At 33.9% G+C, this 72,089-nt stretch overlaps 3 protein-coding genes across 4 annotated transcripts; all 3 read right to left on the reverse strand.

Annotated features, from left to right (window-relative positions):
* Positions 1-3,699: 3,699 nt before the first annotated feature.
* LOC106666922 (protein arginine N-methyltransferase 1) lies at positions 3,700-20,054 on the reverse strand. Of its 2 annotated transcripts, XM_014394461.2 has the most exons (9): positions 19,830-20,054; positions 16,754-16,942; positions 13,273-13,432; positions 11,229-11,359; positions 10,641-10,793; positions 10,378-10,565; positions 6,612-6,838; positions 6,169-6,528; positions 3,700-4,257 (listed from the first exon to the last, which is right to left on the reverse strand). In XM_014394461.2, exons 2-9 carry the CDS (start codon positions 16,937-16,939, stop codon positions 4,148-4,150), a joined length of 1,515 nt encoding a protein of 504 aa, XP_014249947.1. In that variant the 5' UTR covers positions 16,940-16,942; positions 19,830-20,054; the 3' UTR covers positions 3,700-4,147. The 2 variants fall into 2 exon arrangements, with proteins under 2 accessions (XP_014249947.1, XP_024082060.1); XM_024226292.1 differs by lacking the exons at positions 16,754-16,942; positions 19,830-20,054 and adding an exon at positions 13,586-14,111.
* Positions 20,055-28,694: 8,640 nt separating this feature from the next.
* Positions 28,695-41,506, reverse strand: LOC106666934 (rab11 family-interacting protein 1). Its single transcript, XM_014394487.2, has 10 exons — positions 41,254-41,506; positions 41,133-41,171; positions 37,541-37,646; positions 37,330-37,467; positions 37,071-37,237; positions 36,677-36,745; positions 35,103-35,236; positions 34,595-34,781; positions 34,131-34,261; positions 28,695-30,283 (listed from the first exon to the last, which is right to left on the reverse strand). The coding sequence occupies exons 1-10, from the start codon at positions 41,282-41,284 to the stop codon at positions 30,125-30,127; spliced, it is 1,161 nt and encodes a 386-aa protein (XP_014249973.1). The 5' UTR covers positions 41,285-41,506; the 3' UTR covers positions 28,695-30,124.
* A 5,261-nt stretch (positions 41,507-46,767) lies between these two features.
* On the reverse strand, positions 46,768-59,100 carry LOC106666905 (high mobility group protein B3-like). The gene is made up of 5 exons (XM_014394440.2): positions 58,875-59,100; positions 58,607-58,777; positions 48,382-48,545; positions 48,130-48,304; positions 46,768-48,017 (listed from the first exon to the last, which is right to left on the reverse strand). Exons 1-5 carry the CDS (start codon positions 59,082-59,084, stop codon positions 47,907-47,909), a joined length of 831 nt encoding a protein of 276 aa, XP_014249926.1. The 5' UTR covers positions 59,085-59,100; the 3' UTR covers positions 46,768-47,906.
* Positions 59,101-72,089: the final 12,989 nt, after the last annotated feature.

The following is a 72,089-nucleotide window of genomic DNA, read 5'->3' on the forward strand; positions in this document are numbered from 1 at the left end:
GCCTCTGCTATTGCAAACCCTCATGTAAAGAAATTAAAAAATTTCAAATTGTCAAGAGACTTATATCGAATGAAAACATAAACCTATTACTAAACTTTACAATAGAATGTAAGCATGGCATCTATTATACTTTTTTCTTTTGGCTTGAAGCTATTGCATCTACTAACTATGAACCCTTAGGTTTTGAAAAAATGCCATTTGTAGAAATGTGCTGTGGTCCTGAATTCAACTAGGACCTTTACCTTATAGTGATGCATTACCATCTCAATGCCTTAACCAGGCAGCCAACACCCCTACATTCAATTTTAAAAGCCACTGGAGAGCTAAGTAGTTTTAAAAAGAAGCTAATTTAATTGAATGACTCAATGAACAAAAATAGGCATAATAAAAAACATAAATGTACACAGAAAATATCATCATACTGAATAGAGATAAAGAGTTGATGTCTGAGAGGAGTGAAGTCACGATAGCTCAAGTGGTAGAGTAGCGGCGTATTTAGCTGAAGGTGACACTGACTTTTTTATCTCAACCAAGACCTTATATAGAAAAAATAATTAATTGAAAGAAGTAACTTGGTCAATTAACCACTAAAACATAAAATGGATTAATATTTAATAAGTAAAAGAAGTATCACTTCACTAAACAGCTCCCCATGGCCATTTCATAAGTCGCTGAGAATCCAATTCTGATTACATGACATTTGAAAATGGCAAAAAGAGGGTAAATTCGAGTGGTTGTAGGTTGAGATGGAGAGTTGGTGTCCGAGAGGATCGAGGTCTCGATAGCTCAAGTGGTAGAGCAGCGGCATATCTAGCCGAAGATTGTGGGTTCAAATCCCATTAATCAAATTAATTGAAAGAAGAAAGTTGGTCAATTAACCACTAAAACATAAAATAGATAAATATTGAATAGTTAAAATTCCAGAAAAAAACATCAGACAGCATCTTGTCAAGAGACTTTAATGAAATGAGCACATAAAAATCTCTATTTCCTTTCAAACCTTACAAAACCACATTTTACAGATTTCGTAGCTTGGTACTCCTTGGTATGTTAAAAAATCAAACACTACAAAGATACAGGCAACATCCAGTGACTTCAGTTATACAAGAAATCTGCAAAGCCAACACATTTTTGAGGGTTGTAAAGGACAGCCCTTCACCTCATAGACCTATGAAACAGCTTAAAAAAAAAAAAAATAATGATAGATAAATACTTCCCTGAAACTTACACTATTTGCTGCTTTGTTAGACCGTGCGATGTTCTCATGGCTTGTTATGTCTCAATTAACTTGATGAGCATGTCAGTATTTGCACTATTCGGCTATTTGCAGGACATGTGTCTGGAGCTCCTCCTCAATTGTGGGATCGGTATCAGAGGATAGCACAGCTATGCCATTGACAATGGATGGTGGAGGTGAAGATAGGATATCTGTTGTGTAGAAGAGGTAAAGGATCAGTCCATGTATGGTGCCCTAGTGTACACCTGCTCCAGAGGAAATACTCAGAGTAGGTTGATTCTTGGCGGACTCTGAACAATCATTCTGTTAAGTAGGAAAAGGATTAGAAAACAGTGGGCCACTAAAGGAGGAAAAATTCAAAAGATGGGGTTGAGATGGGAAGTTAGTGTCAGAGTGGATCGAAGTCATGATAGCTCAAGTGGTAGAGCAGTGGCGTTTCTAGCCGAAGATCGTGGGTTTGAATCCTGCACGTGACACTCACTTTTTTATCTCAACTAAAAAAACCTATTAATTGGTCAAATGGACCACGAAAATTAGTGAATGTCTCTTTTAAGTTAGAGTGAAATTTCAATTAATTACTTTTTTTATGTAAAGTCTTGGTTGGGATGAAAAAGTTAGCATCATGAGTGGGATTTGAACCCAGCCGAAGGTCGTGAGTTTGAATCCTGCTCATGACACTAACTTTTTTTTATCTCAACTAAGACCTTACATAAAAAGAATAATTAATTGAAATAATTAAAAATGGTCAATTAGACCACTAAACATAAATATGTAGTGAAATATGCAGTGAGTTTGTGGGATGATGTACTTGTTTTTTAATATTAGAACTTAGATAAAATTTGTATTAAAAAATGTCTACAGGGACACTTCAGGATTTCTTATTTCTAGTTTATGTAGAAAATAGTTATTTTATTTTAAATTCACTACTACATGACTAATTGTATAATCTGAACATGCGATATTGATGACATCAAGGGATGACATGAACAAGATGTTTGAATACAAACAAAATTTCTGAACAGAACTACGTACCAAAAAAGAATGTAAAAAGGGGAAAGAATCCTCCCTTGATGGATCTAGAATGCAAGAAAGTGTTGAGTCCTGGAACCTAAACTGAGAACCGAACTGAGGGAGAGAGGGAGGGAGGGAGAGAGAGAGAGNCCATTGCAAGGAAGGGGGCTGCTATATACTGGTAGGTCCTAAGCCCTTCTGTAGCATAGGGACACTCTATCAATGATATCTTAGACAAAAAGACAAAATGAAAATGAGGAAACAGTAGAATATGCCCCTAATTGGGCACAAACAATTCAAGACAGTTCTAGCAAATTTTGGGAGGAAAGAAACAACAGAATGTATAAGGAAGCAGGAAAAACTTTGTCCACTGACAGGATTCTTGACAGGTAATACAGACTGAAGGGGCATCTAAAAAGATTGGTGAAATCCTACACAGCATGTGCAGATTCTGAAAAGAAGCAAAGGAGACACCAATACACCTACTAACAAACTGTGGTGCTACATTTGCCTAGGAAGTACTTGGTACGTGCAATGTAGAAGAAATTCAACAATTGAAATCGAGTCTATCAATTAAATTTCTTGAAGAACTAGCACAAACTGGTATGCTGTCAGTACAGAACAGGGGATACAATAACAATACATCTTAATTGTATAGGACCAGGAGATAAATTAGAAAAACAACAAAGTTGTAAACATTCTTATATTTACAAAAAAATACATGTCTACGGAAGAGTAAAATGGGAATGTTCTGCGGTAATTGTTTTCTGACTTGCCCTAGCATGTTTTGGTATGAATAATAAAATACTCTTTATCATAAAAAAATTTTCTATTACAATTATCACTTAACGATTTATGTGTTGCAGTTGATTTAAATTAATTTAATGAAATTATTTTACATAATGAAATAAAATTTGAGAGCCTAATTTCCCTAAAGTTTTAATAATTTGTTTTATGTAAATCTTATCGAGTGACCACAGACAAATCATTAAATTTCTTTCAGAAAAAGAAGTAAAAACCACTTTCTTTCCCTTACTTATCTACTACAATTCATTTGTGCATATACAAAAATATAAGAAAGTTGCTGTATATTTATTCTTATAAACATTAGGCAAACAAAAAAAGTAGTAGGACAAAACATTTTTAAAAATAAAGCTTATTATTGCATCTTGTATTAAACAATTACATTTTTTTTAAATATTTTACATTTAACGTATCCAGCTTTATTTTCTTTAACTGCTACAAGGAAAAAAAAATCAATTAACATTCGATTGTCATTTAAAAGATTATAACATTTAATTTGAAATAGTAAAGATTTTAACAAACAAATGAACTCACCAGATAATAAATAACATTTTTCCTCTCTCTCCCTCTCAAGAATAAAAACAAAACAAAAAATGCACAGCAAAAAATAATAAATATTTTGAGAAAAGACTTTGTAAAATAACTAATATATATANATATATATATGAAATTTCTGTTTGTGTACTTTTAATTTCTAGGTGAGTCATTTTAAAACTAGTTTAGATAATAGCTAAAGCACTTTTGGATTAAATAAAAGATTGTTCTAAGCATTAATTTCTAACTTTAATAGATACTAACAGATCGAAACAAGAGACCCAATTAAAAATACCATGTGGTCCCGTAGCAATTTTTAATTATTTGATTTGCCTCATAGACATATTAACTTATTTTCTTAATTAATATGTTTATATTGTCATCAAGGTATTAAACAAACCAATCTGCTACCATGTACATCAGTCTCAGAAAAAAATTAACATGTACAACTTGAAAGACAAATGAAGAAGCATGTGAGAAAGACCATTAACGTCCTCTAGTTAGTTCAATTTACCTTATTTCGCTCTTTTTTTTCTGTTAAACAATAACAATTTGTTTCATTCAAAATAATAAGTATGTTTGTGATTTCCCTTCAATGGTAATTGTAATGTTAAATGATCTTGCATTCACTGCTCTTTTCTTACATAATATGCGACACTTCAGTTTTTGACCTGGAACAAAAACAAAGTACCTTTGTGGTTATTATTATTTTTATACTCTGAATACATTTTACGTCTCAATTCACGCGCAAGCAAAAACTCGTGCGTGCAGTAACTCATTCTTTCTCTTTGTTAATATGCCAATAATACACGCCAATTTTACTAGATTAAGTGAGAATCAAAGAGTAAAGGCTCTAAAAGTTTAGTGATCTATCCAAAACACTTATTCTTTTATATGACATCTTGCAATCAGTTTGTTGCAAAACAATTTACACCATCTTTCACAGAAAACTTTTTTTAGGGTTGTGTTTTTTGTTGAAAAAAATTTATTACCTTACTTAGCCGAATGGAGCAAACTTTGGCCGATATAAATTAACGAAAATGAATGTACCCATGTTACATTTCCCTCAGAAGAAAAAAACCCTCACACAATATTCCTCAACAACATTCCATTCCTAAAAATGACTGTGTACGCTACCTTCGGTTCTATCTTGACACATGCTTAACCTGGAACTGATACATACAAATAAAAAGACAAGACTAAACAGACACTTCAGACTTCTTTATGAATTACATGGCGGAAAGTTAACATATGGGGGGAAACACTACAAAACACTAATGAAACAGATCAGGACATATGGACTAGAACCGCTACACCTACCAATTTCCAGCAAATTCAGCCATTCCAATTCCTAAGTCCTCAGAATAATAGTCAACACTCCCTACTATATCTCCAATACCACCCTCATCAATGACATAAAAATACCATTTGTAAATAAATTAATCACCAACAAATTTTCTAAGTTACATGGTAAACTCTCCACTCACCCAAGAAAAATTTTTAAATTCTCTGTTACTACTTCCCATTTTGAGCCCTTTATGATTTTCTCATGAGTTTCTTTTGTTGCTCCATTCGAAGAAATCTTAATATCTCCTAACTTAGCATATCGATCTTTGCCGTCTTCTCCTAATAAGCCTCCTCCACCTATTACAGCCATAAATTAGCCTCCAACTAGCCCAATCCATATCCAACATAATCCATCCCTATAATCCCATCACTAACGCAACTAAAGCGGAGATGGCCCTCGGACTTCCTCACCAAGGACTAGCCCTTGTGTAAAGTTGGGAGAAAATCAATGATCGTTAACTTCCCTCATGACATAATGTATTGTAAATATGTATGATATTCCATAAAATTATAAAATGTATATCACAGATGGTAATAAATATTTTATTAGAAAAAAACCTTACTTAAAATTAAGAAAGAAGATTTTCTGAGTCAAAAACAAAAAGTAAATAAATATAAATAAACCAATAAGTTTTGTTTCCTTATTTGTTACTCAAAATATTACTTGTACATGATTAACCTTTTGTAACTAGTAACAAGATCTCAATCAGGCTTGTGTGCTAGTTCTTGTCCCTTCCCCCATTTTAAGAGCCCTACCCTAGCTGGACACATACGGCATTTACTGGGCATAGGTCGTATCCAATGTGTGGCAGACACCTCCCACACCTGGCCTCTCTGTCAAACTTTTGCAAAATTGTGACATTCCTTTTTCTGGAAAACCATTCAGCCGCAATATTTACCTCTCATTGGGAATGTCCTATTTTCGTGTACCTCTCACCCCTGCCCTTAACAACCCTCTACCCTTCCCTACCATCCCCTATTATCTTTTTGATTTTTCGCGGGAATTTGTTTTAGCAACTAAAAAAACTAAAAATTAGCCCTGAAGAGGTTAAGGAGTAAAACATTTCTTATCCACATTACATAAATTAATCATACAGTATAATGTTTTATGACATTATTGATTAAAGAAATCAGATTTACAATTTCCTAGGTAATCACAGTTCCAGATTGCATTATGTTTGGAACTATATCTACACTCAATTATAAAAAAAAGTTAAAAAATATAAAATACATACCAGCAACCACAGAGATAGGATTCTTGATGTAGAACACAGTTTGTTGCCAATGTGTACGAGGTGCCTTTGGCGATGTTGAAAGTGTCACTGAATAAGGTAAATTGAAATCTACATCAAATGAACCGACAAGAGCTGTTAACGTCGAACTCTGATTTATTGTCAATTCAAAATCGGTTGAGAAATTCATATCTTCTGATGTACAAGTTGATATGTCCAAAGTGTATACAGTATGAACGTCAGTTATGATAGTTTCACTTTTCACCAATTCAACAAATGGTTCTTGGGCCGATAACGTCTTCATACAAGACATTTTGAAACCGCTCACATTATCCCAAAATGATATCATATAATTATGTCGTTCTAAAATTAATAACATGTAAAAAACATTTAGAAAAAAATTCCCAATAGAATATGTTTATTAAGGATATATATTTTCTACATACCTAAATCACTTACTCCACTAAGATGAATACTGGCTTTACTAGGTAACATCAACCCTCCTGGGGCTAAATATGTTTCTCTAGCATAAATTACAGAATCTAGCATGCCTTCAAATAACAAAAAATATCCCATCCACTCGGATATTATCACATCAAATTTTTCAAGGGGGAGTTCTTGTGTTTCTAGTTTGCCTTTTATTAATTTAACAACATTATGCAAATCATTTTCTCTGAAAAAAAAAAAAAAATAGATTTTAATTTTTCCGTCTTAGTTTCTATTGGTACTAAATGAAGGTGATGTTTCAGCATTTGTGCCGATCATGTGAGATGTTAAACTATTATGTAAGTTTTTAACCAACAATAATTTAATTAAGATGAAATAAATAAAAAAAGGGCAATAACTATTGCACATGCATCTATTGAAACCTACCCTTTATAAGTAGTAATAGTTTTTGGCTCATAATACTTTCTAAATATGCCTTCGATATTAACATTAAAACATAAATATGCATTATTCATAAATGAACAAGTTTAATACAAACAAAGTATGTATAATAAAAATTAATGACCTTTTTAAATTTTAAAACAATGTAAGGGTGAGTAAAGAAAAGTGTTTCATTGTTAAATTTAATGTTTACAACAAATTATTTATTTATACTTTGGTCTTCCTATTTTCAGTTTTATTCTGACAGAAGCATTTCAGCTTCTTACCTTCTGCTGTGCTGGGTCAATGTGACATACCAAAACAGAAAGGTCAGGCAGAACAAAATGATCAGAAACCACCGATCTGTAGGAAGGACATCATCCCACAGACCCCATATCACTAATTAATTTATATCGCAGATATATAACCATGCTTATTTAATTTGTCGCTCACAGTGGAGCATAAAGATCTTCCAACCCTCTCTGTCAGTGGCCTTGGCCTGTCTTGGCCGCTCTCCACTTCCTAACTGTCCTAAGTTCCTTTACCAGTGATCATCTCCACGTTGGCCTCAGTCATACAAGCTTGCGTTGCCCTTGTGGGTTCCACTCTAGGGTACTTCTCCCGGCGACACCATCCATTTTTCTTAGTGTATGCTTTATCCATTTCCATATTCTTTTACATACTTCATGTATGGGAAGCTGGCTGGTTCTTTTCCAGAGCTATACATTGCTTATTTGTTCAGGCCAACATATTCTGAGAATCCGCTGCAGGCAACAATTATATCGAAGAGTGTAAATTTGGTTTGCCTGGAGATTGTTTTGTTTTTCCATATCAAAAATCTTTATATATTATTGTGAACACAAACCTGAAACACCGATCAAAACTATGACTGAACCACTTCACGGATTTTCGTTCTTGATGGCTTAAACAAAAGCCCTGACCTCCAATTTATTTGGAAAATTATCAAAAGTACAAATTATTAATAGTGAGGATGACGAGCAATTAAAATATGATGGGTGGGGGAGTAGTGGGGGTTAGTTTGTGCACCCACCGTGTGAGGATGATGAACAATTAAAATATGATGGGTGGGGGAGGAGTGGGGGTTAGTTTGAGTAACCACCATGTGAGGATGATGAGCAATGAAAATATGATGGGTGGGGGAGTAGTGGGGGTTAGTTTGTGCACCCACCGTGTGAGGATGATGAGCAATTAAAATATGATGGGTGGGGGAGTAGTGGGGGTTAGTGTGTGCACCCACCGTTGGCTTTAGAGTCAGCCGTCAGGTTTACCTCAGACTCAGGTGGCAGACGCTCAATGCTGTTTCAAACTTGTAAGTTATCTGTCAGCCTTTGTATATGTCTCTCCACCTTGCTTTTACATTTACAGTACTTTTCAGGAAAAAAAGAAAGCACTTTTCAGAACAAAAAAAACAGTACTTTTCAGTACTAATATTATTTGTTTTTTATTGTATGTTATATTTTTGGTGGAAAAGCTGTCAAACTAGAGGTCATGACAGTTGTAGGAAAAGGAAGTGTAATTTTTTTGCCTAGAATAAAGTTAATATTTACTGATCCCAACATTCCCTTTGCAATGGTCAGGATTCAATTTCCCCTATGGGTCGCTTTCACAATCACCATAAATAAAGCTCAGGGACAGACATTCAATTTTATTTATTTATTTATTTTTTTTTTTTTTTGTCAGACAACAGATAATCAAGATGAAGATGATGAGTCTCAATATACTATCCAGAAGTATGTATTTATTTAATACTAGTAGAATATTAAACCCTTGACTATCTTTCCATGATTCCGTCTATAGAATGGGGCTATTGCTCCACCAACAGGCCACTAGTAATTCTATAAATACAGAATTGGCTTTCTTAATTCTACTCTTCACATCGTCCTCAGTACTTTCTTAGTTCAGTAAAGGAATCACTTCTTCAAGGTTGCAGGTTGTCCGTTCTAGGATTTATTCTCTTTCGGTGGCTTCTCCTTGGCGCAAAGAGACAGAAGATGCCGGCAAAATCAAGGTCCTCTTCTCTTTCCTGCATTTGAATGCCTCTTTTTCTTCCTTCCAGATATGTGTATATGACTGATTTCAGTACCAGGATAAGGAAAGTGGGTGACAGGATGCATCCCTGCTTAAAGCCAGGAACACACTTACCCGATGCTACCCGACGCCTTGCCACGTTTTGGTAGGGTGCGCACATCTATCCGACACAAGTCCACAGCGTTTATCACAATAATCACTATCGCACAACAATCGCAACGCATCTTTTGTTCTTAATGCACTATTTTGAGCAAAACCTTGTAATAAATTGTTAGTTAAATTTTATGAGCAAAACCGTGTAATAAATTGTTAGTTAAATTCATTATATCAAAAAATGGTATTCCGGTGTTTTGATTAATTTTCTACCAAACCATTAAAATTATTTTTTTAAATAAAAACTAATTAATTTTTAATCACAGTTAATTTGGTTTATATTAAAATAAGTATGTTGTAATTAATATAACGACAATAGTACATGTAGTTTGAATAAAAATATGAGTGTACGGTTCTTTTGTCTTCGACTGTACTCGATGCGACCCTACGAAAATCTGGACAGTGGGGATCGCAGTCCGTCGGGTAGGTTAGCGTGGCATAGCATCGGGTAAGTGTGTTTCTGGCTTTACTCCTGTGTCCATGTTGAACTGTTCTGAAAACTTCCCTTCATGGATCACTTGACAGTTGTATCCTTGGTATATACATTTAATCAGGTTAATGATTTTCGTGGGAATGCTATGCCTTTTCAAAATCTACGACGGCTAGATACAACAGGCTCTACTGGTGCACATGAATCCATTAGGTAGGAATATCCATTCCTTGGATTTTTCATGAAACATTAGTTTTCAAATCTACTAATACATTGCAGTTATTCTTCTTATTAATTGCTTACATTTCAAAAGAACAACAAGCGACATCGAGAAGGAACAACTCTACAGCCCCGATATTGAGTTCAGATATTTGTCCTGAACCTTGCTATTTCTGGCATGTATCAATAATTTAGAATTTTTCACTACTTCAGCATCATATTCATTCAGAGGTGCAATTCTGTATACTCAAGTAGTACCATCATATGAATTACTAATATTGGAAGACATAAAGAAGCATAAATTCAATAAACATTTTAAAAAGTTGAAAAGGTTCTGTTTTTTACCCACCCTTGTAAAACAAAGAAAATTGTGTAAAAGGTTACTTTATTTAATAATTAAATGAAAATTATTATTTATTGCAATAAAAATTATGTTCAGATAAAATATTTAATTATCAAAAAAATTTCACATAAGAATACAAATATTTCCATACCTAAGAATGTCGAAAGCTTGATAAAGAATTTCTGATTCGTCTATTCCAACCACTTCTTTTGCACCTGCTGTTGCAGCAAACATTGCAAGGATTCCAGTACCACAACCAACATCAAGAACAGTCTTATTCTTAAAGAACTCTTTGTTCTTCTCGAACACATCTTTGAAGGCAACCATCCTTGGTTGATCCTTAAAGAAAAGTTAACATGAATTTTTTTCCAAATATTTCCTGTTGTATACTGAAAGAAATGTTATTTCACTGACCTGCAACATTTCGTTGTGAATGAATGAACCTGAGTATGAATTAAAATAAGATTCGTCCTCAGTATTTTGAGAATTGGAAGATTGTTTTTTTGGTGAATCAGTAACTGTAAGTAGCATTCTTAACGCTTCTATCTGGTCATCTTTTTCTTTTACCTTCAAGGCAATCAATATTTTTTTAAATACTAGGTAAAACAAAGTTAAGTAAGATATTAAATATTAATTAACCAATAATAGTATTGTCGATGGTGGGTGTTTGTCTGCGAGTCATGTTGAACCAGCACTGGGTCCCTTGCTGGGTCCATCAAAAACCTACGATTTTAGACGGACTCAGTGCCAGTTCAACGATAATACATAATTCACTAGTTTTCGTGGTCTGCTTGACCAATTAATATCTTTCAATTAATTAAGGTTTTTAGTTGAGATAAAAAAGTCAGTGTTCGAGCCCATGACCTTCAGCCTGATACGCCGCTACTCTACCACTTGAGCTAGTAGACTAGCGGCGTATAAAGCGGAAGGTCGTGGGTTCGAATCCCGCTCGTAACACTGACAAAGATCTAATATATAATGATCATTTGGAGTACAACTTACTTTTTCAGACAGCGAATGAATTCTACTTTGAAGTTCATTAAAATGGCTTTGGGCTAAAGTAATTTTACCATCCTCTGAGTTTATATACTTCGGTTCAGGGCCATACTCAGTCATACCAACTGTAGGTAAATCTACAAAAAAAAAGTATATGTAATATATATACATAATACATTATCATTCTATCATTTAAAAAAAAAAAATTCAATGGTATTTTACTTCAATACTTATTACTGGTACTTGTGTTTCATTAAATATAGCACTGAATAATTTTAAATTACAATAAATGGCAATGATCATCATGTATACAGGGTTATTTCCCATTTTATTTAACTTCACAGTTTCAGTTTATTCATTGCTGTTAGTTTTTAAAATTATATTTTCACACAAGGAAACTGTGAAGACAATATATTTAGTAAATCAATTATAATTCCTCAAATTAAACACAGCACATCAATGATGGGGTAAATATATATCTTGTTTTAGAAGTTTATTCCGTAAGTTTTGTATTAAAAAATCAAGACATAAGGCCAATTTGAAAGAAAACAGAAACATTCAGATCCTTCATCAATCATTCAATGAATATATCCCCTCCTCACTTCTTATCAGGACTTGGAAATTATTATTAATAATTCACAAGGTTAACAAAAATGTTTTTACAATACTGAATAAGTGAAATTGATTGTACTTCAGGGCAGAGACATGTGAAGAATTTTATTAAACATCACAGAAACAATTGAAGAACTACTAAACCTAGGATGTGTTAGGACTAGAATGATAAGAGTGTTGATTGGACTGCAGACTCCAGAAGGATATGTACAGACTCGAGAAAGCAGAAACAAGCCTGTGCAAGAAGAAGAAACAGCAGGAACATTATCTGTTTGTGTGAAGGCCTTTACAGGTTGAGATTCCTACTCCTGGGAGAGGAAAGGCATTGGCCTGAGTGATACACACTCGCGCTTAATAAAGCATTGGGATCTGATAAAAAGCCTTCTTAACAAAGTGTTCCAGATATTTGAGATTGTACAAGAGACCAATATTGGTCGCAGGCTGTAATGTCGTAAAGAGTTGTCAAATGGTTGAGCTGAACAATTAGTGTCCAAGAGTGACTTGAACCCACGACCACCAGATTGGTACCCCTCGATGACAGGCGTCATGATAGCTCAAGTGGTAGGAGCGCTGGGGCACTGATCTGGAGGTCGTGGGTTCGAGTTCCATCATGACATTAATACTTAACCATACTTTGCATAAAAAATAATTAATTAATTAAAATAATTACTTTGGTTAATAGGACCAACTAATACATATTTTTAATCATTATTTTTTTTAGTACAAATATATGTTTTTATTTACTTATAAAAGATTCATTGAATTAAAAATTCACTAATTTCGTGGTCCGCTTGACCAATTAATATATTACAATTAATTAGGTTTTTAGTTGAGATAAAAAAGTCAATGGCACGAGCGGGATTCAAACCCACAATCTTCAGCTAGATACGCCGTTGCTTACCACTTGAGCTATCTTGACCTCGATCCACTCGGACACTAACTTCCCATCTCAACAACCCCACCTTTTGAATTTTCCCTCATTTTTGCCATTTTTCAAAAGGTGGGGTTGAGATGGGAAGTTAGTGTCCGAGTGGATCGAGGCCACAATAGCTCAAGTGGTAGAGCAGCGGCGTATCTAGCTGAAGATCGTGGGTTCGAATCCCGCTCGTGCCATTGACTTTTTTATCTCAACTAAAAACCTTAATTAAATGAATTAAAAATATTATGCATTATGTACAACAACATTTATCTTTATTTATTTTTAAATTTAAACCTCTCCTGAACGGGCACAAAAGCACTTCTTTCTTGGGCATTTTAATGTACTTTTATTTTGTTTATTATGTAACAAGATAAATATTTATGAAAAATATCACTTTAATTTTGGAAGTATTGATCATGATAATTTTTTAATGCCTCATTTGTACATTAAATTTGTTGTTTAATTTAGATGTTGATTTTTAAAAAAGAAAAAATAAATTAATAAAATTAAACCACTTACCATACCATAAAAATGGGTCATTTACATCAAATGGTTTTAAATAACGTTCATCCATCCAACAAGGCTCCTTACACTCCTTAATAGTTTTAATATCTGGCTTCTCCGTCCTGATATAATTAATTAATTTTATATAACCGTAGGAATCTAGGTTAAAGTTGTCCTGAAAATATATTAATGGTCAAATTAAAAAATAATAATAATAATACACACATAGATCGATAATAATAATACACAATAAAAGCAATTGTTGAAGAATAAACGATTTTTAAAAGGACAATTCAAAAACGTTTCTCAGAATACAAAGTGGAGTTACCGCAAACAGTTGAAGAATGGCCACATCCAGCAAAAATGGAAAATATCACAGATCACCAAGCGGTAAATGAATATACATACTAAATATACACGGATGGGAGCAGAATTGAGGACAATGTAATCAGCCAGGATATTGTGAAACACAAAAAGAAATATACATTAGCGTCATGATTACCAACAATTAGGTAGAGCTGTTTGCAATAAATAGAGTGGTACAGTGAATCCAAGATGCTAACATAAGGAATCGAATAAGGCGGAATTAATACAGACTGAAAGTGGACCATAACATGAAGGCAGAGAGAATAAGAAGAATGTTGAGAGAACTGCGGAGAAAAGACAAGTGGATAATAAATTTAATGTGGGTCAAAGCACATAAGGGAAATTACGACAACGAGGTTGCGGACAAACTCGCTAAGGAAGCGCCCTGGAGGAGGATCTAGAAGTTAATTTTAGTGGTGCCAAAAACATACATTAAAAAAATATACTGAACGATGTTCTGAAGGAATGGGAAAAGGAATGGTTAACAAAGGATGTTGGAAAAACGAAAGCCTTTTTCCCTACAGTGCAGAGCCAGTTGAAGACAAATAAAACATACCTTCAAAACAACAGTGGTACTGATAAGACACGGAAAGAATAGCTCTTATCTGGCAAGATAAAATAATTGAAAGTTCAGAATGCCCATGTGGTCTGGGTCCCCAAACATACACAGGCATATGATATTCGCATGAATGATCTTCAATCAAGAAAGAACGCCGTTCATAACAAACATTATGCTACAAGGAGACAGTTGGCTAACATCGCAAGAAACTTTGATCACAAATGCTATGTAGAATTTATAACATTTTTCAATTTAATTAACTTAGAAAAATTGTGAGTTGTTTGTACATATCAATGTGAGTTTATAAGAGGGTACCATAATATTATTGCAAGAGTGTAAAAATTAAGACAATTGCATAAAATGTAAACTTGTATGTAATTCCTTGCATATAAATTGCATGTAAACTTGTGGCATTCTTGCCACTAAGGGGACGAGGAGTACAAAAAATAATAATAATACTTGTCACAACTCGATAGGCTTCAAAACCAGGCAGTTAGATGCTGTGTAGCGGCAATGGAGTCTACGCCTATAAACGCACTCTTGTGCGAGGCTGGGATGCGCCCACTACAATTAAGATGACAGAAATTGGCAGGAAAATGTATTGCATCACGGATTAGCAGCGACCCACACCCAGCAATCAAAGTCCTTTTACAAAATGCGCCACACTTTCCTACACCGTCTTCATAAGTCTGGTAAACCCTTTCTTCTCCTTATATTAATGTGAATCAAAGAGCTCTGCTAGGAAAAGAAATACTGAAGACAAGCAATGTGAAACCTTGGTTACTCCAAGCCTATAACCTGAATATAACAGCATATGAGGACTTACACGATAAGCCAGAGTTTGTAACAGGTTGTTATGAAATAGGCCAAAGCTCAGCTAACTGACATAGGAATGCTATACTTGAGCAACAAGAGGAACTGATGCAGTGGTACTAGATGTGAAAAAGTGTTATGATCCAGAAGAAACTTCCAAACATAGGTACAGAAGGCTACCACAGAAGGCATAGCTATTGTTTAAGCCTTAAATCACATATCCGCACAGGGATACCCAAACTCAATTATTCTTTCAGACAGCCGCAGTGTACTAATGGCAATTAAAAACCCAGGCCATCATAAAGACATGTTGATTGAAACTATTAGTTTGAGCTGCTGTTCAACAAAGGGGCCTCTCCGTGTTTCTAATATGGGTAAAGGGCACAGCATACAATGACGAGGTAGACCTTTTAGCCAAGGAGGCAGTCTGCAATGGTATACCACGAAATGTTGTCACCGAGACCGATATTGTGGCTCATTTAGCAAGATTTGACAGAGAACCATGGCTGAAATAAAAATTCCACAATAATTAAAGGAAAAATATATGCAACGATGCAACCGACCATCCCCACTAGACCTTGCTTTACAAAATTTAATGACCTAAAAAAGCTTCCCACCTCAGTCACTCACCTGTGACTGAATCATAACAGCTTACCATTAACCTCCATAAAATAGGCTTTCTTCCTACAATGGTAGGCGAGTGTGATGGAGAATCCCTTGCTTATTGATTATTCGGAAATCATGAGATGCGGTCTGGTGTGACGTAGGTTTTAAAGAGCATTTTCTTTATTGTGCCAACATTTCGATCTTTATTAAGATAATAGGGGCGTCGGTGGCCGCAACGGTTTAGGCATTGACACGACGCTCATCACTGTAAGGTAAAGGTCCTGGGTTCGAATCCAGCGGCCCTGCATTCGAACTCGACATACTTACAAATGGGCTTTTTATCAAAAACACCGGCACCCCGAGGGTTGATATAACCTCTGCTGTTGCGAGCCCTCGTAAAAAAAAAAAAAAATAATAATGATAAAAAAAATATAAAAAAATAATAAAAATAAATAAATAAAAATAAAATAAAATATTGAAATAATCTTCAGGGCCTAGGATTTATAAACATTGTTTAAATTTTACAAATACATGTAGGATGTGGAAAAAAATGAATTTATGCAATGCTAGAATATTTTAAATTAAAAAAATAAATTTATACAATGCTAGAAAATTTCAGATTAAAAAAAATTAATTTATACAATGCTAAAAAATTTTAGATTAAAAAAATTAATAAATTTAAAAAATGAATTTATACAATGCTAGAATTTTTTTAGACTCAATCAAAGTATTTGTAATCACTCAAAGTGTTTGTTTGTGTGGTGTTTCGTGACCGTTAATTTTCTTTATCATGCCAATGTTTCAATCTTTGTTTAAATTTATTTTAACATTTTTTAAATGTTTATAAATCCCAGGCTCTGAATATGATCTCAATAAAGATATAAACGTAGGTGCGATAAAGAAAATGTTTTTCTAAACCTATGTCACACCAGACCGCATCTCACAATCTCCAAATAATCTTGGAAATACGCATAGATATATAGGAAATACAGATACAACACAGGACAGAATATAATTGAAAATTGGGCTAATTAGCACAAATTCAAATTTAACCCAAAAAAGTCAAAGACGTCTTGAAAAATAAAATCAGAATATGAGACCGTTTCAGTATATTTGGGATACAAAATTACATATATCAGAAACAGTACAAACCCTGATTGTGTACAGGTTGAAGTCGTGTTCAGTTTGTGCGTGAACAATAGATTTTGGTACAGACACTGATATGTTGCTACAAAATAAGCACGTAACTTCTTCATTAAAATAAGCCTTTTCTTCTTCATAATCTGAGGAAGAACAGCTATCTTGGTCAGAATTGTCCATTAGTTCATCTATTTCCATTATCTGCAACACAAATAATTTGATTTCAAATTTGGTATTAGTTCGACATGAAAGTATTAACCCATTCAGGAAGGTCAGTGCTCTCTTTCACCAAGTGAGGAACTGAGAGCGTGATATTGTACTCTATCTCTTCACTTTTAGATTTGAGTTCGTAGAAGCAGCATGCTGTTTAAGCTATTATTTTTACGAATAGTTCATGAGATTGAAAAATGTAGAAAACTTAATTATGTTTTTTTTTTTGGCGTTATGAACTATGCATATTAGCCATGTGACAATTCATATATGTGTGTTCAAATTTGGGGGGGTTATTGTGAAAAAAGGGCCAGAGGCGACGGTGGGAATCGAACCCACGACTGCGGCGTGAGAGTCTCTCATGCTAACCACTCGGCTACCGAGGTCCCCCCAAAACTTAATTCTATTGTTTATAATTTTAAGAAACACTCTGCTTCTTTAAACTTCAGTCACAGTACCTGAGTAGAGGTAGGGAGTGAATGTGAAGTCTCTCAGTACCTCATTGGGAGGGGGGAAGCAAGAGAGCAATATCACGCTTACTGTCCTGAAAGGGTTAAAAACAGTGAGGAATTATCATTCAGGATCGGCAGATTTTCAATGAGAATTTTATTAAATAACCATGCCACACTTGATAGGTTCTAACAATGCATGAAGCTGTCCCTAAACAAACAATATGGCCATTCTTACTACTAAAGATAAAAGTTGATCAGTGTATGTCTTTCTGATGGATTTTCTAAGCTCCTCACATTATCGCAAAATCAATTTGGCTTTCAATGTGCATTTAATAAAATTTACTATTCAGAGAACGTTTTAATGGTATGAGAAATGTTTGCTAAGAAGGTACGAACACGGTGTCAATTTATGGAAGAAAATATGACTTTGATACTAAATTTCGGTGCACAAATCAATACACAACATTGATACATTTTTCCAATTCTCAGCAGACAAATTACAAAAAATGGAATTGTTTGTATGAAAATTTTATTGGTGGGAAAATATTTTTTGTGTCTTCTCCGTCGACAGATCTCCCATTCCTCCATTCTGACTCCAGATGTAAGTGAGGCATCTTCTCGTAGCTGACAAAAAGTGAGAGATCGGTAGCCACCTCCTTTGCACATTCGTTGACTTTGTCATTTTCTTCCAGACCCAAATGGGCTTTGACCCTTCCACTCATATTTTTTCCTTCTGCAATCAAGTTGTACTGAAGGGATCGTTTTTTTCGATTAGGGGCTTATGGTTAGTAGGATCTTCAATCAAATCAAGAATAATTTGGCTGTCCATGTAAATGTTTATTGCTGTGCATTCCCTAGTTCCTGCTGTTTGCTGGAACTGCTGCTACTTCACTGCTTGAGAAAGCCTCGGCTTGGTTATTTGAGCAATGTTTTACTAGCCTGAATTGGTTCTTACAAATATAAAGCGTTGGATTCAGTCCATATATCACCATTGTGGTCCCCACCATATCATCATGTAGACAAAACCCAGTAAAAATCCTGTAGTAGGGTGTTATTCCTATGGGCAGTATTACTTTTATTTTTTAACCAGATGACACCATTCATCAGGTTTTTCTGTTAGTTCTTTTGTGTTCAGATATCTCAAGTTTTATTTTGATTGACTGATAATAATCCTTTCACCACACATGCTGCTTGAAAACATCCTTTTCATTATCCTGAGTAATATTTTCCTTTGAACAATTCTTAGGGACTTTATGTTAGCCGGAGTTTTCATAGCCTCAGCCCAAACATGAGAATAGGGATCACCACACCCTTGTAAATGACCTCGAATGCCGTTCCTCATACCGCAATAGATTTTAGCTCTTTGCGAAAGGATGTTAATCAGTTTACAGCTGACATTGTGGATGTTGTATGTAAACATTTTTCACTCTCAATTAATAATGAAAGTTTTTATATTTTCTTCCTTCTTCCTCCAATTTTTTGTATATAAATTTAATATAAGCTGAAATTCCATAAATCCTAGAACAGACTGGAAAGAGAAGAAGACTTTTTTAGTCAGTTGCTCTCCAGTCACCAGTACACACAAACTTCCTTCCGCTCTCGCCTTTGCAGTTGTACTCAAGTCGCAAATACACCCAGCATACCTTTGGCTTTCATCAGTTGCTTTTGCGTAGCCAGTACACACAAACGTATGTTCTGCTCTCACTTTTGCAGTCGTTCTCAAGCTAATTCAGCAATGCATTAGTACAAAAGAACGCATCTCTTCACCAAAATTATTTTGTTGTTCAATATATATACTCTTTTAACTACATGTTTCAAATCTAGCCAGAATTCAATTTTGTTCTCTCTTTCATTAGGTTCGTTTTCAATAATATAATAAATTTTGTACTCAGTAGAGCAATCGCTCGAAAGAATCGATTATTCTTTATGAAGTTTAAACCATTTATGCAACGACTGGCTTATATTTCAATAGTGCCCAGACTTGGAGCGTAGAAATGCAATACATTCTCCCGCCGACTTATACACAGTGGTCGTTACCTTGGAGTTTTCTGCCAAATATTACCCCAAAGTACTTTCATAGTTTCAACCACTTCTAGTATCTTCCCTGACAGATATACCATGCTGTTTCACTTTCTGGTTATTAAGAATACTTTGCTCTTCTCTGAGTTTTCCATTGAACGTCAAAGTGTGATCACACTTAAAACTGAATAAAATGGCCCTTTTAGCAAGAAATTTGCACATTTATAAGTTTTTTTAAACTTTAGATATGATTTGTCATGTAAGAAGCTTGTACAAGTAAATTCTTGAAAACTAGTTAAACAATACAAATTGTCTCTATAAAACTATAAAGACTGGATTAAAGTGAAAAACGGAATCTGTCGTTAATAAGGAAGAGACGACCTAAGCTTATAACACGTGCTACTCACCTTTCAAAATAAAATCCTCTCATTAACAGTCGACTAACGTAGAGTCGTAAAACGTCAGGGTGTCGTATATTTTCAAATAGCTGTATACAAAATAACACTGTCAATTAAATATTCGGTGGGTCTAAGCGAAAAAAGTCACGTTGTAACACGGTTTGAAGTCTATGAGAGATGTAATGTTACAAAATTTAAACCTTTGAGTCAATTGATAAGAATTAGCATGTCGAGATGGGAGTACATCGATTGACTGTTCCTTGATCGTCTCGACTTCTCGAAAAGAAAAAATTCATTTTCATTTTAAAATTCAATTCGTTTTTATTTTATTTTTTTTATGTAAAAGAAACACTATTAAAATCCAAATTTAAAAAAATTCCATCTAAAAAATCTGCGAAAAATTTACACAGAAACATTCCAAGGAAATCGCATTTTGTTTTCTATAAACGGTTTAAACATTTATAAATTAGATTTATTAAAACACAAGTAAAATTAATGAAAAAACACACATTTCCTGAAACTAATGCTAAACCTGTGACACAGATTAATTTCATACTTACATACATATCTTCATGCATACTATTCTTGAGCCTTTATTATTTTCCATCTTCCTAAATGATCTTCCATTAGTTCTTAATGTTTCTTCTTAAGTTCATTCAAGAGCGAGTTTGTGTGTGAATGAGTTTAGATTTAAAAAATGTTGGAGGCTGTAATGACCTAGCTGTTGATAGGCCCTGGAGCTTAACTTCGGAGGGAGGGTAAGGACGAAATATCCAACAATGCATATTAGAGTGAAAGAAAATGCTACACAAGCATTCCTCATGTCCAAAGCTATTACATATTTAAAAGTGAAACTAGAATAGGATGATCCTTCTGGCACTGTATGGTTTTGAGATATGTGCGATGGATCACAAAACAATCCAAAACCTAAGAACTACGGTCAAAAACAAGGAAAGATATATTTTTGGAATATCCAGGAGACGCCACAAGAGAAAACCATGGATCATGGAAATGGGCAGGCTATGTAATAAGGGATGGCGAAAAATGGATAAAAACAATTAAACCCCCTTTTAAAATTTAATATATTTATTTTATTCTTTATGTGCATAAACTTTCTACTTATTATTTTTTAAGTGAACATCAATTACCTGTAACAAAGATGTACAGTGCTCTCTCCCCCTAATCCAAACTTCTGTTCTCCTAACATTCCAATAATCTGAGCTGGAAAAAAGTTTGATATATATACAGTAAAAATCGTTTAAATGAACACCGGTTGTAAAAACATATCAATTATAAGAACGAAATTTCTAGTTCCCGGCCAGCTTTAATGCAACTTAATGTATAAAAAAATATCTGCTTATAAGAACATCGTTAGTAAGAACATATTGCTTTTAGTGACCTAAAGTTATTGTATTTCTGAGAAAACAAACCTTTTGTAAGAACTTCATGAGAAAATAACAGCACACAGCAGAAAATAAACATTTCAAAACTGGCTCAAGATTTTCCCATTGAAAACAGTTTGCTTCAAGGATATGAAGACGTAGGCTTGAGTCTTACTACCAATGGAATCATCACAGACAAAGAAATTGTAACAGGGGTCAAAGCAGAAGAAAATGATTTAGAAGAAGACAATGTCAGATGATTCAAGCGAGTTTTCGTGCCCCACTTTGAAGGAAATGTTCTCAGCTATAAATGTGGTAAATAAATTTTTAACATGTAATGACAATTTTGCAGAGGAATCTATGAAAATGACAGTGAAAGAACTTGTCACCATTACAGAAAATGCTTTTTTATATTCATAAAAAAATAAACAAACAAATATTACAGACTATTTTTCAGTTTTGCAGTAAATAAAATTTTTGTGATTAATCTTTTTGTTTNAAAGAGATCCTATTGATAAGATCTATAGTTTCCTCCACTAGTCGTGAGGTTGACAAATCTTTTTGTAATGCCCTAAGACTAGCCTGACTGTCAGAAAAGATTTTAATATCTTTTCCCATAATTTTATTTTCCATCAGTGTTCTACAACACACATTGATGGCCCAGATTTCCGTCTGAAAAACAGAGGTGTTATTGCCAAGAGGGGAGGAGATGCTTATTCCTAATTTTGGTATGTAGATTCCTGCACCACTCCCTCTACCTTTGATAAGTGAACCATCTGTGTAGCAGCCTATGCTACGATGGTCATCATCCAGACTATAATCATAATCACAAGGGGTGACTACCTGATAGTGCTTTTTCCCCGAAGGGGATTTAATCTTTTTATCACTAACACTTAATAATTGACCGTTAACCTTACTCAATAGTTGAGAGATTTTCAAGTGACCTATGTTATTGCACTTATGATTCCAGCTGCCCTCGCGAATTAATCTGTAGCAGCTGATTAGTTCTCTGACCTTAACCTCAATGTGAAGTGGTGTGGTATTGGTTATGATTTCAAGTGCTAGGGTGGGTGTAGTCGAAAATGCACCTGTCATCATCAAACAGCCTAGTCTTTGAAATGACCTTAATTTATTACTATTCCCTTTATTTTCTAGACCTTTCCACCACACTAAAGCTGCAAAAAAGAATCTAGGTAAAATAATTGCAGTATATAGCCATTTGGCTACCTATGGTTTGATGCCCCATGTTTTACCGACAATTCTCCTACATTGTACCATTTATATGGTGCCTTTCCTATATATGTTATTAATATGACCTTTCCAATCAAGTTTCCTGTCGAGTGTCACACCAAGGAATTTGATTGAATCCACTAACTTTAATTCTATGCCCTGAAATTTAGGGTTTTTAAAATTACCTAATGTTCTTCTCGTGCTAAACATTATCAATTCTAGTTTAGCAGGATTAATTGATAAACCTTTGTCACAACATCACCTCTAAAGTAATCTCATGGCGTTTTCCATCAGTAGTGAAAGAGTCAGGGGATCTCTACCCGTGAGCATTATAGTACCATCATCTGAAAATAATTGACTGTAATTGCCTGAATTATTCAGAAGTTCTATTAAGCTGTTTACTGTAATTAGCCATAAAAGAGGTGACAAACAGCCTCCCTGTGGACATTAATTCTAAGAGTGCTACCACCTAAGCACATATTGACCATCCTCCCCTCCAAGTAGGTCTTCACCCATCTAGTAAGGTGTGTGATTAATCTTAAAACCTAAACAATGATAATTAAACAGGGCTTGAAATTCGCAAACGCTTTTTAGTTCCTAACTTGTTACTAAATGGGATTACTAATTTCAACCCCTTAAAAGTAGTTCCAGAGGAATGACTGAAAGAGCCTTCAACTTTCAAAAAATTGATCAATAATTAAACAGAAAAAAATTGATTACCGGATATAGCAACTATCGGGCGTAAGAACAAAGTTCAGACGGTCCCTTGGATGTTCTTATAAACAATTGTTACTGTACATGTGTGTGTGTATATTCTTTTAATCGGAAAAAAATTTCGAAAGGTCAAATCGAAAAACGGTCTTCACATTAATGTTGACAAAGCGATACTAAAGAGCAAAAAGTAAAGACATGTCACTGATTCAATTCCAAAAATACCCTCACACCCTACAGCAAGCTTCAAAAGCAAGGGTTCTCTAGAAGAGGTGCGTTGTTCTGGAACAATCCGTATATGGGGGGGGGAGGTTTAGTTTAGTGTGTCATTCCAGAACAAAGGTAACATATGAAACATTACTTCGTGAATAGGGGGGAGAGGGGGGGGNTAAAACTATAGAACTTTTAACTGAAAAAATATATATATAATATTACACAATCAAATTGAAATATAACAACTTTCTGAAAAGAAAGATGAAAATTTGATTAAACTATGACAAAAATAGGTGTTGTAATAGGACAGAAAATATCACTCAATGATATAAACAGTTGTTATCGATTAAAAAAACAGCATAACTAATAATCCTGGAAGTTTTTTTTTTCAAAACACTAGGTAAAAACGATATTCTTAAATATTAAAAAAAAATAGACTTATTATAGTGATATTATAGGAGAAACAAATCATATGATATTAGATTATATATTAGTCAGTCACTGTCATATTATAACAGAAAGTTAATGAGAGATGTTTGTATTTGTAAAGAATGAAAAAAATTATAAATATTTGTGTTATAAAAATGGTAAAAGTTGTATTAAAAAAAAAAGAAGAAAATTCCCAGGCAATAAACATAAAATCAAACAATGATATAGCCAAATTCTAATAATATAAACATTGTTCAAAAAACTTTACACAATCTGTTGTTACTTTGTTGTTTTCTCTCTCTTTACATTACATTAAATGATGATCAATGACCATAATTTATCATACATGCAAATTTCAAATTTGTTTATCCGAATTAAATTTTTACAGAACCACATAAACTATCAAACAGTTTGCAATTACTACACTATACCCTCCATTTTCATGACTGAATAAATAAAGAAGGGGGTGGTGTAGCTTTGTACATAAAAAATAAATTAAATTTTGTAGTTTAGCTTTCATCACCTAATGCCTATGAAAAAAAGGTTGATACGTTATAGGAATGGTGTATTCAACTAATTTCTCAACTATAATGTGTGTAACATACAGACCACCTAAAGCTACAGGAATAGACAAATTATTTGAAATCAGTGAAATTTATAATTAAAAGTAAAAATGCGATTATGATTGGTAATTTTAACTTGAATTAGACTAAAAATTACACTAAATTTTATAAACGACAAAGCAAAAAACTTATAAAAACTATTATTTATCAATTGTGAGATGTGGCTTGGTGTGATTGTAGGTTTAGAATATTGTGCTAACGTTTTGAATTTTATTGAGATGATCTTCAGGGCCTGGGATTTATAAACATTGTTTACATTATACAAAGATACGACTATGAATTTATATGATGATGTACACAGCATACAAATTTTAGGTTTAATCGTAAGTGAAAATATCATTCAATATCAATAATTTACATATAACACACAAAATATAAATACAACATATACAACAATCATTACACTCATTACTCTACACGTCAAATAATTCTTCATAGTCTAGATCCACAACCATATCTTTTTTTTTCCATTGTCGGTCCCTTTCACCTCAAAGAAGCCAACTCCTCATAGAAAAATTAATTTCTATCCCTACTTCCTTTCCCACTCCTTCAAAATCAAACATATACAAACAAATAAACATTAATTTCACTAATACTCTCAACATGACACATCTACAGAGAAAACACACACTTTGAGTGTGTACAAATACTTTGATTAAATGTATGGTGTTTAGTGACCGTTAGCCAATGATTATTTGGACATCGTGAGGTGCGGTCTGGTGTGACTAAGTTGAAAAACACTTTCGAGATCATCTTCAGGACCTGGGGGAATGTCGATAACATACATATATCATCATCACATCACACAAAACATGTAACATATAAAACAATCATCACATTCCACACATCACACATTTCTACTTAGTCTAATTCTTCAACAATTTGGCTTTCCTTTCCCAAATTATCCCCATCTACATAATCCTGAAAGGATAATCAGGCCGAACCATTACCCACGTTTTTTCCTATTGTCAGCTCCTTTCGCCTCAAAGAAGCAGACTCCTCGTATAAAAATGTCTTTCTATCCCGACTTCCTTCCCACCCCTTCAAAATCCAATGTATGTACATAAAACAGCAACATCTCACTGGCACACTCAACACAACACACAAGAATGACATCTACAAGGAAAACAAACACTTTGAGTGAGTACAATACTTTGATCGAATCTAAAAAAAATTTCTAGCATTGTATAAATTCATTTTTTTAAATCTAAAATTTTCTAGCATTGTATAAATTCATTCTTTTTGTAATCTAAACTTTTGTAGCATTGTATAAATTCATTTTTTTAATCTAAAATTTTCTAGCATTGTATAAATTCATTCTCTTTTTAATCTAAACTTTTCTAGCATTGTATAAATTCATTTTTTTAATCCAAAATTTTCTATCACTGTATAATTTTTTAATATAAAATTTTCTAGCAATGTATAATTTTTTTAAACTAAAATTTTCTAGCATTGTATAAATTCATTTTTTCACATCCTACATGTATTTGTAAAATTCAAACAATGTTTATAAATCCCAGGCCCTGAAGATGATCTCAATAAAGATCGAAACATTGGCACGATAAAGAAAATGTTTTTCTGAAACCTACATCACACCAGACCACACTTCACGATCTCCAAATAAACTTCGATTACACCAAAAATTTCTATATTGTGTACATAATTTATAAATTCATAGTCATATCTTATTTATATGTATTTTTATATTTTAAACAATGTTTATAAATCCCAGACCCTGAAGATAATCTCAATAAAGATCGAAACATTGGCAAGATAAAGAAAAAATTTTTCTAAACCTACATCACACCAGACTGCATCTCTTGATCTCCAAATAATCATTAATTAACAGTCACTAAATACTATACACTAGATGTAATAATTGTGAATAATCAGGAATTAATAATTCATAATGGCCAGTTTAGTGACTCAGAGATATTTTGACGTGATATAATTTACTGTATCTTAAATTTAAACACTGAAAATAATTGATTAAAAATAAGAAAAATCATAAAGTTTAAAAAATAAAATATGAATATGTTATTAAAAATGTAAGCAATAATAAATTTAAAGAAATATATGAAAATGTAAATAAAAAGTAAGTTTACTAACATGTGAAATTACTAAATGTGAAGATTCCAAAAAGTAAGTCTCACCCCAGACACAGCTAAATAAATCTAATGAAATAATAACACCTGGGTGTTCACGATTGAGAAATATGGGTCAGGGGATATCGCCATGGAAATATTTACTCTTACGATGCCAAGTGGCCTTATTACTCAACCCCTAGGATTCATTAGCTAATGCTCGGAAAAGCTCAACAAACTAGGGAAGAAAAATGGGAATCATAACAGTGTTTTCTTAGCTTGAAGAGTTCCCCACTCCCCACCTCCACCTGGACTGATTGAGTTAAATACTATCCCAAAAGAATTAGGAGGCAGTCGAGAAGGCTGGCGGAGAGAAGAGACAGTCGCAACAGAGCTGATGCGGGCAGTAGGAGTCGGCCAGGAGTCAGCCAGAAGTCGGTAAGAGTCGATGAGGAGTCAGCCATTAGTCAGTAAGAGTCGACAAGGAGTTGGCCAAGAGTCAAAGAGGAGTCAGTAGGAGTTGGCCAGAAGTCAACGAGGGGTTGGCCAAGAGTTGACGTTCAGGGTTAGAGATTCGTCCATGAATTGATTTGTGTTTAATTGAGTAAGAATTAGGGGATAAGTGATGAAATATGTCGGGGATTGTTTAATGAATTCAGCCTTATTTAAACCATAGTTCAATAAGGGACTTGAATGTTGTACCTGTATTGTTGTGCTTTTCTTAACAATCTCATACAGTTAGCAGAAAGTGATGGGCACTTACCCGTCAGGCCGAGCAACCAGACGCACCCTAGCTAAAGGCTTGACAGGCTAGAGAGGAGTAGCTCAGTACTCACTCACTATTCGCTCAGAGCACCCACAACTCATTGCGCTAGTGCCGCAAACCACACCAGATATTTGTGCATTATTAAATAAAGTGAGAATAACAAAGAAACCCGCACCTTGGATGACACAAAATCTTATAAAATTAAGAAAAGAAAAGAGATAAGACTAGAGACTAGACTATATAAAAGAAGTAAAACTGATAAGGACTATTCAAATTACAAAACAATATAAAATAAATTTAAAACACGAAATAAGAAATAAAAGATTCAACTATGAAAAAATATGTTAGGTATATCTCTCACTCACACTTTCTCAACTCACTTCCTCTTTCTCTTCCTTTGTTTCTCACATACTCCTTCATTCAATATTTCTCCTCAGTCAGTCGTTCGCTCTCACTAACTCACACACTATCTTCTTTTTCTCCCACACTCCCCCTCATTCACTATCTCTCTCTCTTTCTCACTAAATCACACACAATTTTTCACTTTTCTTTCTCTCTTTCGCACACTCATTCATTCACTCTATCTTCTTCTCTCACTCAATATTTTTCTCTCTCTCCTCACTCACTAAATCATACACAATCTCGCTTCTTTTCCTCTCTCACTCACTCCTTCACTCTCTATGTTCTTTTTCTTTTCTACACTCACCCCATTCACTATCTCTCACTCACTCCTTTTCTCTCTCTCCCTCCCCCTTCCCAACAAGTAATGTTTGTATGTTACCTTTGTTCTCGATTGATACACTTAACTCCTCCCATATATGGACATCTTCCAGAACAACGCACCTATTCTAGAGAACCCTCGCTTTTGAAGCTTGTTGTAGGATGTTGAGGGTATTTTTGAATTGAATCGATGTCGCAGGCCTTCATCAACTTTGTCAAAATTTCTGTGAACACCATTTTTTTTCATTTTGAATTTTTTTTTACGATTTAAAAGGAAATAATCAATTTTTACGTATCTCAGGGGAGCATTTAAAAATCAGTGCTATAACGAATGTGTTAAAATTAGCATGTTGAATTTGAACTCCAATATTAGGAATACTGAAGTTCGGATTGGGGGAGAGAGAGAGCACTGTATATCTTTGTCACAGCTAATTGACGTTTGCTTAAAAAATAATAAGGGTAAAAGTTTATACACATAAAGAATAAAATAAATATATTAAAATTTGAAAGGGGACTTAATTGTTTTTGTTTATATACAAGTCTTTCATCTTTTTGTGTTTTTACATCAGTTCTATATGAAAACATTTTTACACAAACACACACACACACACACACACACATATATATATAAAATTAAAAACAGTGTAATAAATACTTATTGAAAAACATTAACACTTAAAAATAAATTAGTACAAATAATTGTATTACAATAAGAATTAAAATTGCACTATGTATATATTTATACAATATAGTGTGTATTAACCTAGTTTGTTTAAAACTGTCAAGCTAGAATATACTGTGTTTACTGCAATTACAAAATGATACCACAAATAATTTAACAAAAGTAACAATTTTTATTCTTATAACAAAAGAAAGTTGCATAAACATGACGGCTAAGAATCACAGAGCAAGTATGTCCTTATGCAATAGATTGTTATACAGAAAGAAAATTTGTTGTTTCAAGAATAAGTAGTTATACAAAATGGGAAAAAATGGCTTAAATGATTCTACTCACTTATAAATGGGTGGAATTTGTTTAAAAATTAAATGGTCTGTAATTTGTATCACAGGTAGAATAGAAAAATAGTTAACTACGACTATTAACCAATCACAGTTCCATGGAAGCATGACATTTCACAAAACAAATTTTAATTTTTATATCATTTTGCATTGCCAAAAATCTAATGGATATAACAACATAAATTATACTTTTGAAAAAATATATTTATATTAAATGTAAGTAATTTAACTATTAATATCTTAAATTACAAATCGATATATCTTTATTTAATTCAACTTTTAATAACTTTCAAAAATAGTTCGTTATTTCAACATTAACCAAAATAATTTATTTATTCAATATTACATTCTGAACAAGCGAAAAAACATGTGTCATTTTCAGAATTATTAGTATTACAGTTATCATTTTTAATTTTTCCAATTGGTAACATGGCCCCTTAAATAAAAGAGGCACGATTACAAGTTATAACATTCCATAAATATTTATAATAAATAAATAAATAAGTCCTAATAATATCCTAATTCCATGTGTATCTAACATATGTCATAAAACTATTAATTACTGTTGCAACTTGGGCAAATTTGAAAACTATAATTGTATAACTATGATTTTCTTAAAAAAAGATTATAATGACTTAGTAGCATACATCATGTAACTACATAGTAATTATTTGTCACCTGTACCCTGTGAATTTTGGTTTGCACTTGCTATTATAATCAATCAACCTATTAAATAGGTTCTCGTTTTTCTTATCATATTATCTCCCACTTTGGACATATTTACAATTTTTTTTCACAAAAGCACTTTGCTTGTATATATGCTCTTAATAATTAAAAAAAAATTAAATAAAAAGTATAACAATTGATAATACAAATAAAGCTTGTATATCTTATTGTAAATTAATTTGTCCAAATTGGCGTTTGTAGATTAATAAAAATAAAAATGTTGATATTTATATGTATGTTTTAAAAATATGTTGATATTTCTATTTGCAATTTAATTGACACTTGATGTGGACGTTTTTAGAATGTTAAACCTACTACGAGAGGTATATTGCATACAACACTTTTATGCTTATTTGTTAATTTTAAAAAGTCTAATATAATTATAAATGGAAACATGATGCTATACTTTGCCCTTTTTCATATAAGGGTTTTGAAGAATTCTGGGAGATGTTTCCATTACTTTCAGGAGAAGTTGGTCCAGGTAGTCTTCTAAATCTTTTTGCCTTTTCATTTCTTTAGATAATTTTGTCTGAAGATCATGTATAATTTGAATCAAGTCCTAAAAATAATAATAATACATAATAATAATACATAATAATAATAAATTAAAAATAAAATTAAAACACTATCATTACATGTTAAATTGAGAGAAATTGCCAACTTTAATGGGCCTGCATACTCACTCAAAGGTTTAGATGTCAGTGAAATACGTTTCGACATTTCACCAACATCAGTGGTAACTTTGTGTTATTTTTATTTCGTTGGGTCTCTATTATATGTTCATTAACATTAAAAGGGTGGGTTGCATGCAAATTTTTTAGGTCACACAAGGCCGTCGTTCATTAGTTAACAAACTAACCGAATTCAGTGATAGAAATTGTGTCAATTTTCTCCACTGCGTGTTTAATTATAAACAGTTTACCTAATTTCTAATAAGTAACTATTCAACCACTGAAATATGAATTTCCTCAGCATTTCATTTCAGATTTATACCTCACCTAAAAGGAACGGCTCTCAGACAATGTTTATTTTACAAATCTTCGATTCAAACTCCCTTGTCAGTTTGTGTGTTAATATGTTTCCTCATGCTAAATGTATTGACATAGGCTTTAATATCATAATTACATACAAAAAAGGGTCAGCGATAGTTTTGTGCAGCATAGTTATTGTATCGTGTATTATTTACATTTTTTTTTAAAGGCAATTAATTTAGTACCTATTTTGTAGACACTGTTAAACGCTGTTTTTTATTGCATTATTTATAAAGTTTGTCTGTTATATTTTATTTGCTAGTGGTACTGATGTTAGTCCCTTTGAGGAGTTTGTCAAAAGCAATAGCCTTTTAAGTGAGTTCCAGGCAGATTTCAGGACAGGATGTTCAACAATTGATATCTTCACCCTAATTGATATTATTAATCTCCATCTAAATAAAAATAAAAACGTCTGATTTCTTTCTAGATCTCAAGGCTGCCACTGATTGGGTTCATAGAAATGCAGATATGCTACCTATACTCAGCAACCTTGGTTTTTCAGTAAAATTTCGTATCACTTGCACATTCCAGCTCTACAGTTGTGGGTACTGAAGGGATTTCTAGTTATTTTAAGGTGGGGGTATGACGTTAGATAGGGTTGTATCCTGAGCCCGTTATTATGTTCACTTTTTATCAACAATCTCTCTGAATGCCTTGAATTTGTTATGAAAATACTGCAATAAAGATTCTTTTATATTGTAATTGGGCATTACTGTAATTTTGACAGACTCACTCTGCAAAAAAAAATCCTTAGTAACCAACTATAGTAATTCCTTCCAGTCAACCTGAAAAAATCCAAAATTATGGTTTTTCATAGGAGAGGCAGGCTTACGGCTAATGAGTGCTGGTATTTTAAAGGTTCTCGCATTGAAATAATTAATGAGTATAAATAATGGGCTTAATTTTCACAACTCTCATCAATGCCCATCTCAAACGGAAGATTCACACTGCAAAATATGTGACAAATTCAATTTGGTCTAAATCTATTTTCATTGCTCTCATCCCAGTTTTCAGAAATACAAGTTGTTTTTGGCCGTTTGCCGTTCTATTATGTGCTACACTTCCTCAGCTTGGGGCTTTCAAAAGTGTTGCCCTTATTTGGCTCGTTGGTCAGCCTATTTGTTCATTTTCTTCTATACTTTCATATCCCAGAACGCACTTTAAAATCACCAAGTTGAGTTTTCATACAGCAAATAGGCAACTTAAGCACTAGTTTGGAGCTAAAAGCGTACACATTTAGTCACTTTGTAAGTTGCCTGACTCTTCGAAAGTATGTAGATCTGGACACCATTGATATTTTTATTTATCAACTCCTATGCACAGAATTGGGATGAATGAGCATCAGCTTGGAAGATTAAGATTAGTCTTAAGTTGTTTTGCTAGGGTATAATTAAGCTCTTTTAACCCTATGCCTACTCTCTGTATGATCATAATGGTTCATCCGTGTACCATATTATGGCCTCTTCTTTAAATATTGGATTGCCTCTCTTTTAAAGATCTCTGTTATCAATAATCACTTGGAAAGTTGAGTTTTCCTCTTGTTTTGTCAAAAACTGTTATCGTTGTGTCTCTGTGTTAGTATTTCTGGCCACCATACTAAAGCTTCATATGTGATCAAAAGTTTGACCATTGCGGTGCATAACCAACATGCCATTCTGGGGTTTATTCCCAAGTTTTCACTGCATAATCTTAGGCCAATGCATAGCAGTGTCAAATTTAATAATTACTACAATAAAATAATTATTTTAACTATAACTGTTTTTAAACAATTGTGTTCTTCCAAAAGAATAAAAAACGCTTTATTATTATTACACTTCCTCATCCCGGAAGTAAACTTTTTGAACCAATTTTGGGCAATGCACTCACTTATTTTTTCATTGCCGTGCAAATTTTCCGAGCTGTCTCGTTGTACCCATGCGCTTAAATTCGTACAACAAGTGTGCACGAATCATGGGTTTTGAAACCATGAGAAAATATTAAAATTTACAATGAACTATTCAACACAGTTTTTTTTAATGAACTGGAGCATTATCCTTTTGATATTACATGATGAAAACACCTATTCATCCGATGTAAATAGAAATGTGTTTTAACGGTATTAAAACAATAACAAATGAAAACTGCATGAACTTTTCTGATTACCTAGTGTATACGTATAGAGCAAACTACCAATGCTTTACGTCGATTAAAACACCCATTGCTAGAATATGAAAGTATTTCTCATCCCGTCCAGTCAATAATAAGTACAATAGAGTATAAATCTATCAAAAAAGTGTAATAGAACCTTAGATTCCATAAAAATAATTTAAAAACCTTATCTACAATGTTAATCTAGTCGACAGCACTATTCACGATGAATGTACTTTTTACTTTTTAATACATGTAATGGTAAAACACTCAGAGTACAAAAAACATTAACAAAGCCAAACTGTATCATATGTATTTAAAAATAAAATATATCCTTCCGAATATATAAAAATAAATTGAGAAATTTTGGAAATGTAATGCAGTTTATAATATAACATGTAGCTGTCAATCACAATTCAATTTAAAAAACCAGAAGAACAGGACTATTAAAACATTTGAATGTAAAAATTTTGGATCAAGAAAATAACAAAAATTTAGAATAGTCAGAAACAACATACATTAATATTATAGGTAATAAATTCAATGACAATAATTACAAATTAAGTGGCAAAATGACGTGATGAATAATGACTTCCCAATGGGAGAAATAAATCAACCTCTAGCCAAAATTAAAAAAATAATGTATGGGTTCCAGTTGGGATATTTTTCCCATCAATATTCGGTAGACATCGGCTACTCTTTGGTTTTGTAATTCCATTTTCATTCCATCTAAGGGCACTGTTGACAGGTCTCGGGAGTATATAACTCCTTTGCAAAAGTTGAGGGATTTTTGGGATTCTGTGATTACAGGGGTAGTGTAAATCGTATTTATTTTAAGGAAACGTGACTGTCGTATATTATGACATTCTATTAGAATGGTCCTATTTCGTAGTTTCTTTATCGATTTGGAGAACCAGCATAGGAATTTATTATGTGGTTTATGATAAAAAGTGACAATGCTCTCAACAATTCAGAAGGATTTTGATTCTGGATAACTAAAATTAGAGGGAAATTAAAAGAAGATTCCACTATTTCATTTGAGAAGCCCTGGTGCAGGTGGTTCGAGTAAAAACACTATACAAGGTAAAGGAAAATTAACTGATCAAAAGAAACAATGAAAAAACTTAATCCATCAAAAAGGCTGAAAGACCAAGATAACAGTGACTACTTTTTCACGTTTTACAAAAATATAACAGGATGATTAGGAACTTCATACTACAATGCTATAAATGAAGCTTTTATACTCACTTCTCGACTTTTTCCTGCATATTGCTTTAAAACATCAGCTGGAATAGTGTTGATAGGAGAGGAGGTACGAGTCATTTCTCTCCCAATGATGATCCTTTCCATATTGTAGGTATCTTTTCCCACATTAATATCTAAATATTAATTGAAATTAAATTCACTAGTTTCGTGGTCCGCTTGACCAATTAATATCTTATAATTAATTAAGGTTTTCAGTTGAGATAAAAAAGATTTTAAAAAATGGCAAAAAGGAGGGAAAATTCAAAAGGTGTGGTTGAGGAGAGGTTGGTGTCCAAGTGGATCGAGGTCACGATAGCTCGAGTGGTAAAGCAGCGGCGTATCAAGCCGAAGATCGTGGGTTCGAATCCCGCTCGTGCCATTAACTTTTTTATCTCAACTGAAAACCTTAATTAATTGTAAGATATTAATTGAAATGTAAAATTTTAAGTTTAAAAAAAAATCTTTACCTCTTTTATTTAAATGTTGCTCTTCACCTTTTTTCTCTTCTACCGATGATGTAAGTGTTGAAGTAACAAATCTTGGTGGTTTTGCTGGCGGAAGGAAGTCATGGTTTGTCGACATATTTTCTACAGACCTCGTTTTTGAGGAGATATTCAGTGATGTACCTGAACTCTTTTGGGATAACTCATCAAGCTAGAATAACAAAAAACAATAAACATGTCAAATCAATAAAAAATATCATTATGTATTCATTACATTATATTTAAAAATATCAAAAATCCCGATTGCATAACGCATCACAGGAAGAGATTAAAATCAATAACATACCAAGGTTACGATTTAAACACTATAATTTTAAAAAAACTATTATTTTAATAAAACCTGGTAGTCATTACAAGCCCTGAGAAATAAAATTTTTTCATTTCCCTAATAATGTCAATACACTTAATTTCATTGTAATAAAATGCATTACATGCATAAAATGAATTATATATACATTAAAACTAATAATACCATGAAGTCATCTTCACTTTCAATTTCACTAATAACTCCTGGGTCTGGTTCTCCTGTAGACTGGGAAGACAAATCGTTATTTATGTTTGAGAGCTCATCTTTCTTTTTAAAATTTGACTTAGTTATCTTGTTTCCTGCAAAATAAAATCTATTCTTAGAGAATTTAATAATTAAAGTATAAAAATTATAAAATCGGCAAAACAACCCAGATGCAATCTGTGGTAATACTACTAAGTAAAAAGAAGATGAAAAGCCGTTTACCAAAAGTCAGTTGTTCAATTACATTGATCACATCAGGACTGATACACTTAATAACACAATAAATTTAAATTACCACATAACTAGAAAAGCTCGGTTTTTCATTTGTTATTGTTTTAGTACCGTTAATCAACCATTCTATTTACATAGGAAGATTAGGAGATTACATTGATTATATCAAGGGAATTATGCGACAGTTCATAAAGAAAAAGTGTCTTGAATAGTTCACTATAATTTATTATAACGAAATTATAAAAATTTTGTTTTTCATGGCTTCAAAACCCCTAATCCTTGTGTACTTGTTATATTAATTTTAACTTGGTACTTAGGTGGCTGAGGCAACTCATAAAATTTGCACTGCCCAAAAGTGGTTCAAAAAGTTTTCTTCTGGGAATAAAGAAAGTGAAAATGAACCATGGTCGTAGACCTTTTGTCTTGAATGACGACAAATTAAGGGAAAGTTTTGAACTTGATTTGAGTCAAACATGTCAGGAGCTTGCTAGTGTTCAACGTAAGTGATGAAACCATTCGCTCTAGCTTACATCAACTTGGAAAGACCCGTAAGCTGAACAAATGGGTTCTGCATAAATTGATGACAGTAACAAGCTTCAGCGGCTTATTAGCATTTCCCTTACATTGCTTTCATGATAGATACTTTTGACTGGATTGTCACGTGCAACAAAAATGAACCAGGAGATTGTACCATGGCTGACCAAATAACACTGTCCTATTAATGCGAAAAGCAAATATTCACCAACAAAAGGTGATGCTTTGTATATGGTCGAATACTTTTTTATACTTTTGGGCAGTGTGCTTATTTATCTTTTCATCATCACACAGTACAAATTTTACGAGCCGCCTCAGTCGCCCAAGTACTGAGCTAAAATTCTTACAATAAGCATGCACGAATTATGTTTATGAAGCCATGAAAAAGAAAATTTTAAAATTTATATTAATTGTTCAAGACATTTTTCTTCATGAACTGATGCTTTTTCCTCTTGGGATTAAATGATGTAAACGCCTAATTCTCCTATGTAAATAGATATGTTGATTAACGGTATTAAAACAATAACAACTGAAAAACCACACTAACTTTTTCTGGTTAGCTGGTAGTTAAAATTGTGTGAATATGGGCAATATCAAGAATGCAAGACAGTAGTCGGACAACAGTAGTATCGCCATATTTAATAGCACTATAAACATCAAAAGCTTGGCAATAAATCACCTTTGTTAGTCTAACCATTCATCCTATCAGTATACATCATTATGCATAATTTATTGACATTACTGGTCAATTACACATTTAAAAAAAGTACCTATTTTTGTTGCCAGGTTCCGAAGGCCTTTACGCTTGTCCAGACTACTTATGCTAATCAAACTTCCACCTATAGAAGAAAACAATTTTTAAAATAAATATTAAAAGACGTATTACAATAACATGTTTTTTATTTTATTTTAGCTGATTTCATAATCATAAAACACCGTTAATTTGTACAAGAGCAAGTTAAGGTGATGAACATTATTATGAATGAATTAAAATAAATAAATTAATTTTAAAAAAAAATATATTGTTTTTTATTTTATTTTAGCTGATTTCATAATCATAAAACACCGTTAATTTGTACAAGAGCAAGTTAAGGTGATGAACATTATTATGAATGAATTAAAATAAATAAATAAATTAAAAAAAAAAAATGATATATATATTACCAAAGGATTGTGCAGCTTGTGACAGTTGCCCAAGTGACGATTTATGCTTTCCTTTTTTAGAGAGGTCTGACAAGCTCCCTGCTTTTACTATAAAAGCAATTTTTACTTCTAGTTCACCTCGTTCTTTGTTCTTTTCTTTACCTGGCTTGTCTTTCAATTTATACCACCTATAACAACATTGGACAAACTCAGTTTCAATTAATATGAACATAGTAATTTTACAAGCTATGTTATGAACAAAATTGATTGATTATCATACACATTTTTAGGTCTATCATAAATATCCATGTCAACAAGGGGAATGCTGACTCGGCCGAGAAATTCATCAACTGCCATTCTATTGTGATGTAGCGCTGTGAGGACAATTTCTGCCCTGTTACCCTGTTTGGGTATCACTCTGTAAAAATTATTGTTTCAAGTTTAAGGAAAAATAAAAATATCACCATTTACATTTGGTACACCACACTTACAATTCACATTTTTCATGCCATTCAACAGTGTCGGCAATCTTTTCTTTAATGGAAGTTTGAAATTTTTCTTTACCCAGGGCAATTGTAACAAAAGCATCGTTAGTACCTGTAAACATTAATTCCACAATGAAATGTCTTGTACTGAATAAATAATCAATAATGAGAAAGACTGAAATCGAAACCATAGCACATTTATGGCATAAACATCTATTAAAATAAAAATAGTGAAATATCGTATTTCATTGCAGTGTAATAAACGCCCACAGTCATCACAACAATTTAGCAAATAAGTATTCATACACCTATTTTATTTGGATTTTAATTTCAATGCCAGGTTAAAAATAAATCAGAAAAAAGTTACTTTTGTACTGTACAAGAAAGAAAATGTATCTAATTTAATTTATATAATTAAGACAAATAAGTAAATAATAACTCATTAATAAGTCATAATAAATAAAGCATAGCACAGACAGCATTAAACATAAAATTTTCACAATCACCATTGGAAAATGTCATAACTAGTAACTTGTGGACTAAAGTTCATTTTTGTGCTCATCAAATATAATAACCAGGTTATAAATTATGAGCCAATCAAAGTGACCACGTTCAATAATGGAAAATAGGTTTTAAAAAATGTCATTGACTCTGATTAGATCTTTTGTCTCTATTTCCCTATCTTTAATAAATGTATCATACCTAAACATGATTTTCAACCTAACAAATCAACCACCTCACATCTCCTGTTATTTAAAAATTGTATACTAAATGCTTTTGCCCACAATAAACAAGTTGATGTAATTTACACAGACATTACTAAGGCATTTGATTGCGTCAATTTCAATTTACTTTTATCAAAATAAAATATTCTCGGCTTACATGGACCCACATTGTTCTGGTTTCAGTTATTTGCTGGTAGACAGCTTCAAATAAAAATTAATAATTCTTTGTCTAAATTTATCGACAAAAAAATATGGAGTGCCCCAGGGTTCTCATTTAGGCCCTTTATTATTTCTGATCTTTATTCATGATGTTGCTGAATTTCTCCCTCAGAATATAAACTTCTTGCTCTTTGCTGATGATGTCAAAATGTACCGTGTAATTAATAATGATAAAGACACAAAAATATTTCCAACTGCTTTTCTAATTGTATTGATTGTTGCTTAAACAAAAGACTTAAACTTAATTGTGATAAATCCTTTGCGATGTCATTTTTTAGATGTAATAAAAAAGTTATTTCATCCTATTTTGGTAACAAATTGCAACTACAAACTGTGACCACATTTAAAGACCTTGGTCACTCAGCCCTTGAATTTCCCAGCATGTAACCTATATTATCGATGAAGCTAATAAATTGTTAGGATTTGTTATTTAAAATACGCAACACTTTAGAAACATATTTAAAAGAAAAAATTATTTTCTTCCATAATTCATAGTCATTTAGAGTATCCTAGTACTATCTTGTCACGCCATCAAACGTATCTTTGTATCAAACTTGAACGAGTCCAAACTAAATTTTGAAGATATGCTGCTTTTAAATTTAAAATTATTTCTGTGGATATTTCTTATAATCACTTATAATTAATTATAAACCTGTTCCTTTAAATTTTAGAAGGGAGCAAACTGATTCAATTCTACTCTATAGACTTATCAATAGCAAAATTTATACTCTCCAATTGTTAAGTCTAATCACTTGCAATGTCAGCTCTCACGACACTTGAAATTCCCTCCCTTTTTCAGTCCAAATGCAAAAATATAATTAATTACTTACTTAAATCTGGCATTTCTAGAATTTTACCTGTAGGTAATAATACACTGGCAATGGTAGTATGAACCATTGATATGTTCAACACAAACAAACTTGCAATAAAAAAATATTTTCTCTGACTATACAATTGTATAATAAATCATTTTTTTAAATCTCTCTTCTTATAAAGAAATACACTTTTTTAATATGGTTATGTTACATACGTTAAATGTATATATGTTTGTGTCATTTATATGTTAAATGTACATAAGTTTGTGTTAATTTGAAAGTGGCAAAAAGAGGAAAATTTGAATGGTTGTAGGTTGAGTGGAGAGTTGGTGTCCGAGAGGATCGAAGTCAAGATAGCTCAAGTGATGGAGAAGCAGCGTATTGAGGCAAAGGTCGTGGGTTCAAATCCCGCTCGTGATGCTGACGTTTTTATCTCAATCAAGACCTTACATAGAAAGAATAATAAATTGAAAGAAGTAACTTGGTCTATTGACCACTAAAACGTAAATGGGTTATTAATATATATTTTTTTATAAGAAAATTATTTGCCTTGGTATTTTTATAACTTTAGAATTGTTATAGTTGTTATCTTTGTAAATGGACTTCTTGCCCATCTATATAATAAATAAATAATTATTGCTCCATGTCACCTCCTTATAGGGGTCAAATAAGGTAGTGAATACATAGAAAGAAGAAGTTAATATATTTATATATGATAATGATATTGATGTCTCTATGCAACTAATCTTTTATAATTTACAAATGTTACTGGAGGGGGAGAAAGTGCGACTTAATAATGCTTACACTTATTGCTTGCTTACAGAAATAAATTTGATGTAACACCTCCCTGATCCCTCCTCAACTTAGAGCTTTTTTGAAGGTATAAATCAATTAACATTTACAATTTATAAAAATATTCATCAACATCTCAGATACATTTTATAACATTTGTACATTATTTAAGTTTACATTATAATGATTAACATAATTACTCGTTATTACATCTGTCTATATTACATTTCCAGAGCATCTGGATTACTATATTTAGTTGTTTACTATAAATATTTGTTTTTGTTTCAAGAAAATTATTACACATGTAACTGTTAATATTGGTATTAAAACATACAAGAATAATCTAAAGCATCTTGCGTAAAGTAAATTGTTGGGTTTGTAGAAATTTTATTTACAGGATCGATGGAGATGTTTTTTGTATTAAATTTTTTAAGTGTATATGTTTGTAATAGATTATATGTTATGTTGAATATGTCCATATTATATTATTATTATTTATGGCTCAATTATTCATTGTTGCTTATGTATAGTTTAAACTCTAACAGAACTTGTAGCTGGAAATATTTACCCGTAGTAATAACTAAATAAAATCACCTTAAATGTTAAAATATTTTAACCATAAAATACCTCCTATTTTTATTATTCATATAATTATGCCCATCAAGTGATAAACAAGAAATATAGACTGGGATTATTGCAATACGAGAAAAGTGAATGAAAATCAGAAAACAAACTCGGATTGCATTACTTCTGTCACCTGTTGATTGGATCCACATTTAATTTTCCATAATTAATTTATTGATTCTAATCGTTTTAAAAATAATTTTCAAAAATTTAGCTTGTAATAAGGTCATGTTTTAAATATAACATGAAATAAAAAAATTAGGTAGCTCTAATAGTGAAACGTAATATTTTAAAGAAAAACAGCGAGATTTCCGGTTACTTTTGTGAGACGCACTACAAAAAGTAAGCAATTGGAGCTGATATTTTAGGCAAAGTTCATTCTTTTTTTTACTGTTTATGTAGTGACATAACGAAACGACATACCGTTTTTTCCTTTGTGAATCAACCCCCGGGCCTTTTGAACTGAAAACGAACGAGATAATATTAAAATTAACAATGATTAATTTGTATAAATAATAATATGAAATAAATAAAAGCTTTCTACCAGTGACTTGGACGTGTGTCGGGCTCCACATAACTAAGCGTGTCAAAAGTCAAAGGAAAATTAAGCCGACAACAAACGCTAAACCGCTGTCAATCTACGCGAGGACGGCTATCGCGTTGTCTTTTGATAAAAACAGTCGAAATCCTTTTCAAACAAATAGAAAAGTTGACTTTCACAGATCACTTCCGTCAACAAAGTAGAAGATACGGTACTGCAAGTACCATCTGAAAGGTAACACCTAACAGAAGAGGAGGGAGCTTTTAAGTTTTGACGTTATCCAAATCCGATTCAAATCGGCCGACGCGTCATCTCGACCCTTTTTCACAACAATAAATAAAACATCGTCATCTCTGACAGGTCGGTGAACAGAAAAATAAAAACTACATGGAATGTTGGATAAATTAATAAAATGAGGTTCATTAAAGCGAAAGCATCAATAAAACACCGTTGTTATACCAAAATTATTTGAAAGCCTGATTTATGGTCTATAATAGGATTCATTAACCCACCCCGTTTCCTACTTCCTAGTAATGGTCCCTGGTCAGACACCCATTCTTAAAAATAGGAACTGACTGTATGATCTCGAAAACATTCTTTACAACATCCTATAAAGTCTCAAACTCTCAACGGACTATAAAGGAGAGGAGAACACAGGAGAGCATCAGATACAATGATATGGTACACAGATGGCCCAAAACAAATGAAGGAACCGGATCGGGCGTTTTCTGTACAAGCCCAAAACATAAGCAGTCAAACTCATTAGGGAAGTACACTTCGGTCTTTCAAGCAGAAATACATATCATCAATGCTTGTGCCCTGGAAAATCTTAAAAGAGGTTACACTGCCAAAAAAATCTTCATAAGATCTGATGGCCAAGCAGCCATTAAAGCATTAGTATGTAAAAATCACATTAAAGTTAGTCAATGAATGCATCCAAAATCTCCAAAACCTGGGGAAACACAACAACCTGATGATATCTTGGGTGCCAGGGCACAGGGGAATTTTGGGTAATGAGAAAGCAGACAGTCTGGCCAGAAGAGGATCTGCAAGATAATGAGGCCCCGGGCTTATATTTGGGATAACAAAAACAAATTTAGAATCCTCCTTCGCAGAATGGATCCAAATAAAACAAAAGGAGAAGTGGATAAACTCTAGTGGCGCTAGACATAGGGTTATGATCAAACAACCCTCACCAAGACTGGCAAAATCATTGCTGAAATTGGAGAGGGCCAAACTCAGAGGAGTAGTAGGACCCAACCTCACTGGCATCTGAGAAAACATCTACACAACATGGGTATATACGCGATGATCCCATTTGCAGATTATGTAATGAGGAGGAGGAAACAGCCACCCATATCATCTTCGAATGCGAAGCAACAGCTCAATGGAGATTTAACCTAAAGTATGGAAAAAACTTAGGGAATCAAATTGCATTTATCAATGACCTGATACTTCTAAGGAGAAGGATTTAGTCTATTGCACTAAGCTAAGGAACTAGGAAGCCAAAAGGCTGCAGTGCCTGGGGAGCACAAACCCCGCTTCCTAGTATCCTTTTTTACCATACCATACCGATGGTCCCTGGGAAACCTGACATGGCACAGTGCGAATAGGCTAAAAGGTCCTTATACCTTTAAAGTGAGGTACTCAACTCCTGGACCATCCCTTTCTAAACAGACTCCTATTAGTCACACACTCCCTCAAGGCCTCCTAATCCTAACTCCCGTCAACATCCACTACTTCCTCCCTTACAAAGTCTTGAGAGAAAACAGCATCCGCCCCAATCAAAAGTGTTATGCTGCCCATGTCAAATGACTCATTACGGTGTTAGATGCTGTCTTGAACGGAGCCTCTCTGATACTGAGCAACTGCTAACTAAAATAAACAAATTAGGCATGCAAAAAAGATCACCCTCTGCTGGGTTTCAGGGCATGTGGGAGTAGAGGCCAATGAGAGAGCAGTGGACGTCCTTGCAACGAAAAAACAAAAGCGGAAAGGAAATATTAGAAATGCTAAAAAGTACACACTTTCCAGAATCAAAAATTATTACCAACCTGGAAATTAGGAACAATACTGAACCTGTCAATGGGCACAAAACCAGCAGAGAAGATTGGCAAATCACCTGTGAAAAAATCAAAACGGCCATTGTCAACTTCAGCCCATACAAATATCCAGGAACAGACGGGGTATAACCAGTACTCCTTAAAAAGGGGAAAATACACTAATCCCTCTACTTGTAAAAATATACAAAAACTGCCTGGCAATGGGATGGATACAACCCAAGCACATGGAGAACTGTAAAAGTAGTTTTTAATAATTCAGATATCGTGAGATGCGGTCGGGTGTGATGTAGGTTTCAGAAAAACATTTTCTTTATCGTGCCGTTTCGATCTTTTATTGAGATCATCTTCAGGGCTCAAAGTGTTTGTGGTCACTCTCAACACGACACACAAGGATGGCACAATTACACAGAAGACAAACACTTTGAGCCCTGAAGATGATCTCAATAAAAGATCGAAACGTTGGCACGATAAAGAAAATGTTTTTCTGAAACCTACATCACACCCGACCGCATCTCACAATATCTGAATTACTATCGATTAACGGTCACTAATCTCTACACACGTAGTTTTTAATCCAAAGGTCGCACGGAAAAACTACCCAGATGCAAAATCGTACAGACTGCTCATTCTAACATCTATCTACTCAAAACACTCGAAAAGCTAGTTGAAAAACATATAAGGGGCAGCTTTCTAAAATAAAAACCCCTTCATAAATATCAACATGCCTACCAGAAAGGAAAATCCTGTGAATCAGCACTACACTAAATTCCCTGAACAACCAAATAATAGCATTAGGAACCTTCTTGGACATTGAAGGAGCATTTGATAACACTCCTTTTAAAGCAAAGGTTATATCACTGAAACAGCGAGGAACTGATAAAAAACTGCTGCAGATGGATAGAATCAATGCTAAAAAGCAGACAAGTACAGCCTCCATGTTCCACAAAAAGGTAGACGCATTGGTGACGAGAGGAGGTCCACAAGGAGGAATAATACTCTTGCCTCTTGTAGTGGAATGTGGTAGTGGATGACCTCATATGCAAATAAATCGAACCTATACCCAACCCAATATGCTATGCTATGCAGATGACATTGTCATACTAGTTAGTGTAAATTCGACTCAACATTCAGAGCTCACTCAAGGAGCACTAAACATGGTGGAACAATAGTGTTAATTTTTTGTTGTTCTTATTTTAACAAATAGTTATTCTAAAATGGGGACCGGCTTTCACAAAGAACGAGGGATACAACAGCTCTTAAAGGACGAAGTATAATACACACCCTAACAAATACATCAACACCTACATCTAACATTACACATGGACGTCCGCAAGGAGGAACACTCTTGCCTCTGTTGTGGAATGTTGTAATGGATGACCTCATATGCAAACTAAATGAGAGCGGAATCTATACCCAAGGCTATGCAGATGACATTGTCATACTAGTCAGGGGAAAATTCGATTCAACATTAAAAGAACACACCCAAAAAGCACTGAACATGGTGGAAGAATGGTGTTCACAAAGGGGACTTTGGGGACTGATTGGAACACTCTTTACAACATCCTACAAAGTACAACAGACAACAGTATAAAGGAGACAAAGTACTCAGGAGAGCTTCAGATACAATGATATATTTTGGTGGCTCCAAAACAAATGAAGTAACCGGATCGAGTGTTTTTTGTACAAGCCTAAAATATGAGCATCAAACTTAATAGGGAAGTACAAGTCAAGCATTAGCACGTAAAACGTTACATCAACGTAAGTCAATGATTATAACCAAAATTTCCAATACATGGGAAAAGACAACCTGATGATATTTTGGGTACCAGGACACAAAGGAAGGAATTTTTGGCAAAGAAAAGGCTAACACACTGTCTAGAGAATCTGCAAAGACTGAAATTATTCCTGGGATAACAAAAACAAACATACAATCCTCCATCACAGTATGGATCTAAAAAAGACAACATGAGAATTAGATAAAGTATGAACTATAGAGGTGCTGGACACGGTAAAATCATTGCTACTGTTAGAGAGGGCTAAATTCTTATTTTTCTGTGGAGTGAAACAACAGCCAAGGTTGTCTTAGTGAATGGAGATTTGAGTAGAACTTCTTAATAATAGAGCTCACATGGCCTTGTAAGCTTGGAGTTAAAAATAACATTGGGATTTTTAACTTCATGACTAATATTAATAGGGAAGCCATTAATATGAGTGGATAGGCAATCTGTATTAATGGTTTATTGGAGAGAGCTATAGAGATAGCTTCAGAGCATAAAGATGAAATTTAGAGAAGTTAAGAACTAATGTAAGATCATTTAGAAACATGGAAAAGGATAGAGCCTTGGAAAGGAACCGGACCAAAAACTAAAACAACCAACTCTAATAGTGCACTTCTAGAACAATAAAAAAGACCCGACTTAATCCATCAAACTAGACAAACATGTTAATAAACACCCTCTCCCCAAACATCCACAACCTTTTAACTAAAATTTACTCTACAAACTATCAAACAATAAAATAGTCAATAATTATTTGTTAAAAACATCCTGAAAGTTATGGAAAGTTTTCTGATGAAACAACTGCATATACTGCTACTCTCAAACTCAAACCTTAATAACTCAAATTTTTTCAAATCCCCCTCATTTCCTAGTGTTTTACTCTGTACGTTGAACATTTCAAAATGATAACCTCGATTAGACGAATTTTCTTTGTGAGCTCACACAACTAGCACAATTTCTATACCTGATGGGCTCCCCTCTCTCCCACTCTTAACAGTCCTGCACCAGACAGCACAAAGTACAGTTCATACTTATTGGGCAGTTCGTTCTGACGTGTTAGTACATTTATGTACAAAAAATGTGTGAAATGTCATTGTAAGACATTAAGTGTTGGGGAGAAACACAAGATTATTAAGGCATTAAGAAAAAGGGTGACATTGCCAAAGAATTTGGCATAACGCCTAATACCTTATTCACAATTTTAAAAAAATAGGGATAAGTACAGAAAGTAGATTAGCCGGCACATATCTCAAGAAGAAAAACTTCAATGTTACAATTTCCCCCAGAGTTTCAAGTTACCAAGTCGACTGTATTTTACCCCACCCAATTCAAGTGATTTACCGTTGTTTATTGGTTAAATAATATTTTTAACTTCTTTTGCATTATCCATTCTTCAGTTTAAAGTAAAAATTAAAAAAAAAAATTGTAACATTTAGGTCGATAAACATAGCTAGCTGGGTCAATGGCTATAAGGTTGGTAAATGCAATGAAACAATTACTATCCAATAAAAAGGCTAAAAGTATATTTCACAAACATAAAAAAAGGTTGAAAATTTGATCATTACTTGTAACCAAATAAATTTGATACAAACTACTTTATCAACAACAAATTCTTTCTTTTTTCTTTTTATTCAACAAGAGGTATATTAGAAATTTTTTCTTATTGTGAACAGTACTCAACAAATTTAAAATAATTTAATAGCATATTGAAAACCATAAACAAGTAAATCTAAAATGGTAATTAATGGACAAAAAATATTTTATTTCTTAATGATATTTAAGAGCCACTCTAATACAATTTTATTTCCAACATTGGAATGTACAAAACGTAACTTTATTTTTGCAAAAATTATACACTAAAATGACCACTAGTTTTTTTTTAAATGCCACAATTGAACCCTTAATCCTTTTACTATTAGATACAACAGCAGATAATTTTATGACATAATAATAAAACTAGTGGTTATTTATATTATGTACATCTTCAACTAGTAAAAATATATATTAATGTTTTATTTATTTACTCAATTTGTCTTATTATTAACATAATTAATTATGTGCTCATTTGTACAATTCTAAGTATTAAAAAAAGAGTATTAGAAAAATGATTCAAGGAAGTAGTTTTACAAAACCAAAACAAAAAAAGAAAAGAATTATAATTATTTAAAAAAATTAATAATTTATAATTTAATTAACTGAGCAACACTAATTGTTCATCCCAATGTAATATATTTGTGCTGCATTGCATTGAGGACTGTATATTGGATATTTGACGCTTTTTCTATCCTATTTTGAGATATTTTGTATTAGCAAGATGAAACGTCTGTATTGATTTTTGCAATGAATATCAATTCTGTGCCTCTGAAGAACCAATATATCCTTTTTCACAGTACGTAATATTTTAGTATTATATGTATATAATATATTTATTATACGAGCAGGGCACGCTATTACTAATAAAATTTTAATATAAAAATAAGGCAAAATTGGTGACTATTACAAACAGTCTCTTGACAGTAAAAAAAGGTAATATGATTCATTTGAGTAACCCCACTTTAGTATGAGAGGGGATGTGAGCTTTTAAGAAACAGTAAAATTTAGGAAATAATTTATGTAACATCAATGAAAAAAAAAAATGTTAAGATTAAACAAACACAAACCTTTAATTAGTAATTTTATAAATTCTTCATTTTTTATCAGTTCTTGTATTATAGTGTTCTGTAGGATCTACTTATAAAGTATTATGATTTAAAACCCGTAGAAAAGATGGTTGTAAAACAAATTTACAATTTCCCGAATTAAATAAAAGCTTTGATCACTCATCATCCTCTTCTTCTTCGTCGTCTTCATCATCACTTTTTCTTTTCTTTGCAGCAAGTGTAGCTGAGCTAGTGAATTTGCCCTTCTTTTTGTATTCTGTTATCTCCTGGAGAAAAATAAAAACATCCATCAGTACGAAGGTGCTAAATTTTTTGTTTTAAACATTATCACCACTTGTAAATTGGTACCATCATTTTGGTCTGCTTATTACAACTTACCCTATCATACCGAAGTTTATCTTTATCAGCCATTTCCTGATATTTACTTTTGACAGCGGGGTCGGCCTCAGCCCACCTACGGCCAAGCTCTTTTGATGTATCTCCAGCAGTATATTCTGGGTTAGCCTGTTTGACATTGCTACGCTCATCAATAGAAAAAAGAAAGAATGCTGACCTAAAATAAATGTAAAAAAATTACATTTTATGAAATGATAATAAATTGTTTTAGTAAGAATATAAAGTATTACTTACAAAGGCCTCTTTGGTGCATTTGGATCTTTCATTTGTTTACGTTTCTTTCCACGTTTTCCTTTATCATTTTCTGAAGGAGTATAATCCTTCATTTCTGACTCATAACGTTTTTTATCTTTGTCAGCAAGATCATGAAATCTTTTTTTATCCTTTTCTGTCATGGTCTGAAATATTATGAAAGCAATTAAGTAAAATACACATATAAGAAAAAACTAGTTAATACATATAATCAGTAAATAATAGTTATGAACAGAATTTCTCTTTTTCAGCGACAAATACTAATTACTCTATTAATTTGTCACTATTTTCCTATCGTGTATTTCTAGTTTCCAATCTAAAGTATTAAGAACATATTACCTTTTAAATAATCTGTCATTTAAATTAGATAAATAGAAAAATAGTAAATATGTATACTTTTCTAAATTTTTACAACTCTGCCATAACAGAAATGTATTTTAAAACTTCTATCTATCATTAATAACATTAATCATAGTTACTTTTATTTTTCTGACAATTTATTTATATTTTCATCATGGCCACCAAAATTGTGATAGGTTTTTGTTCAGAGAAAATTCTGATTTTCAAATTTAACTCCATGTAAAAATGGACAGGAAGTGGTCTCTGTAAAGTATGTGGGGAGCTAGAAGACAATATTGCAGACTAGGTTCAAAGTCATCTGCATGTACACATACACACGCGCGCGCGCGTGCATAACACACTTTATGTGAACTATGGTGATATTTGTACATTTTATTTTAGTAATATCAAATTTATTTAATATTTATGCATTATACAACATATAATCGATATTATCACAAAACCGGCGGGTAGTTTGAAAGATCAATTTCCCTGTGTTGATGGGCAAAAATTTAACAGTGGACCGTATTGTTAAGTAAGCTTCTGTTCATTTATTGAAGCAAAAATATATAAATGTTCATAATGGCGTATATAATCTTTTTCAGAATTTTAGGTTCAGGCTAGTTTTGAAAAAGGAGGTTTACAGCCTGTCTATATAATTTTCTATTCCTATTTATGTGAATTGATAACATATTGATTACCTGAACCAGACTTTTTAAAGGAAGTGAATTATTTTTTTGACAAACTGATGTCTAATCTCTATTGAAAATTATAAAACTTACAAACCATTACGGAATTCGCACATCTGGGTGGGGTGTATGCTATGGAGATTGTGCTGATCACAACATTACATTCATAGAAGAGAAAAATCCAACTATGTAGCCCCTGTTGTTAATTTCCTCCATATAAATGACCCTCAATAACGTAGTTTCTCGTATGAAGAAGTTTCTAAATCAATAATTGCTATTTTATATTGTTTCCTGCAAAATTCCAAATGCCAATCACTATCTTTGAATCAAGACTCAACGTACCATAAAACTGGTTGTNGCTGGCCCTCATAAATTTACAATTAAAAATTAACATTTTTTCTATTAATAATAATATCCAGCTTTGTTCAGTATAATGTAAAAAAGACAAACAAGCTTTTGTAGGATTTCAAAATAACTATTTGTAAATAATTATACATTTAACATTACACTAACTAATTTAGTGTTAAGGCACGTTTCTCTAACCAAATTAGCTCATCAATTGCTGGGATTTAAAAAATTATTAAATAGCCATAATAATATATTAAATTGCTTTATCCACCCAGAATGGGTCTAACATTTTTCATAATAAGAAAAGCTAAACATGTTTTTGTGGTTGGTAATAATAGTGGCATTTAAATGTTAAAATAATTAAATATAAATTAATTATTTAAAATTATATTTAATGATAATTCATGTTTCAATTTCTTTAACTAACTTCTAACTAATAGCTTGGGTTAAAAAAGCTTTAAAATTTTAAGATCAAGATATATTTATATAGATTACTCAGTATAATTGATATCAGCCTTCAATTCAGTAATTGTGTATTTTAAAAAAAAAAAAAAAAAAAAAAAAAATTTGAAAGAAAAATGCTCAGTTCCTTTTGCATGCTTTCAAGGAATAAATCCCCTTCATTAGGACTTTGAACCTAATAATTCAGAATGTTTTGATTGCAAACTGTGTACACCGTCAATTCATAAATACTCTAGGTTTAAAGTTTCAGAATATAAGCGGATGTTCATTTTTGCTAAAATTGTGAACTTATTAATAATAGTTTCTAATTTCTGACGAAGGGTATACAGGGTCCTCGATCCTTCCTTTTTAGATGGCCCGGTTAAATTTCTTTTGAACAGATAACATTATCTAAAAACAGAATGAATATGTATTTAATATTTTTTTGGCCTTAGATCTATGCATATTGATCATGGTGACAAATTCTTGTATGTGTGTTCATATTTGGGGGGGGGGGTATCGTGAAAAAAGGGCCTGGGGCGACGGTGGGAATCGAACCCATGACCACGGCGTCTATGAGCCGAGAGTCTTTCACGCTAACCACTCGGTTACAACTAATGTACAAATGATGTGTTTCTTTTGTCTTGTTTTTTAAAACCGTTTGTTAACTAAAAACGTACATACTCACACCAACATCATCCCAAGAAGTTCATACAACCAACTAGTTCCAAAACAACAAATGAAAATACTTAATAATAAAAACGAAATTAAGACATTCATTTTTACATTCTCTGTCTTAACATTGTAATTCGAGTGCAATTTCTTGGCTACATACAGAGAGTGTGTAGGAATGCAACCTGATATGAGGATTGTGCTTGCTTGCATGATCAAGGCTGTGAGAATCTGGGTCCTCTGTTCTGATTATTGGAGGAAATACGGTTGTTTTATTGTGTGTAATAATGATAGGAAGAATCCATTTAAGAGTGAGAGTGTGAATGGCTTTGGATTTAGGAACTGATTGCGGTTAGGGGCTCAAATGGCCTAGCTATTGACAGCACCCGGAGCCCAACCTTGGTTGCTGGACAGATAAGATCGAAGTCTAACCCTGGACTGCCAACACCCGGGGTGGGTGTTTCTTAAAGCCTGTCAGTAATATATTTTAAAATACAAATGCTGGAATTGTAGGTGGACTGCAAGAAGTGATACGCGCCACTGTACATGTGTGAATATATGTACACACATGTGCAGATTTGAGCTTATAAAAAACTTAATTATTTTTAACTTAAAAAAAAAATATATATATAATAATAATTCAAAATCTGATTGTGCCATTGTTTCCAGTGTAAAAAATATGAGAAAAAAGTGAAGTGACAGGCTCAATCCAGTAAATGTGTGTATATATGCACATAAAAAACACTATTATTTTAAACTTTAAAAAATAAAATAAATGTTAAAAAATCTAATTGCGCCATCATTTCCGGTGTAAAATTATAATAAAAAGAAGTGATAGGCTTAACCGTGTATACATACACACATGTGCAGATATGAGTTTTTTAAAAATTAACTTAAAAAATAAATAAATTTGATTGCGCCATCGTTTTCAGTGTAAAAAAATTATGAGCAAAAATTAGAAAAAAGAAACGAAAAATAGAAGTGATAGGCTCAATCCTGTACATATGCGAATGTATGTACACACACGTGCAGATTTGAGCTTAAAAAAAAAACTTTTTTATTTTAAGCTTTAAAACAATCTGATTGCGCCATCGTTTTCAGTGTAAAAAAGATAACAAAAATAGAAAAATGAGAAGCTCAATTCAGTAAATGTATGTCTATGTACGCAGATGTGCAGATTTGAGTGTTAAAAAAACAACTGTTATTTTCAACTTAAATTAAAAAAGCAAAAAATTAAACTCTTATTAAGCCTCGTTTTTAGGTAAAGCAAATCCTTTAAAACAATCGGTGAAAAATGTACACTTATTTAAAATTTCAAAGTTGTACCGGCTCTGAAAACGGGAGGAAAAAAACGACTACAGAAATGCGATTTTTTATTTTTCGACATTATCTGTGTATGAGAAATTCGTCCGGGCCATCTAACAATGACAACCTGTATAGTCATAGAAAGCTTGACAAAGGAACAAATTGTTTTTCTTTTCTTTCAAATTGGCCTTATCCCGGATTTCTCGATCTATTTATACTATTTTATCCTCCCATAACGTGTCCCGCATTTTTTAATCAAATGCCAAACTTGTATTTGTGAGTTTAAAAATAATTAAGGTATAAAGTTATATTTTATTTATGTCTGATTTTCCAAGATGCAAGCGGCCTCAGAAAGTCTAAAATATATTTTGATCGAATTAAGAAATTCAGAAACGAGGGCAAGATTTTCTAGACTCGCAGTTTAATCATTGTTTTACGGGTTTATCTCATGACGAGGAAAAACGTTCGTCCATCAATTCTTTTAAAATTGTCAAGTCCGTATTTTCGCCCCCGTCACGAGGGGAAAAAAACCCAACGGCGACCGACTATCGAAAAGAAAATCGGACTCTTCTTTAGCAATGGGCAATGGGTCGACGAATTACGAATAGGACGCAAAACAACTTGTGCCACTCGGCAAAACGTACGCATGTGCGAAGCATACTTTATGCTGACTCCCGTGTAGAACAACGCGTATTACATACACATAAATAATTGCAAAGTGCTGTGAAAACTACAAATTCGACCGTCGTAGCCAGCCGAGATTGTCGACCTAAATGCATCCGGCCTTTAGGTTTTAACAAATTTAAAGCCAGTCGGGTTAAATTGAAACCCATAAATTGCTAGTAGATAAATTTGATATTTGCCAAAGAACATAGTGGTGTTTTCTAACACGATTTGGATGGTTAAAACCACAAAGTAGTCAAATAAGTACTATACTAATAGTATAACTATTCTTATACTTCTTGATTTTTCTAAAGCCTTTTGTCACGATAAACCTTTATCTTCTTTTTCAACTTACTTCCCTTTCTGTCTCCTACAGCAGGGCTTCCTAAACTTTTTAGCCAGCGGACCCCTTTCACAAAACAAAATCGAGGGCGGATCCCTCGTATTCAAGTATTTAATATTGCACATCGTTATTGTATATGTAGTAAATTAAAGTTTTATAAATTCAGTCCAGTCGATTCCTAATTAGGTGATGGGAGAGAGATATCACTATGAAAACAAATATTAGATTGACATAGGTTACTACCCTTTTTAAAAAAGATGGTTCCTATTCACATTAAGTTGTTTCGCAACAGTCCGGATTTAGAGCCCTTTAGCTCATCGTCAGGTTGAAGGGTTTCCACAAACACGTCTCTAACGTTGAAACGCCCTTCAACCTGACGATGAGCTAAAGGGCTCGAAATCCGGTTTGTTGCGAAACAACTTAATGTGAGTAGGAACCATCTTTTTTGAAAAGGATCGAACTCCACACTCACCCCATCATTTATAATTTCTATTAATTTGCTAGTCAAAGCAGTAATGGATTATAGGTTACTACCTACTTAATTTACATAATTTGGAACACAAAAATAAAATTGAACATAAACTAATCAATAAGTATATAAAACGCATAAAACTCGAGCCAATTTCCAAAGTAATAATTTGAACATTAATGAATTAATGGGAAGAGTGAGGTTGTTTTTACCTGCACAATTTGGATATGTTGTATTTGATTTTTGATAACTGGAGACGGATATCGGGTTCAGCATCTAGAGAGCTTCGGTATTTAGTTTTGATGTCAGTATAGATAAAAAAAATTCGGATTCACATAGTTAAGTTGTGGCAAATGGAAGAACACGTTTTGCATTTTCAATGAGCGGTTGAAATTTTTTGTTTTCCAGGCGAGGCCAAAAATGGGGGTTAGTATCGCATACGAAAGTAGATTTCAATGTGGGGTCTGAAGTAGTCTATCAAACATTCCTATTCACTTGATGATAGACTGGTTGTCTTTGTATAAATTGAAAACATTTTGACCACCCATTCATGGTCTCGCAGCATTGTATTTCGGGGTGTTGGGAAGTAGTGCTCAAAGGTCATCTCCCAACTTCTCAACGTGCCGTTCGCAAGCTTCAGAGTTTGTTTTAGCCCAGGAAAACACCTCACCTCTTCTTTTTCAACAGATTCAACCCAAAACTGGATTTTTCTTTTGATGACGTGAACTTTGTCATTAGTATCGAAAGGTGTGAGTCAAAAAGTCCTAATTAACTATGGTCCGAATCTCAACAGATTATGGTGATTCTACTACTTCCAAACCTAGAGACCATCCCTAACCATTACTATCAAGACTAAACTTGTAAACGTTCGTGAAATAAGCGTTTTATTAGCCAGAACTTTGGAAAATATATTTTTTTTAGTTGAAAAACTAATTATGGTGATTCTAAACTACTACTTCCAAACCTAGAGGCCAACAAATTTCAGGAAGCGAACTCCATTTAATATCCTTTTTAGTGTTTTTTTAATTACTATCAACACTAAACTTGTAAACGTTCGTGAAATATGCGTTTTATTAGCCAGAACTTTGGAAAATATATTTTTTTTTTTGAAGTTGAAAAACTTATTGTGGTGATTCTAAACTACTACTTCCAAACCTAGAGACCAACAAATTTCAGCAAACGTACAAAATAAAAAACTTAAGGAAATATTCAATGAATTTATTAAACGTGTTTTTTCCACCTTACTAATCCGTCAGCTAAGGTTTTTTCCTTTCTTCCATCAATTTCTCCATCTATGAAAAAAGTAACTAAAAAAGAAATTACATCACTAAAAAGGATATTAATATTAGGTTTGGAAATAGTAGTTTAGAATCACCAATAGTTGTTTTTCAACTTCGAAAAAAATATCCTAAGTTCTCGCTATTAAAATGCTTATTTCAAGAATGTTTACCAGTTTAGTATTGATCACATCTTATCGGAAATCTAAGGTAGTTTTCGATGGTATCAACGGATTTGTACAAAACCTTTAGTTTTGCAGTTATAATTGTTTATTTGAAAGCAAGGTCTTGAAATCTTAAAAAATCAGTAAAAGTGGAATAACGCCGAAACCGCTGAAATTCTGACCATAGTTAATTAGAACATTTTGGTTACATTTTGAATGTAGAATCTACTGGCAAAGTTTGTATCACGAGTAGCCGAACACCCTGTATAGACATAAAGTAGCTCGTAAGTTTTTTTCAACTAACAAGGAGACGACCAGGTTTGTGTGTCACAGATTGGGACCAAACATTTTTTGTGAGTGTAACTCCAAAATATCGGACGTGTATCCGCCACTTCTTGCGAATTTATCATTTTACAGCATTTTTAATGTAGATTGCAATAAAAATATAATAGAAGCTATCAAAGTTTATCAATAACCAAAACATTTTAAAAACCAAACATTTTTTCAATTAAACTAGGACTTAATTTTTTTTCTCGTGAAATTAATATGCAATTTCGTTTTAGCACCTCTAGAAACCCATAAATCATTTTTATTTGAATTTAAATTTATCAATTTTTTGACCACTAAAATTTTTCCGCTTTTTGAGAACTCGTTTTCGGAATATCTGATTTAAACGGCTATAATTCAAACACGGCTAAAAGGATTTCAACGTACATTTGAAAAAAAAGGAACATTTTTTTAACGAAGTATGTACTACCAAAATATATGAAATATTTCTATAAGAAAATACACATGATAGCAAAATTATTTGTAAGAAATTAACCTCATTTTAGAAATGGAAATGATAGTCCGATTTTAATGTTTGATACAGCTACAAAATGAAATTTCTTTAAAACGAATTATCAACTATCAAAATCGGTCCATTAGCTTTTGAAATTATCAGTCAAAAAATTAATTCATACCGATTTCCGCGAAAGTCGGTATCTTTAATGAATCTATTGTTTAATAAATTTTATGACGCTACAATCACAATGAGGTCAAATCCAAATTTTGAACATTTTCTGACCTACTTTGCTGACAATGTTTTGTTTAAAATATTCGTAAAAAAGCAAGATTTAAATAAAATTAAAAGTAAATAATAATTAAGAGGAGTTAGGCCAAAAAATAAAGGTCAGTAATTATAGTGATAATAATAGGCAATGACAACAACCATCCCTAACAATGGTGGTCAGTAAGAGCAAATAATGATCTGCCATGATGAAAGCATCGAAACGCAAAATCGCGGAGTATATAATTATTGTAAATATGAAAAGGAGGAAAAAGTTCTATATGGTTCTAGAGTTGATTTTGAGACGAGAAAAAGTCTGTACCTACAATCAATTATGTCTGAGCTCAGTATTTTGGATCCAGCTCAGTTTTCGATTTTTTTTTCTTCCAAGAATGAAACCTTTTGATTTCGAAAAGCTTGCTTGTAGAACTGGTTGAACTCTTATATCAATGCAAGATACCAAATTCAGAAAAGCTATTAGTGTAACAGAACGACTTGCTGTAACTTTGCAAATTAAGCATCTGATAAGTAGGTACCTGCTGTACCTACTAACCCCATGTAGTTCCGCCGCCGGTTGACCATGGTACGTGGTACATTCTTCGATTTCACCTTTAAACCACTCTTTTTTTGTCAACAATGTTCACACAGAACTTACTGTACAATGCCAAAAAAGAAGACGAATAGCTAACTTTCGCGCTAAACTGTTTACATCAGTCACTTTTTTACCTGACATAAATATCACGCAATATCTGTCAGATAGCAACGTACCTGTCGTGGAACCCTTCTGCCCATAATCCTAGTCCATCTATCGTGGCAATTTTCGACCGCAGACCCACCATCGAAGATTATTATTATTAGATTTTTTTCCAGATTCACTCGCAAAATAACTCATATAAATGAATAAATTAGACCGCCAGGCAGACGAAAAGTGATCAGCAACGATCAAACTACAACAATTTTAAGGTTCAATAGCAAAAAAATTAATCCAAGGTTGAAAATCAATACAATTAAGTACTAATAAAGGGATGCTTTTTAAAATTTGGGATATTTTTTTAAATATCGGTAATAGGTAGTATTGAAAAGGCCAAGCCCATTGATGATTAGTATTATTACAGATTTGTTTTGTTTTTTCTTGTCGTATGTTAAAAAAAAGTTTAAAAAACAATTTTTTTTAAAATTTTTATATATTAAAAAAATTAAAAACAAAAAACAATCTCTGTAAAATTAAAACTCGAAGCGCCTGAGTTTATTTTCGAAGTCTACTCAAACTACTTTTTGCGTTAGTTAATGATATAAAATTATTATTAAAAGTTGGGAAACTATTCTACAGGAATTTCATGTACGGTCCCTAAATGTAAACCGTCTGAATTCTTAACTGAATAAGGTAGTATAGCGAAGAGGGGGGTTGGTCGTTGACCATAAGATAGTTCACTCAATGGTCGACCACGACCTAGGTCACACCAAGTGGGGGTCACGTGCTTCCATTAACACCTTCGGCGGTACGTCAATCGTTCAAACGTCGACCTAAACGGAACACCGATTGTCCCATAATTTACAATTATGTACGAGGTGTACGGATGGCAAAAAATAAGGTAAAAACACGTCCCGACAACAAGCGTGTTACATAAGCGTTGGATGATGCCAGATGTGAAATTCGGGTGCCCGCCCCCCACCAGTTGAGAACTATCAATAAGCATTATCAAATTATTTTCGAATGAAAAGTGTCGGGTGTAGGAAACTCGGAGCCGAGGGTCGAACCATTGATTTTGAAAGTGGTGTAAAATGCGCGCGCAAATATTATAAAGTCTGAGGGGAGAAATAGATGGGAGAACGAGAGAGAATAAGGGGGTGGGAGAAAGAGAGAAAACGAGAGTGTGAGAGATGAAGGACGGAGGGTGGTGGGTATTGTAATTATACTCTGTATATTACTATCAGGCTTTTATCCAACTCGGTCTCACCCTCTCTTCCTTTTCCCTTGATCTCTTTCTAATCCACCCTATCTTTTCCACCCGCCCTCGGCAGAAAAACTCCACAACTCCAATCCAACTAACACACTAAAGCATAAAACAAGAGATTTACAATTACTTAAAACTCCGCATCAACATCGTTGGGGCTTATTTATCAATAAGGAAAAAAGAGAAAATATGAATATATTTATGCATAACTCGAGGACGATGACGTTTTATCCGAGTTGTTTGTTGCACTCAATTATGGATTTACTTTAAAAATTTTCACATGAAAACTTTAAATATTTTTAAAGTAAATGTATATCAATGTTATTGATTTACTTTTTATTTAGTTAAGGAATTATTTTGGGTCATGATTTGAAAGTATGAAACAAATTGTCGTCGCCATTACCAGTGGTATGTTTTTGAAGGGTAACTGTTCTACTAAAATAATAAATAAGTCTTGCGTTAGAAATTAACGATTAACAAGTAAAAAGACTCACCTTCCACCTTTCAGCACATTTCTTAGAGAACTCAGCGAAAACAACGTTTTCCTCAGGGTGTTTTTTCTTGTGCTCCTCTCTGCAGATCTGTACGAAGAATGCGTAGGCGGTCATCCTACCTCTTGGTTTAGTCTCTGAACCCTTCATGGCTTTAGGCATAGCTCCTCTACTCTAAAAGTAAAGAACATTATAAAAAATTAAAAAAATCACTTATTGAAAGGTTGGATGGGGGATGTGTGAGACCACGTGGACAGAATGAAAGGTCTACCATGGAGTTATGTTGTTGTATGTGATGGACGGACCCGACCGAATTATTGTCCATTTGAGGTGTGGGACACCACCAGTAAGAAGAGGGTTGATTGGAATAACTACCACCGGCCATGCCGGTTTGTGGCGGTTTATAAGAGGAGAACATGTGCTGGTGATGGTGGTCTTGATGCCACCATGGGCTTTCTTCTTGCCAACGTTCCTCACCCATAGAAATACAGGAATCTAACTGCCGCAGATCCCGCGCTCTTCGCTCGATACTCTCTCCCACCCTCTCTCCTCATAATCAACAACCCCACCACCACCCACATCTCGCAAAAGTTACAAATTTAAATCCCCCTACCCTCCATTCGTTTAATTTTTTAATTGCGCGTAGTGTTTGTTAACATATAAATATTTATAATACAACTTATCGATCCATAGGACTACTATGGGGCCACCCCTTTACCAACCCCCAACCCCTCAAAAATGATACGCTTCCTGACTTGAGACACAATCATACATTTTTAAAAGATTCTGAAGAAATGCACGTCCTCTATTGGATTGTTCCGGCAATATACATACAAGTAACGATTTACTCATATGATGTGTCTTCTCAACTAGGACTTTCCGACAAACGACTAAGAAATCAATCAGATCCAATAAATTGTACGAAGACAATGTGTTATGCGATGCAACAAATATGCCCACAACAGTTAACTTTCACTCAATTAGAAGAACGTCATTAAATTTCTTTACAAAAAAATTAACATATGAAGTATAAAGTCGAATAGAGTGAGTTTTTTCCCTTACAAATGAGACATCGGCCATTATGAGGTAAGTTAATTAGCCGAGTATAAAAACCCAGGACTCATCCAAAATAGCCAATGATAACCATTTGAATTCGTAAAAGAATCTTAAGGGCTAAAATGTGCGATCTACAAGATACATGTATATACGGTGAAACAATGTAGTGGAGGACATGAATATGTAAGTACTGTTTTTAATATTCAAGAGTGTCGAATAATCCCGCTGATTTTCTGTTTTAGACGACTTTCCATGATGGATCTACTAAAGGAAGCCGACTGTTCGTTTAGTGTTAAGTCTACTGAAATGATTTAAAGCAGGCGACGTGGTTGAGTCGAGCAAGAAGCCCAATGAGATAATACAAGTCACAAAAGAACGAAAACATACTATCGTGATTGTAAAAACGTAGATTTTTAGAGAGGGTATTGTATTGATTTAGTAAAGTTGGGTTTGTTAATACATTAATCAGCCACTCGACGACACACGGTCAACTCTCTGAATAGAATTTCTATACTCTCGGACTGTGCGCCATGTGACAAGAGGTGCAAGCAATAAAAACGCCACTGATCATTACGAATAGACACATATACATAGACACTTTCTGTACAGTGTAAGTCGACACACTATTAATACAGTTAACAAGTCTGTTTTTTTGCGTGTGAATGTTTCATTATTTCGCTATCTGTACTGGAGACCCAACGGTGGGAAATGGTAGACGACAAACATATGGATATCAATTCGGGGTTTTCCTGGGCAACGGAGTCAGTGTCTCCCTCCCCGCCCACCATCCAGTAAACCAACCCTTACCGCACTCAGTTGACCTGACTGTTTTTCCGGGGAGATTAAATAGAAAGAAGTGTGGTGGTGGGGAATAAGCATGAAGGGGCGCATGGGCGCATACAGCGAGGGTTGTCCGCTCTGCCCGAACGACTTTCCAAATTCGGGGGTGGCACAGACGACCACCAATCCCCTCGAGCTTGCTGATTATTGGATAAAAATTTATTGTTATTCAAATGTCAACATTAATAGCAACATTGACAAATTATGTTCATAAACAAATATCTACATTTACACATTGAAATGAACGTGGTTAAAACGACAAAATTAGTTAAATTTGATAAGGAACTTGCTGACAACTTTTACAGGACCCAATAAACAACTAATCAATAAATAAAATAATAAAGAAAATGATAATTTATATAAATCACTTTCTTACAAAGATCTGAGAGGTGATTTATTAATATGGCAAGATGTATTTATGTATTATGTAATTGAAATGCTTTCATTTCCGGCTAAAGCTGTGACACTGGAATCATGAGAACAACGCCAACTGCTACTACCTCGACGATCTTATTAAACCTTCAACCACTGTATATTGAAGCAGCGGCTCACAGGCTAAATGGACAACCATCTGCAAGGATAGACCATTTCAACGAAAAAGGGAAACTGAAGGAGGAGATACAGGCAGATACCATACTAAGCACCCCAATCGATGCCACAATTCTCAAATACAACTTCACCAATAAGTACAAGATCGTTATTAACAAAGCTATATACAAAACAAGAAAGGGGGGGTAGGCGGGTAAAGGAATACTTCTGAAGGCCAATTTCTACTGGTACACTGAAGTTCACTGGTACACTGACGGCTCATCAAAAAGGATAGAAGCACTCAAGCTTGTTGGCCAAAAAAGGAGCCAAAATGAATTTTACAGGCCAGAACCTTACTGTGATCCTTGATACATCCAAGAATGGATCCTTAACGAGTCCAAAACACCCCACAGGCATGAGGAGATTCATAGACGGGTCATCCGCAAAACTTACAAAGGAATTCCTGGAAAGTAACCGCAAAGAACCAGGATTCGGCTTTGATGCCTGTCAGGGCACTGCCACTTAAGAAGCCAGATGCACCGGATAGGAATAGTGACAGAAGAAACATTGTGCAGATACTGCCAAGAAAGAAGAGGAGACTGCAGAACAGTAGGTCCAGATTATTGGAACTAGGAGAGGAAAAGCCGCAAACAAGACTCTACATTAAGGAGCCGCTGGTATGGCTTAACAAAAAACAGATTAACAACCTGAAGCGGGCCAGTGAGTTAAAAATATAGAAGAAGAGTACAATAGATCTGCTCAGGTCGAGGTACAGAAGGCCTTGTGGCCGGCCTCATTTATTTCATCACCAGCTTAAACAATTCTATACTAATGTCACATACTATTCACAAGATGTAATTACCATTTTCAGTCGTCATTTTTCAGCATAGCGCCGAAAAGCACTTAGTCTGTTTAAATAAATCAATGCAAAAGGAAATGGGTCCAACAGTGATGATTTGATTAACTAATTTAAAGAAAGTGCTTTTATACTCTTTCGTACTTCTGGAATTATTACAGGACAATTATTGTATTAAGACCTGCAAGGTACGATAAGATTTGCTGCTTGATGATTTCGATCAACCCGGCCTGCTCAATCTCCCTGGAATTGTGTACTGGTTCTTTTTCTTAGTTCTAAACATGGACTCATCTTTTTTCATTTTCTACTTTAAAAAACTGCAGGGACCACCATCATATACAAGTAATAAATGTAATGTGGCTTGATCGTATGAAGACGCCGAAAGAAAAAAATGACAGAACTAGCGAGACCAGACACCGGAATATAGGAGGACTTTCAAACCAAAATAACACAATTGCATTGAATATAATTACATATTTCCATTCATAGATCACGTGTAAGGCTCGATTAATTTTCTTTATTCATTTTTCAAAATTGGTACGAAAACGCGTAAACCCATCCACTGAAGATGATAAACCAATGAAGAGACTAGACACACCAGGATGATCGGTAACTGCCGGAAAATAACTTTAAACTTGACGCTTACATGTTGATTGTTTTTTTCTTTTGTACATATTGTACCTTCTGGCTTATTGTATTTTCCTAGTTCCTTAGTTCAATCCGTCGCTTTGGTCTTTCTTTTATGGAGTACTAGGTCATAGACTTTCGTTGCTACAATTCCTTTCCCTGGGCTTTCTTTGAATCCCAGGTTATGTTTTTCTTGAGCGGTTGATTTGCATTCTAAGATGCTATAGGTGGCTGTTTCTTCTTCTGGATGTCATTATTGAATATACCCGTATTATATAAATGTTTTCTCAGATGCTAGTGGCCAGTATATAGTGCTATCACTAATCTAAGTTTAGCCCTATGTAACATTAGCATAAGCCTACTGTGTTTAGCACCTCTAGTTTATCCAATTCTACTTTCGAATTTTTTGGATCCATTCTGAGATGTAGGATTCTACGTTTGTTTTTATTATTCCAAGAGTAGGTTTAAGTTCCATACTGACCCTCAGGCCAGTGTTTCGTTACCCAAAATTCCCTTGTTTTCTCGTACTCAAGATTGACCATCAGGCTGTTGTGTTTCCCCAGGTTTTGACATATTGAGTAGAAATATGAACAGTATACATATTTCAACAAACAAAAAGAAAATAATTAATGAATTTTTTTTTGTAAAGATGAGAAAGGCAGTAAATAGACTAGACAGTAGTTAAAGTAAAAACTTCACTCGTACCAGTAAACCTAGCATATTGTGTTCACTATCTACAGATTTGTTTGATCCATGAAAGTAGATACATAAGTTGATCTACAGTCAAAACTGACTCTTAAGTAGGAAAAGCGTATTTAAAAATAAATTAATAAATAAATAAATAAATTAATGTAAAAAAAGAAAAAGAAAGAGAAAACATTGACAAACAACTCCACATGGAACATACTTCCATTTATTTATTTTTCCTCGTGGGAGCAAAATTCTAAGTGGTGTAGTTGAATTTAAAATCCAGTTTGGCCAGCAATTGTAATCTTGTAACCTAGGTGAAATCTTATTTAAGGAAAACGGGGAAATATAGGATAGACGAATCGAGATATTGAAGCCCCAAAGACACTCAAACGCTGTTTACTGTGAGATAACGATTATCAGGGGAATATTAGTAAATTTTTCAGAGTTTCAAGGGGAACAGAAACCTATTAATAAATCATTATTTATATTAATTACGTGCGATTTTTATCCCATAAAACATTATTTGTACCCGTTGAGGTCTGATACCCGAAATCCGTAAGCGAAACAAACAACAGACATAGTTGAATTATTTACAAATCCACCTTACAAGGGAACCCCGACTATTGATTGGTTCAGTCAAGCATAAATTTACCTGCTGAAACCTTAAGCGACAAATGAAAATTCGGATAATTGTGTGTCATGTGTTAACTAAGAATTTATGTTAACTCGCATCAATTGGAACCTTGGAGTATAAAAGTATAAGAGATCGTTGCATATACTATGCAAGATAAGATATGCTTAATAAACATATATAAATTAGAAAGTCCATTTTATAGATTAGATTGTCTCGTTTGAAAGAATAATTATGAATAATAGCAGTCTCAAAAACGTAATAAAAATACCACTTCAATAAGTTTTTATATTAATGGAGGTGTTCGTCAAACTGGTCAATGAAACTTATTAAAAAGTGAGAAAGCGCTGATATACAAATTTGCACTTCAGATATTTTCTTAAATAAAAGAACCACCATTTTTTCTTCATAGCTTTTCAACTCAATTTTTTCAAAATTAAAACTGAAAAAACCATACATAATTTCCTTATCATTGGTAATTTTAATTGTCATATTTTAATATAATTATTCCCACTTTTGAGACAATTTAGGATGCGTTCGATATATTCAAAAATATATGACTACTTTGACAAATCTGGGGTGATAAGCTGCGAGGTCCGTACCATATCTTATCTGGTGTCTACTTTTAACTACTTTTTTTATTTACGCCAATCAAGTGATCACATGGCTTTTCTAGGTGATATCAACAGGTCCCTCACTTGCTGCTTAAAAACAACTTCTCCCTTGTACTATCAAGAAAAAAAAATCCAAGTCCGATTCCAGAAATTCACTTTCCCTGCCAAGGCATTCATTTGTATAAATAAATGTTTACAATTTGCTATGTATAAAACCATCTCATAAAAGACCAAATTTAAAAAAAAAATATATATATATATTTCGTATGGATCGTATGTCTTTTTTATTATTTTTTCATAGCGAAAATCAAGTTACGAGCTATTTGTTCTGTCATGCACGTTTCAATTAGGGATTTCCCTGATGGAAATGCTAGTTCACGCTCTGTAATAATATTACTGAGTAAATAAACAACCGGTAGATGTGTACCAAGGGAGCCTGCCTCTAATTCATTTCGCAAATGCAAATTATATGCGTGCAAAATTGAAATTTTAACTAATTTAGAGGGGGCTGCTGCACTGCGAGAGAGAGAGAGAGAGAGAGAGAGAGAGAGAGAGAGAGAGAGAGAGAGAGAGAGAGAGAGAGAATACATAATAACTTTTTATTTTTAACGCTGTATACATAGTCTCTAGATGACGTTCTTTCATTCTGAGTCCACAATATGTACCTTTCTAGATATAAGGAAGGTACGGGTACGTACATTTATTAGTGCTTAATTATATATTCCGAAATTGCTGAAAATTTTATTTTGGACACCCCGCATTACAGACAATTTTTGTCAATAATGGGTTGGACTGAATAGCTACAGTACGTGAAAATTTTATCAAACCACTGGGCATTACTCATGTTAAAGTCATACAATTTTTCGATGAAAATTTATTATTACCCAAGGATTATCCGATTTCAACGCCGGTATGTTCTGTACCAATTTTCTAAATAGCGTGGGAGTTCTCGCGAGTCTTCAAATGTATTGTTGTTTGTAATAATATTACAAGTTGGAGGAGGTGAGGAAATATTTGACTAGTCATCCCTCGTGACTAGAACGTCCAATGTCGCGGGTGACTTGTCCAGCTTGCTATCCGAGCTCGTCTCCGGATTACCCTGAACTTTTTCAGTCGGGGCAGTGATCTGTTTCAGCTTTTAAACCCAGATTGGTCTTTCGAAAAACTTCGTTCTGTTCGCAAACTCCTTTAAATTTGGCCGACAATATCTTGATTTCCGACTTATAACTATCCAGGGAATTTTTACAGCTATTGCATTTCCATTATCGTTCGGTCCTCCTTATTCTTTTTAATTCATTTTTCGCGTGACTGCACATTACCACATGCTTAATAATAAACATTTTTACACATCGAACAAATAGAGGTTCCATCTGGAGAGGCTCGTTTCTGACATACAAAGGAAAATGCATCACAATCGTGAGGGGAATTTCGGGATTCGGCCATATTTTCGTAAATATATGTAATTCTCAAGATAACTAAATAGTTGTAAGACCCTGAAATGAATTATCGTACAAAACAACTGAATCGTATCGCCCTGATACCGTTTGAAAGAAAATTTCAGCTTCCGAACATGCAGTTATTTACATATTATATACAAATACAGGAAAAAAAAGGAAAGAGAAAAAAAAAGTGGATTGAATTCTCTGCTACCAGTTTTTGTCACCCCCTCTCTCTACCGGATTTTGACCAGCGGAGGTGGAAGTAGAGAGTAACAAAAGATAATAATTAATAAAGGAAAAAATAAAATAAAAACGATCCTCGTTTTTTAAATAAATTATAATTTAAATTCTAAATAAAAATAACCCCTCCACCAATTAAACGAATAACATTAATTAGGTTAAAAGATATTTGGCCTGTCTTTAATTACTTCTCTCCAACTCTCATCAACTCGATTTGAGAACAATTTTACATACGGACACTTTAACAGCTAGCTTCGAGCGCACCTAGCTTCGTCCGCCCACGCTAATCCCTTCCGGAGTCCTTCCGGTTGGAGGGGGTTGTGAGTTCCTCTTTTGTGAACTGAACCAAATTTTCCGTAAATAGTTCTATGAAATTTGGTGTAAAATCTGTGGCGGTGACAACTGTGAGAAGAGGCATTGATATTTATCTGATTAATACATTCACAAATTGCAGACGTGGATTAGTTGTGGACAGGAATTATGACCGTTATCACCTTCCTCAAGAAACACATCCCTAAACGATCCTGAAGGGATTAGTTCTTTTTTCTTGATTATAGAGACCTAACAGGCAACATGTCAAATTGATTATTATTTTGGTTAACAATAATTTATTTTGTTTTATGTTAAGGAATGGAAGAGCAATGCTTTCACGAGATTTTTAATGAATTTAAAACTCCGATTTTTGATAGCAACAAGCAACCGTTACACATGAAAATGCAGAGAGTTACACACGGTGGGAGACAAGAAAGGTATTGGACAGATCCGGGATAAGTAGGTCATCGAGGATTGGGAATTTATTTTTTAATGGCCTTATTATAACTTTTTATATTAGTAGAGTACGTTTCTTGATGATATATTGTTTCTGGGCTTAGGGAAGCAATATAGAAAGCAAATTCCAGGGATGACGGAGGGAATCGAACCCACGACCGTGGCATCTACACGCTATGTATTTAGAGGTCTTGTATTTAGAAGGTGAGTGAGGTGTAATTTTCGTTTCATTATATGTGTATAGCCTACGGTGAAGTACATTGGATCAAAACAAAAACAAAAAATGGGCAAACGCTTCGTCTTCATAATTGAGTTAATCGTCTTTTACGCAACGAATTAGACGTATCAATTAACAATTAATTTACAAAGAAAATAAAACATTTTGCACATCTATAAATTATTCATACACTAAGAATTGTTACTTTTAAAACGAAAACCATATTCCTTCTGTGTTTAATCAGTTATGAGGATCAACGATCCAAGTTTTTTCCAACTCGATTTTCGTGTTATTCCATAGCATGATGGGAAAGTAAAATTGGCCACTAAAGAACATTCACAAATTACAGACGTGGATTTCTTTAAAAATTCAAAAATGTGTGCTGGTCGATGGAAGCATACATCAATAGTAAGATCAACCGAATAAGGTAGCCGAAACATAAAAACAAAACAAATAAGAACAGGAACACGAGGATGAAGCTACAAGTACAACCACTTTGCAGTACTCCATACAACTGTAACAATTGCAAAAGTGCCTACGGTTAGATGAAAGATTTAAAAAAATCTAGAAAGATCTAGAAATAAAAAATCGATACTTAGTTGTTCAAAAAAAGAAAATAGGCACATCATATCATGTCAATTCTGCGTTGGTTATTTTTTCAGATTGTGCCGATAATTTTTATCAGCGGTTTGATCGTAATCAGGCTTATGTGTCTATAGTTTTTGCCTGGATAAACATAAACTGAAAATGGCGAAATGGCAAAACGAGTCTGGGCAAAATGAAAAGCGAAGACAGGCGGAGTCGGATGACCACAGAATGCTGATAAAGGATTTTCAGATTAGTACCAATAATACAATTTAATAAAAGTTCAAAATAATTTGGCTGATCCAATTTAGCAGTTATTTTTTAAACAGCAGTACGAATTTATAGTTGATGTAACTTTTGTCCGTATGTAATTATAGCAGAATATTTTTTTACCTCAAACGATATTCAAAGCGATGATCTTAACACGGCTGATAAATTCGCAATAGCTAAATGGACAGGCGTAACTACCGAGAATAAGCAGACCAGGACAGTTTGTTGACCACGGTTCGGAGTAGCCGTGTTTTAAACCTCTCTCGGTCTTGAACGTAACAAACGTACAAAGTTCAGAATAATCTCTATTTAGACTAACTTTATAATTTTATTTATTTATTCTTTTAAAAGAATCATTTGATTGCCGAAAAGTTTTTACTTGCGAATTAATAATTGTGGAAGAAGGTAGTGTCGGAAAATAAGTAATGAATTTATGGACGACGGCGAGATTAGGGCAACATTAGCACCCCGACAAAAATCGAAACAAAGATGGAATTTAGCGTGCAGGATCCCGGTCCGTTTCAGAGAATATTGGAAAGCCAAAACTGCGATGAAATGGTATCTCTCGGTTACATTCCATGACTATAGGGAGAATAATTCACTTGGAGTGTAAAGAAGTAACTATAATCTTATATCAATTAAAAAAGCCTGTAAAAACAAGTTACGTGCAGAGTTTAATAATGCTGTATCGGCTAATAAGTTTTTGCACTCGCGAGTGTTAAAAGAAAAACAATTTGAAGCACGTGTTCCCAATCACCTCTTAGTTCTCAACGGAATTATCAGTGTCCATACGGATATTTCTGAGCAAGAAATTAGAGAGGTTCCAACAAAGATGAATTTGAGGCTTACATAACAGCGAATAACATTCATTTGGCGGGAATTTCGAAGACCTGGTTTAACGCAGATGAACAGTACAATTTTAACTGTTATTTCAATTAATTAAGGTTTTTAGTTGAGATTAAAAAAGTCAGTGTAACGAGCGGGATTCGAACCCACGATCTTCGGCTAGATACGCCGCTGCTCTACCACTTGGGCCATCGTGACCTCAATCTACTCGGACACTAACTTCCCATCTCAACCCCACCTTTTTTTGAGGATATTTTGCCTCCTTTTTGCCAGGATATAACATCCTTTTAACAGTTATAACACATTTCGACATGATCGAAGGGATGGCAAGTCCGGTACGGCCATTATACTTCAAACATATGACGAAATCTTGAAGGTCTCTTCTGTGTTGGACTAAAAAAGCTGATTGGAACAAATTTAGAAATATTTTGGACACTGACAGCCCAACATGACAGCACATCATGGTATTATCCATCAATCACTAGAAACCTGTCAAGAAAAACTTAAGCAAGCTATAAAGGCATTAGAACAGTTTTTCTGCAATCTAGGCCTCACTGTTTCAGAGGCGAAATTAAATATTTGCAGTTTTATTAAGAAGAGATAAATAAATCGAGATAAATAAATAAATAAAAAAATCGAATTTTAATATCTCGTGCGTACGAAGAAAATAAGATTACTATTGAATTATTTTGGGTTCCTGCACACTGCGGAACTCACAGTAACGAAATAGTAGATGTTTTGGCGAAGATAGCAGCTTTGCAAAAGCATGCATTGACACAGCAATACATTTTAAAGATTTATATTGGTTATCGAAGAAGCAATGTTTGGACTCTTGGCAGCAGAGGATTATAATAACCGCAACAGAGGACTATTTTAAAAGAACTTATTTCCTAAGGTGTCGTTGATTCCCAGGACGAACATACATAAACATACATTACCATTTGTAGCTTTGTGTTTCCGAGCATTTTTGGCATATCCTCGTTATTATCTATCTACTATGTATCTAGTTGTTAAGGTCCAAGGCGACTGTCTTGTGGGTTTTCATTAACTTCAAACATTACCAAAGAAAGGTGGCATTTTTTTAGTGCGTGTTTAGCGTCGGGGGCGGGCCTGATCGCGATGATCCGATCCGGAGGGTGGGACGTCCCAGCTTTCGCCGCCTCGTCCGCACGTTCGTTACCCTCCAGGCCGACGTGTCCGGGAATCCAGACAACATACACTGTTTTTCCGAGAGCCTCCAGCTCCGCGTATTTCTTTAACAAGAGGACGACGAGAGTTTCCAGGGAGAACATACGAGAAAGGCAGAGCCATCCCCGGTCCGCACCGCCTCGAGAGCGTGCCAAATCGCATACAGGTCTGCCGTGTCGTGTATACGCTGCAATGAGGGGGAAACGACCAGAAGGTGGCCACTCCCTCTCTCTACACAGCACACGCCACACCATAATCGGTCTTGGATCCGCCTATAAAAATCTGACGAAAACTAGTGTATCTATTTCTAAGTTCAAGGAACTTAGCCTTGTAGAGGTATGGCGGAGTACATGATTTGGGGAAGTTCGTCAGATCGTCGCGGACGAGTACGGCCGGTAAGGTCCAGAGGGCTGTCTCCTGAACGTGATCCCTGGAGAGCACGCTTCCCAGCCTGTCTCGGAACCGTGGCTATTTGCCTCTTAGACAGAAATCGTGACATTTCCGCAATATCGCGTATTTTCACGTTGTATCATACGCCCTCTCGAGGTCGAAGAACACGGTCAGAGCGTGTTCTCTGTTCAAGAACGTGTCCTGAAGGTAGCCCTCGAGAAGTAATGAATGATCCACCGCAGAGCGATTCCTGCCATGTCAGACGACCGTTCACCATCGACTCCAGGACTTTGCTCAAGCAGGTTGTCAAAGAAATCGGTCTGTAACTCGTAGCCAGGCTTGGGTTCCTACCCTCTTTAAGGATAGGTATGATGTGCGCTTCTCGCCAGCCATCGAGGTAAGAGCCCGAATCGCATATGTTGTTGAAGAAGTCCAACAATCGCCACTTCGCACTCTGAGGAATGTGGCGAAGCATCTCATATGGGAAACCGTCACACCCGGGGCTTGAATTCCGGGCGCGCCCCAACGCGGACTCGAACTCTTCCATCGTCAGAGGCTTGTTGTACGCTTCACTGGTGCCGCCGCCGAAATCAATCTGATTGCGTTCCGTCAAGGTCGAGGTCTTTGTCGGAAGGTATCGGAATATGTCTAGGAACTGGACACCGCGGCGAAATGCCACGCCAGTTCTTCGGCGACCTCCCAGGCTTCCGTTACACTCGATCGGTACCGACGGAGGTTTGAATCGGCCAGAGAGTGCTCTGACCCTGTCCCATACTTCCTTGGCGGAGGTGTGGCAAGTCAGTTCCGAGACATATCTCGCCAGGCTATCCTTTTTGGCTTGGGACAACCTACACAGATTTCACTGCTATCTTTTGGTTTTTCCGTTAAAGCACATTTTTTCTATCTTTTATTATCGAATAAATTAAAACATCTTATAACGAAGTTTAATCGAAATGAAACCAAGTTTAAGAGAGACTTTACAAAAAATAATTGTCATCTTAATAGTATTAATCACGGTCCGATTCTCAACCCTTTCGCAGGTATTCAACATTTTATGTTTTCTTCAAATATCTACTGTTTTCGTCATAAATCTCCTTGTAAGTTCGGGAAATCCAAAAAAGTATTTAAAAGAGCGTTAACTTCGTTTAACAAGACACCCTTCTAGAATTTTCAATTTAATTTTTGATAAAATTCATTTTCAATAACTGCTAAATATAAAATTTATAAAAAAACTAAATTTGCAATCTAGTTGGAAAAATTCATGGTAGAGCTTCGCAAATTTCATTAAAAACTTCTTTGTTTCATAAGCTAGAGCTATACCCTTTTCTTTAATTACATCAAACCAAAATGTAGACATTTTATGCAAAATGTGGTAAAAGTGGCGACCGTTGGAAAAGGGGGTGGAGTGCGGTTCCTCTAGTAATTCAACTTTTGTCCTAGATAAAATATATTTCGTAACTTTAACTTAATAAAAAAGCACAAAAATGAAACAAAACACAAAAAAAGAGACAATAACCAAAGCAAAAAAAATGGACAAAATACCTCCACTAAACAGACAAAAGAAAGAAGTTGTAAAATCATCTAAACTTTAACCAAATAAAAAAAAGGAGAAAAAAATGAGTGTAAAAATCAGACAAAACACATAAAAATAAACATAGTGAACAACCACAGTAGAAAAATTAATTTACTTTATTTTATAAA

Source organism: Cimex lectularius, unplaced genomic scaffold (assembly GCF_000648675.2).
Source record: "Cimex lectularius strain Harlan isolate CLEC.00 unplaced genomic scaffold, Clec_2.1 scaffold115, whole genome shotgun sequence".
Taxonomy (NCBI): Eukaryota; Metazoa; Arthropoda; class Insecta; order Hemiptera; family Cimicidae; genus Cimex; species Cimex lectularius.

Bases quoted from the DNA above. Each gene is read 5' to 3' on its own strand.
- LOC106666934 (XM_014394487.2), bottom strand. From the start codon at position 41,284: ATGTGGAGCCCGACACACGTCCAAGTCACTG. The intron at 41,172-41,253 runs GTAGAAAGCTTT...GTTCGTTTTCAG, and splicing joins GACACACGTCCAAGTCACTG to TTCAAAAGGCCCGGGGGTTG. The intron at 34,262-34,594 runs GTAAAGATTTTT...ATTAATATTTAG, and splicing joins GCAACATTTAAATAAAAGAG to ATATTAATGTGGGAAAAGAT.
- LOC106666905 (XM_014394440.2), bottom strand. From the start codon at position 59,084: ATGGGTGAGGAACGTTGGCAAGAAGAAAGCCCATGGTGGCATCAAGAC. The intron at 48,305-48,381 runs GTAAGTAATACT...CATTTATTTTAG, and splicing joins AATGCACCAAAGAGGCCTTT to GTCAGCATTCTTTCTTTTTT. The intron at 48,018-48,129 runs GTAAGTTGTAAT...ATTTTTCTCCAG, and splicing joins ATAAACTTCGGTATGATAGG to GAGATAACAGAATACAAAAA.
- LOC106666922 (XM_014394461.2), bottom strand. From the start codon at position 16,939: ATGGAAATAGATGAACTAATGGACAATTCTGACCAAGATAGCTGTTCT. The intron at 13,433-16,753 runs GTTTGTACTGTT...ATATATTTTCAG, and splicing joins TCAACCTGTACACAATCAGG to GACAACTTTAACCTAGATTC. The intron at 4,258-6,168 runs GTATGTATTTTA...TTTTTGTTCCAG, and splicing joins TCCTATCTCTGTGGTTGCTG to GTCAAAAACTGAAGTGTCGC.